Here is a 62,944-nt window from a genome sequence, read left to right on the forward strand (position 1 = left end):
GGGCGGCATGCACACAATCATGATCTCCAGATACTTTTTCCATACAAACGTTGCAAAAGTCTGAATGGTAACATACGTGTTTGTCTTTTGCATATTCTTCTCGGCGATGAATGACGTAGCATTCTTTGCATCTATAAGAAAAAAAAATTGAGGAAAAAATTGAAAAAAAACTCACTTTTCATAGCGACTGCAAAACGGAAGTGATTTCGCGGATGGCTTTTCCAAGTGAGCATCATAACATTCTTGACTGTAGAAGTTAATGTTACACTCTGCACAGTAGATTTGCATCGAGTCGAGTTTTTGGATGCAATTATCTCTGCCACATCTCTTACATTCTACCGAACATTTTTTCCAATGCTTGTCATCAGCCAGTTTATGACATTTGAAACAAAATCTCACACCAACTGTTGGGCAAGTGGGTTTGAAAAATTCATAATGTTCTTGAGCATAAAAGATTGGGATGAAGCCTTCGGCTGACTGGTTTTCATCGAAAACTACCGTAGGCACAGCCACTCCATCTTCCAGAGCCCATACACGGATTCGATAATTGGACAAGTGCTTTGCAAGCTTTTTCAAATCATCGAGTGTGTGCTCTGATTGCCTTTGCCTCATTTTTGCAGCTTTTAGTAGTGCCTTGGCTTCTCTTAATTGAATTTTAGGGCGCGACGTGTGCTCATACTAAAAATGAAATTTTTGTGCTTTTTTTGGAAAAGAAATCAACTCACCTCTGCTCTAGTCAGTCTTTTGAAACTGTTTGTCGTGCTATGGCATTTATTGTTTTGCATATCACTCCATGCCATTCCAATGATTAGCGCCTTGGGGAGACAGTGTCCAGTTCCGACAACATTTCGAGTTTTTACTCCAAATTTACGCTGAAAGAAGAATAATAGTAGAGGACTTGAAAAAAATTTAAACTTGCCAAGATTTGATCCGGAATACGACCTCCTTTTCCCGGTCTTGCTTTTGGAGGACGCGTAAAGATGCGCATTGTGAAGATCATCGCCTCATCCATTGCCAATTCCTTTTTTGATTGACTATGGCGGGCTATTGTGTTTATTAGAGTGTGGCCGTTTGCCATTTGGTACGTCTTATGCATGATATAAAATCCATCGTCATCGTGATAACCAGGATGTTGAAGGTTTATCCAAAATTTTGTAGTTTGCAAATTTCCTCCACATTCTTTTATCATTGCACGAATAAAAATGTCAAAAAGTCTTCCAATGTTCTGATCAAGGCGCACATTTGTTGGAAATTGATCCACGTTTTTCAATGCAATTCTAGTGGGTCCTACTTTTAGTACGTCACTTGTTATTTGAACTTTTTTCGTGCCATCAACAATGTCGGCAAATTTTCGGAGAAACTCCATTTCTTCCCTTGTAGGAAAGTGTTGAGCAATAATTGCATCATCTTTAAAAAAAAATGGTATGATTTTTTGCGAAAAACTAATATACTCACCAGGAACAGAAGAAGAAGAAGAAGAAGAAGGAATATCCATTCTGTAGGGCGAAAGATGATGCAAATGACGCGGTTTTCGAAATTTTCGGGAGCAGCTGACGTAGTCGGGTTTGGCGCGCACTCCTCCCCTCCCCCCTTTTTAATCTCATTATGAACCGTGAGGGACGACACACTTTCACTTTCTTTCACTTTTTGCATAGAACTTAGAGGGATAATGTCATTTATTCGTTTCCGTGGATTTTCAGAAAAGTGATTTCATTAATTGATTTCATGTTTTTCATCCAAGGCTATGATAGCCTCTTTACTGATGAAAGGATACTAAAAAAATAGAATTGTATGCACTTTTTCCTTCTTCTTTTGAAGTCACTTGATTTCGACCCAGTCTATAGGCTTGTTATCCACGAGGAGCTGGATCCTCTTCGTTGACACTCACAATCCTTTGTATAATTGGAACTTGTCTCGCTCGTTCGCATCCACCAAATGCGGTCTTTCTTTTCAAAACAGTATTCAACTCTTCGAGAATACTCATACACCCCACCTCATCCGCAATGACAATTTGCAAATTTGGATCATGTTTGTTGCCATCTCATGTTTTTGGGGGGTCAAACCACAAAACTTGAAGATTGTTCTTGCATCTAGAGGATTAGCTGTTTGTAGGTTATAAAATTCAGCTTTTCCTCTTTTCAAAATGAGATGTTTTAATCAAAAAGTATGTTCTTGGGGAGGTGATTGCAATTAGTGCATTGCCCTAGCATCCCTCTGCAACTTGAAGCATGAGTTCTATTATTCGAAAATATTTACAATTTTCAAATTAGATCTTCTTCTGATACTTTTTAAAATGTAAAATTCTTGCTTTTCAATGAAAGTAGTCATGATGAAAAAATTTTTGTGTTACATGGTAGAATAGAATTTTGATGAAAATTGGAAAATTTACCGTACAAGACTCCGCCCACTTTTTTCTCCCTTGCATCTTGAGTCTCTCTTCATTTCTACAGAATTTCAACACACCAAGTGGTGACCAATATTTTTTGTCTGAAATGAATTCTATTCCATCTCTTCGATCCATGTCGGATTTTGACATTAATCCTCCCGTTGTGGAAAATGGAACCATATTCCAAGATTTGAGCCTGTCTCCTTCTCCGTCAATGCTAGCCACTGAACTCTTTTTCCCAGCTAATCAAATTACTCAAACACCCAGAAAAAAATTTAATAGACAAGGTTTTGTTTTTTTGCTTAATAATTGATAAAAATGAAACATTCCAGATGCTGAAACCCAAACGTGTGTGGAAAATTGTGTTTCTGTCCAGAGTGAGTTCTTTTCGATTGATGTGTGACGCGCCCTTCTTTTCAGAAAATCCAGTGTCAAAGCCAAAACGACAAATAAGCGGAAAGAAAATGATAAAAATGAATGAATCGCCTGAAAAGCCAAAACGAAAGCGAGTATCTCGCAAAAAGCAGATTGAAGAACGAGGTTGTGCCATCTTTTCAATTGAAAGTGTTTTATGAATTATATTTTAGAAACTTTGGCATTTCGTGGAATGGAAAAATTTGTGTGCGTTTATTTCTGTAAAGAATGTCACGAAAACACGACTTATGATGGCAGAACTCTTACAATAATGTTATGCGATCAATGCCGGCAACGTGTCAATGAGCTTTAAATCTTAAAATTGATCAATTGTACCATTGTGCTTTGAATAAATTCTATTTTTTCAAAGAGCCAACCCGTGTTTTTTTTTGACACGTATAAAATCATACAGTGAAAGCGTGATTTTTCAACGACTCCTTGAACATGACTAATTGAATTATTATTGCGTCATCCAGTTGGGACGCGCAACGGGATTTAATAGGATTAACTCTCAAGTGTCTCTTTTTTCGCCACCGTCCCCTCCTTTTCTCCGCCACTCTCGTTTTTTTCTTTTCTAGAAGCATGCCCAGAATTCAAAAAGCTCTCAAACCACAAATGCTCCAATCTACCCCATACAAGCCTATTCAACAAGGAGCATGGAAAGAAAATCATCAGGTACATTTCTTTTTTCAAAATTCTTTTTTTTAACTAGTATTCCTTTTTTTTTGAAAACTAGTATTTTTTAGAAGTACATGACTGCAAAGGCAAGGGATGTCACAATGCAAACCAATTAGGCTGCACAATTGAAACCACTCTTCATGTTTGATGATCCGACTTTTGTGCTCCAAATGTGCTTCACGTGTAGAAAACTAAATCGCAACATGGATGTCGTGCAAGTCAATGAGGAATACCAACAATTTCGTAAGTTTTTTTTTGCTTTATTTGCAATATCTCTATAATTTTGGAAAAATTCAGCTTTGTCGCTGTGCAAAATTCGCTGCGCCAACTTTAACATTCAACGTCGCAACAAGTTTTTTCAATCACGATCTTCTCGTCTTCAAGCGTGAAAATAATATTGAGGACTAAATGTTTCTTTTGAAAATAAACTGATTAAAAGAAATGTTGATTGTTATATAACGTGCTGCCATTGTGATTTCTAATAATCAAAATTTGGTCTCTTAAACATTTATTCAGGATGACTGAATTTTCAATGGAAGTTGGATTTCACAATATGTACGATGTGAAGAAACTTTTGTTGAGAAATCGGGGGAAATTGCAAACCGCCAACTACATGATGCGCCTTCAAAACTCCAGGACATGTGTGATGTCATCAACAAGTCTATCGAGGAAAGGAAAATTCCGGATCGGGAGATAGTACAAGTATACAATCAATCAACATTGAAAATTGGTGATATCTGTGTAGAAATTGCAAAATTGGAAGAGAATCTACTCAATATTCCAAAATTGGAAACAAAGTAAGGAATTTCCCTTTCGTTTAGGATTTTGATACTTTCTTCTTTTAGTTTCAATCCAGGATGCTGTACACTAGGTGGAAGTTGGACGATTGATCATTGTGGCTGATGGAACTCTTGTTCGATTTTTTCTCCGCTAATAAAACGTTATTACAATTACATTGTGAAGGATCTTGCAAAAATTTGGCACTTTTGATACCACGCACTGGGCATTCCCATTCCCGCATAAAGAGGGGGTTCCCGCAAAAGGAGGGGGGACGAGAGGAGAGACAGTTAGACGATGCCCTATTTTTTCCCCGCAAGAGGAGAGGAAGATTTACCACAAAAGGGGGGGGGGGCGCTTAGAAAGGGGAGAAAAGATTGAACTTTGGTCATTTGAGAGGAATATAATAAACTTAAAAGTGAAATGTGTTGACTTTTGATATATGATGTTTTAAAAATTCACAGTTCAATGAAACAAATTTCACAGAATTTATGATGCACAATTTGTCACTAAGGTTTCTAGAAACGCGTCGCACCTTCGCGCATTACTCGTTTTTGACATTGGAAAATTGCGAAATTGCCGGGTGGTTTCGCTAACTCACTCTCATTTTTAAAAAAGGGAAGGAGCTCTAATTGGATGCACTTTCTCACTAAATCTAGCATCTCATCCTAATCAGTATCATAACGTGATATCACTTATTAATATCATATTGTGATCTTGCTAATTTGCAACATATGGTGCCAATTCACTTTCATCTTGCTGCGCCTACTACTATGAGGGGCGCTTCCCGCATAATAGGGGTTTACCGCGAAAGGGGGCGGAGCTTAGAGAGAGTGGAGGGTGCAGACAGTCAGACAAAGGGGCGCGGGAGGGGGGGCAGGGACTCAAGAGGGAGCCGCGGCACTAATTGGACGCAGCTGTCCCTCCCCGCTGGATCCACATGTGTCCCGACAGACGGTCAGGGTGTGTCCCGACAGGGTGGAAAATAGGTCAAAATATCAACCTAACACTACTAAAGACCACCATGTATACCGGCAAATCTTCATCTTTCACCTCTTCACTTTTTGTAAAAAAAACATTTCCTCCGAACAAATCACATTGAAATCCTCAATTCAGAGTAGTTGTTCAATTATTCAGAGCGCAAGTCAGGGAGCGTCTCAATAAAAATGGTGCTTCTACTACAGGTTTTACGGTATTTACCACCTGATTCTTTATTTCAAACTTTGCTATTTCTTAAACACATTTTTCTAGTCTCTGTATATAAACATGAAGCTCAAACCTATATTTCCAGTAATAAAGAAAATTAGATATCTCGAATAAACCAGATAGAAAACTCCTCAAAACTTGGGACCTGATCAAATTTTTCTGTGGGAAACTTGGAACCTTCAAGGGTTGGAAAATGCACCTGTCCTTCCCCCCCTGGATGACTATCGTTTCATTTCACATTCGTTTGAATTTTCCTTGTCGAAACTTTATATTTTTCACAGTAAGCTTCCTTGTTTCCGTACATTCTGTATGGTTGGCGGTTTCTCTTCTAAAACATTTCTTTAAAGTCACTTGAGTTTCTAGACCCACTTCGAGTGTCACTGTGTTGCCGCGTTGACCTACGGGCACGCTTCTCGTCGCTATTTTTGTTAATTTCGCTTACAAAGTGAAGAATTTCGGCACTCTTGGGCGCTGGCGGAGGCACGTTTTGGTTTTTACAACAAATGTTTAGTTTTCTTGTTTTATTGTAGGTTTTAGGCGCGTGGCGTTGAAATACATTGATTATTTCATCAAAAAGTTGTTTATCCGCGTTTGAGGTTCTAGTTTGTGTCAAAATACGGTTTTGATGAAATTAATAGTGACTTTCTCTCAAATATTCGCCGTTTTTCTTACGTTTTGTGTGCTTCTCGTTATTTTAGCTAAGACTTGCTACTCATTCTTGGTTTTTAGACCAAACTTATACTTGGTTTTTATGTGTTCTTCACGTATTACCATCTGCCTCCTTATCTCCTTGAGAAATCGGTCCAAAAGGATGATTTTGGGGGAAACTTGGAACCTTGAACGGTAGGATAAGAGGGCCCACCTGTCTTTTGCCAGATGACTGTGTTTTTTCGTTTTTGTTTGACCTCATTCACCTCTTTCCTCCTTTTTCCGTGCCCTTTCCCAAGATAACATAAAATAGATAGACACTTGCCTATTGTTTCATTATTGTTAACTCAAACCACCTGCTCACTTATCTCCATGGGAAATCACTTATCCAATTAGATCAACAGATGGCTGTTTTCTACTAGACTCCACCCACTGACCCCCCAGTCTCCTCATCTCATTTTCTTGGCTCATTCGTCCACCATCTCACCGTACTGGATGGTGATTCTTCTATCTTCTCTTTTCTGGCCATCTTTGAGATTTGAGATAACTTTGAGATAACCATGATTTATCTTGTACTCATATTCCCTGTTTTTTTAAGTTCATTTATGAATTAATGTTTTCTTTTTTAGTGGTAAACCACAGCGCATGAAGAACAAACCAACAGTCGTGATAGATTAGGAACACAACAAACGGTGGACAAGAAAGCAATGGATCGAGACGAATCACAAGACGATCAATTTGATTGACGTGAGTTATAAACCCCAGAAATAAAATACTTTATCGCTCTTAACTTTGACTTCCCCCACCATTCTTATCTGTGTCGGCACCGGATAGACTCGTCGATCAGAGGATGTAGTAGTCTATAATACCCGGGCTGAAGGTTACTTCAGTAGACGCGGGTTTGAATCCTCCCGGGTTAGAAATCAATAAAATTATAATTGAAATTCCTAAAAACAGGACATTTTTTAATATAGAAATTCATAAAATTGTAATTTAAATTCCTAAAAACAGGACATTTTTTAAATCAATAAAATTATAATCGAAACTCCTAAAAACAGGGTATTTTTTATGAAATTAACTTCCCCCACCATTCTTATCTGTGTCGGTTCCGGATAGACTCGTCGATCAGAGGATGTAGTAGTCTATAATACCCGGGCTGAAGGATACTTCAGTAGACGCGGGTTTGAATCCTCCCGGGTTAGAAATCAATAAAATTATAATTAAAATTCCTAAAAAACAGGACATTTTTAAAATCTAGAAATCAATAAAATTATAATTGAAATTCTTAAAAACGGGGTATTTTTTATAAAATTAACTTCCCCCACCATTCTTATCTGTGTCGGTACCGGATAGACTCGTCGATCAGAGGATGTAGTAGTCTATGATACCCGGGCTGAAGGATACTTCAGTAGACGCGGGTTTGAATCCTCCCGGGTTAGAAATTAGTAAAATTATGACTAAAATTCCTAAAAACAGGACATTTTTAATCTAGAAATCAATAAAATTATAATTGAAATTCCTAAAAACAGGACATTTTTTAATATAGAAATCCATAAAATTGTAATTTAAATTCCTAAAAACAGGACATTTTTTAATATAGAAATCAATAAAATTATAATTAAAATTCCTAAAAAACAGGACATTTTTAAAATCTAGAAATCAATAAAATTATAATTGAAATTCTTAAAAACAGGGTATTTTTTATGAAATTAACTTCCCCCACCATTCTTATCTGTGTCGGTTCCGGATAGACTCGTCGATCAGAGGATGTAGTAGTCTATAATACCCGGGCTGGAGGTTATTTCAGTAGACGCGTTTTTGAATCCTCCCTGGTTAGAAGTCAATAAAATTATTATTAACCATTCTTATCTGTGTCAAAAATCACTGATATTAGAAAACAATTTTCTCGAAAAATTGGTAATCAAAACTCAAAATTTTCTTTTGCGCAAGCGTGCTATGAAACTCAATACTTTTCTTTTTTATTCGTAGAGCCGTTGCTTCTCCATTTTTGCATATCAAAGAAGATATATTCATTTTCAATTAATATGACATTAGTTTATGTAGGATGTCATCAGAATATTGTGACAACAAGGTTTCAATTAGATAATTAAATCAGCAAAACTGGAAACTGGTTTTTAGCAGTACTGACTTCATGATTAAAATTGATTTTTTTTTAACTCTGATGTTTGACTCACTGCTCCTATACAAATAATAGAAAAAAGATTGAATCAAAAAACAAGTGTTATAGGTTAGATATTTTGCCCATATCTTTCCCATAAGATATAGAAAACATGATTAAGGATCGATCCATGTTTATTGAGTAAGCGGAGAGAGGTCCAGATGGACCGACCTCTCTCCGGCCAGATGTTAAGTCTTACTGAGGAATAAGAATAGAATACTCGTGGGTGTGGCTCCGCGTGCCTTTTCCTCCCTCGTCCCTCTCACTCATGTGACCACCCGCAAGACGGAAGAGCCGCAAGAGTGACGGAGACTCGGGCGATAGAATAAGAAAGGGACCAACGACCAGAAGAGGTCGAATGGCCTTTCACATCCTACCCTTTTTAGAAAGCAGCGAGGTCCTCCGAGCTCATATATACACATATATACATATATGCGTATATATATAATTAGAGCCCGAATACGTCACAACTTCCTAAAAGATTAGCCAAAATTAATGTCGCAACGCGACGCCACATCCCACCCCTTTAAAAAATTGCTTCGTCCTCGGAGCACCGGAAGTTGGTGTTAGTGCTCGAGGTGGAAACCGTTTTTTTAAAAGGAATAAACAATCAAGAAAAACTATCAAACAAATATAATATTCTAGTCTAGCATAAAATACAATACAAACAGATTGATCTCAAAATTTCTTTGCCCAGTCTTACTCTATTTACCGGAATTTTAAGAACGACGGCGCTGGGGGCTGCGGGGGCCTACAATGAGAATGAGACTATTTTTGGCGGCTTCTATCTGGGTCTTACTTCTCAAAAGAAAGAAAATGAGAATTTAGTCGTTGAGATTAGTTAACTGCGATTAAAATATGGTAAGGGTGGGGAGGGGGATGTCTGAATCAAGGCGGAATTTTCAACGCTCTTATACAAATCACTACGGAACAGCTCACTCAATGGCTTAAAAATCAACGTAGGAACTAAATCACTCATTTTAGAGGAACAATTATCATCCAATTAAATACCATATATGACCATCACGGGTTCATCTGGATACGCAGCTGTTTGCCATTTCAGCATTGATGTCGAAATTCAACGATACATGACGATTGACGTCCAAAATCCGCACTGAAGCAAGTGACATGACCGCAACTGATTGAGGAATATAATAGCTAGACCAGAGTAAAATAGAAGTGAGGGAGTGGGTGGTGTAGGGGATGGGAGAATAGGAATAATAGGTGGGCCATGGTGTAGCGGTGGGGCACACTCAGAACTCCTTCTAGCTTACGGAATTTTATCTACTGCGGTGGGATCGTGTGCAGTGGCAAAAAGATAAAATTTCGGGCTAGACGACCAGGAACTCTTATATGAAGATAAGAGTTCGAGTTCAATCTCGAGGTGGGAATCTCCATGTTATAGGTTAGATATTTTGCCCATATCTTTCCCATAAGATATAGAAAACATGATTAAGGATCGATCCATGTTTATTGAGTAAGCGGAGAGAGGTCCAGATGGACCGACCTCTCTCCGGCCAGATGTTAAGTCTTACTGAGGAATAAGAATAGAATACTCGTGGGTGTGGCTCCGCGTGCCTTTTCCTCCCTCGTCCCTCTCACTCATGTGACCACCCGCAAGACGGAAGAGCCGCAAGAGTGACGGAGACTCGGGCGATAGAATAAGAAAGGGACCAACGACCAGAAGAGGTCGAATGGCCTTTCACATCCTACCCTTTTTAGAAAGCAGCGAGGTCCTCCGAGCTCATATATACACATATATACATATATGCGTATATATATAATTAGAGCCCGAATACGTCACAACTTCCTAAAAGATTAGCCAAAATTAATGTCGCAACGCGACGCCACATCCCACCCCTTTAAAAAATTGCTTCGTCCTCGGAGCACCGGAAGTTGGTGTTAGTGCTCGAGGTGGAAACCGTTTTTTTAAAAGGAATAAACAATCAAGAAAAACTATCAAACAAATATAATATTCTAGTCTAGCATAAAATACAATACAAACAGATTGATCTCAAAATTTCTTTGCCCAGTCTTACTCTATTTACCGGAATTTTAAGAACGACGGCGCTGGGGGCTGCGGGGGCCTACAATGAGAATGAGACTATTTTTGGCGGCTTCTATCTGGGTCTTACTTCTCAAAAGAAAGAAAATGAGAATTTAGTCGTTGAGATTAGTTAACTGCGATTAAAATATGGTAAGGGTGGGGAGGGGGATGTCTGAATCAAGGCGGAATTTTCAACGCTCTTATACAAATCACTACGGAACAGCTCACTCAATGGCTTAAAAATCAACGTAGGAACTAAATCACTCATTTTAGAGGAACAATTATCATCCAATTAAATACCATATATGACCATCACGGGTTCATCTGGATACGCAGCTGTTTGCCATTTCAGCATTGATGTCGAAATTCAACGATACATGACGATTGACGTCCAAAATCCGCACTGAAGCAAGTGACATGACCGCAACTGATTGAGGAATATAATAGCTAGACCAGAGTAAAATAGAAGTGAGGGAGTGGGTGGTGTAGGGGATGGGAGAATAGGAATAATAGGTGGGCCATGGTGTAGCGGTGGGGCACACTCAGAACTCCTTCTAGCTTACGGAATTTTATCTACTGCGGTGGGATCGTGTGCAGTGGCAAAAAGATAAAATTTCGGGCTAGACGACCAGGAACTCTTATATGAAGATAAGAGTTCGAGTTCAATCTCGAGGTGGGAATCTCCATGTTATAGATTAGATATTTTGCCCATATCTTTCCCATAAGATATAGAAAACATGATTAAGGATCGATCCATGTTTATTGAGTAAGCGGAGAGAGGTCCAGATGGACCGACCTCTCTCCGGCCAGATGTTAAGTCTTACTGAGGAATAAGAATAGAATACTCGTGGGTGTGGCTCCGCGTGCCTTTTCCTCCCTCGTCCCTCTCACTCATGTGACCACCCGCAAGACGGAAGAGCCGCAAGAGTGACGGAGACTCGGGCGATAGAATAATTATGGGACCAACGACCAGAAGAGGTCGAATGGCCTTTCACACAAGTTTAGCTTAAAATTAGCGTGGGATCACACAAATCGAATCTTGAATCCTGTGTTATGAGTTTTCATTGTTCACATTTCAGAGTGCCCTATTTTAGCTTTACCCTGTATGTCAATATACAGCTTCAGATGATGAACTAGTTCATCTATTGAAATTAACAAATAAAAGTTTAATGTAGTTGAGTGACTCAATAAAACCTGCGATAACTTGTGAGTACATATTTGAAATCAGTGTTTTCTCAGCTTTCCCATGACTCACTTATGTCTGTCAGGTCATGTTTCATATTTCCAAATAGACATGACTTGGTGTTTGAAAAAGATTTAATAACGCTGAATTGTATGCTGAAAAATTACAAATTATAGGTCAAACTTCTGAAACTGTTTTAATAATTTTATTTGTCAGCTACCCAAAAGGTTTTATAAAACTTACGAGCTCTAGGTACCGTCACTTTCAAAACCTGCTTCGCTGTTTCACGATTATCGTGAATTTGAAGGTAATTTCAGTAATCCAATGCCACAGGAGACATAATTGGTCCATATGAATTCATATTTTTCCCGCGAAACCGGTAGTCTAGTGAAGCGGCCATTTTTGAGATTCCCGAGCTAATCTAGTTTCCACACAGCAGTATTAGATTAGTAGAGAACCCGATTCTGAATCGAGTGAATTCAAAATATGACCTTCATGAAATTGAAAAACTCGATAAGTTCAATGAGTAGTTGTTGTTTTGATAAATTTCAATGAAACTTGGTATCTCAAAAAAAAACGGTTTCAAATAAAAGTGTCTACATACGGCTTGAAAGCACTATTGATAAGACCGTGAAATACGTCGAGCTTATTGTTTCCAACAGTTATGTAGATTGCCGGATTTTCATTTTCCTTCCGTTTCATAAATCCAATATTTTCATGCCACCCCTGGGTTTTCATTTTTTACAGAATGGCTGTGAATTGCACGGTGGTTTAGGACCCTCATAACCGTGTTTACAACGACAGTTCACAGTTCATTCAAGTTTTCACTCATCTACCGTAATCTCAGCGTGTCGATTTAAATGGCAGCTTATTCTCATTTTTCATTACCTATAAAACGATAACCCTCGAATTTATGCGTGGGCATCTGTTTCAGGCCTACTCTAAAGTCTTCAAACTATTTTGTAGAAAATAATTACAAGCGTCAAACCTATTAATTAAATAAAACTGTTTCTGCAAGTTCTTAATCATTTCGGAACAGTAACAAAATGTTTGAAAGCCCTTTGAAGATTGATTTTTTGTTGCAAAAACCGACAAGGACAATCAGACCATTTTTTTGCAATGACCAATCATTGAAGAATTGAAGAATTGAAAATTAAACAGAACATTAAGAGCCCATATTAAAACAGTAACCTAACAGATTCCAAAAATTAAATTGTAAGGTAGAAGCACTGGTTTTTAACCACTTTTTCGTTTGCGAAAAATTTAATATCAGATTAATTTGTTGTGACACACGTTAATGTTTTTCCCATATAATTTTTGTCCTTTAATGATTTTTCACCACACTTCAAATTGATTTCTTATAAAGAATTTTCTTGATTCAACATTTCGGTATTGTCCAGAAAGTAATTGATGTAGTTGTGAAACAGTGAATATCAGTCAGTACAGTGTGTAAGTATCGATATGACTTTCTCGATACTAGCCCATTTCGAGAAATTATCGAGAAATTTCCCGGGAAAAATTTCTCGAAAATTTCTCGAAACTTTCTCGAGATGTCTCGAAAGTATCGATACTTTCTCGAGAAATTTTGAGTGATTTCTCGATACTTTCTCGATACTTTCGAGACGTCTCGATACTTTTCCCGGGAAGTTGTATTTTGTGAAAAAGTTTTCAGTGTGTTTTGAAACCAGACGTTTAGAAACCGGACATTTCACAAATTTTTATTTTTGACTTTTTAGTACCAATCTAACAACCAGGGTTCGACCCCCACTCGTGGCAAAACATTTTTGTTTTTTGTTTTTGACATTTTGGTACCAATCTGACAACCAGGGTTCGGTCCCCACTCGTGGCAAAACATTTTTGTTTTTTGTTTTTGACTTTTTGTTACCAATCTGACAACCGGGGATCGGTCCCCAACTCTCCGGTGTCAAAACTTTTTTCATTTTACTTTTTGCTTTTTGGTTCCAAGCCATTTCAGAACCAGATTGGTACCAAAACCCAAAGAAAAAAAATGAAAAAATGTTTTGCCACGAGTGGGGACCGAACCCTGGTTGTCAGATTGGTACCAAAATGTCAAAAACAAAAAACAAAAAAGTTTTGCCACGAGTGGGGACCGAACCCTGGTTGTCAGATTGGTACCAAAATGTCAAAAACAAAAAACAAAAATGTTTTGCCACGAGTGGGGACCGAACCCTGGTTGTCAGATTGGTACCAAAATGTCAAAAACAAAAAACAAAAATGTTTTGCCACGAGTGGGGACCGAACCCTGGTTGTCAGATTGGTACCAAAATGTCAAAAACAAAAAACAAAAATGTTTTGCCACGAGTGGGGACCGAACCCTGGTTGTCAGATTGGTACCAAAATGTCAAAAACAAAAAACAAAAATGTTTTGCCACGAGTGGGGACCGAACCCTGGTTGTCAGATTGGTACCAAAATGTCAAAAACAAAAAACAACAATTTTTTGCCACGAGTGGGGACCGAACCCTGGTTGTCAGATTGGTACCAAAATGTCAAAAACAAAAAACAAAAATGTTTTGCCACGAGTGGGGACCGAACCCTGGTTGTTAGATTGGTACTAAAAAGTCAAAAATAAAAATTTGTGAAATGTCCGGTTTCTAAACGTCTGGTTTCAAAACACACTGAAAACTGTCTGATTTATCGGGAAATTATCGAAACTCCGGGTCTCGATACCAATATTTTTCGAGAAAAGTATCGAGAAAGTATCGATACTTTTGTGATCAAAAAAGTCTCGATACTTTCTCGAGAAACGTCTCGATAAATTTCTCGAGAAAGTATCGAGAAAGTATCGAGAAAATTTATCGGGAAATTTCTTGATACTTTTTCGAGACATTTCTCGAGACATTTCTCGATAAATTTCTCGAAGCGGTCTCGAAACCACACACTGAGTCAGTAGGAATAATAATAAATTCTGTAATAAATAAATAAATTGTGGTAAAATTTTACTGATTTACATACATACATACACTACTCCACAAAAGTATCGTTCCACCCCTTTTTTCTTCGAAAAACAGGGCTCACCTTAATTTTTATAAAAAGGTGTCCACATGAAAAATACTTTATATTTAAACAGAATTCGGGTCCATGTGTTTTTATTTCTACACCGTGACCCAGATTTGAGAAAATCAAAAATTTCGATTTTGACGATTCCACAAAAGTATCGTTCCACCTGGAAGGACTCCTTTTTTGGGTCAATGTCTTACAAATTCTTTTCGAAATGGTTGCAAAAAACGTTTTTAGTCAGTCTGACCTCGTTTCCCTGACATTTCCAGAAAAATCGTCGGTTGGCTGTACGTTGAGTGGTTTTTGGCACCCAACCACCTAAAACGGCTTCCGGTGCCAATTCTTCCCTAAAAAGTTTTCTGGTAAAGAATTTTTTCAGAGTAATTGTGTTCATCTGTACCCAAGCACATGATTCGGTCAAACAAGAGCAGGAGCGTTCTCATTTACGCAGTTTTACAATTCTTCACATCACAAACTGTCGTTTGGAACAGATGAACCAGATGGGTGCCGTTCCTACTGGCATAATCTCTAAAAAAAAGAAGTTGAGATTCTCTCGTCGTAACCTCAAAGGTGGCGAGGTGATGATCTGGGCGGCCATCGCCTCTACGGGACGAATCAAGTCATGATTTGTGTCAAAAAACTGAATGGAGCCGATTATCGAATTGTCCTTCGTCGAGGATTGATGCCATTTTGGCGTAGAAACCGGAACGGAAACTTTATCTTTCAACATGACGGAGTTTCAATAAACAGAGCAAGAAAATCTACCGAATTGTTGACCAGAAGAAACGGTTCCGTTCCGGTTTCTACGCCAAAATGGCATCAATCCTCGACGAAGGACAATTCGATAATCGGCTCCATTCAGTTTTTTGACACAAATCGTGACTTGATTCGTCCCGTAGAGGCGATGGCCGCCCAGATCATCACCTCGCCTTGATCCTCGCCACTCGGAGTTGTTAGATTTTTTTTCGGTTGGACCACTGAAAACTGACACACAGATTTTCAAAAAAGCTGCGGATTGAACCGGATGAGCTGAAATTTTGAGAATAAATAGATAACATATAGTGTAATATTCTGACGAAATCTCAGCCGATTTGACGACATTGAATTTTCGCTCCATGAGTAGTGATACGTTGAAATTCTTCAAAAAATCGCATATTTTGCTCTGTAGCAAAAATAGGTGTCCCGAGATTTTTGACCGGACACGGCCTATATTAATCCAAATTTTATGTAGATTCCGAATCTGAAAAGATCCCATCTCCCGTAACGTAAGATTTTTGAGATATAAACAAAAGTTTGAAAAAAACCAGAAAATTTTACAAAAATGACATTTTTTCTCGGTGAAAATGAGGTGCTAAAAATATGGTATGAACACAAAAAGTGCTTAAAATAACGTTTTTTATTCGTTCCCGTTAAAATTTAATCGAAAAAACTTTCAGATTTTTTTTTAGAATTTTCACCTCCCAGAGGGGCTATTTTAGACGGTAGGGGGCGGAGCCAAATGAAATATGGACCAATGTGTTATTAGTTGTCTGGGTACTCACTATGCATAATACCAACCCATAAAAAGCGGTTTGACTTTTTTCTGGACAGTGGGTAACAGCTCGGTCCTCGAGTTTCACAGAGAATGTGTCTTAAGTCCAAAAGAACTACGAAAAACACCGATTTCGATGAGAAATCGGTGAGAAATCGGTGAGAAATCGATGAGGAATCAAAATATTCACAATTACGCCAACAACACGGCTTGCAACACTAGTAATTGACGAAACACTGAATTTTCAGTTGAAAAATGTTTTCTCTCGTTTCTCTGCGTCTCTCTCGCGCCGCCCTCTCGCCCACGTGTTGCGCAAGTGCGCTCTGCCTCGATTCGATGAACCTCTCACCGTGCGATTATTCGGTTTCATATGATTGATTTCAAAACTATACTGATTGATTCTGTAATAATAAAATGCAATAATTATGCTTTTTTCTTTAGATTCGGACTTTTGTTCGGACTTTTGTATGGCGAGCCTGTTACAACGGCGGGGGTCTACCTCACGGTAGGCCCGTTTCCCGCCATGAGCCTCACGTCCTTCAACTTTCCCTTTCAGGTTTGCACCCTCCAGATCAAGTCGGCATCCAACCGGTCCGCGCGTGTGTTCTTCAAGCCAGAGCTCTAATTCAGATCTAGAGACAGAGACCATCCGGAACACATGGCCAGATCAGAATGCGATGGTTGGGCTTCCGGGTCGCTATCCAACTCCTCCCTACCGCCCAAAAGGAGAGCACCGGAATGATACTCTCCCCCATGTCAGATCGAGGTAATTTTTTAATTAATAACCTGGCTAAAATGCACAAGGAGCTAGTCAAGAAGTTTCTGAGATCAACTTCTAGAACCCTAAACTTTATCAAAACGAGTTTCAACGTGTCCTGAAACCTTTGCAGTCAAGTTTTTCAAATTGAACCGGTTTCACAAACACGTCTATCAGAATTTATTCGCAATCCCATTCAAAATACACGATAATCAAAGCTTTCCTTCAGTTTCAGCATTGATTTTTACATTTCTGGACTGACTGTATTCACTTTTTAAAAACGCAATTGATTATAATCAACATTATTTTCAATACTACAATAGATGTTCCTAGGCTTAAATTTAAAAATTACTCTGTCCCAGTATTTTTTCAAACATTTCGAATTTATTATGTTTGAGTTTGAGAATATATCGTTTGCTATTCAATCAACAACCGAAAACAAACAATCTTTGATAAAAATCAATTACATGAAACCGTTTTCATCATCAAAAATTTGCATGTAGGCATTTCAATTTATTCATAATTCCCTCAATTTCCGTGTTTTTAGAAGAAAACGAAACGTATCCGAAGTAAATAGAAAATCAAGAAACCAGTACCTATAGCAGTTAGCATAATTTGGCCCAATTAAAAAAATATATATGGCATATGTTGTTTGTCTGCGAAGATGGAATACTGAAAACTCTCAATTTTGCAAAAAAAAATCGGTTACATGAAACAGGTTTTATTATCAAAAATTTACTTGCAGGATTGAATTCATGATAATTACCCCAACAGCAAAATCCCTCAATTTCCGCTTTAGAAAAAAATATGGTTTTTTTATCACAATTATTCGGAAGAGTTTGATTTTAAAAATATAGGTTAGCTTTCAATCCATTTACTAGCGATTACAACAACAACTCTTGGGACTATTTTTTGAGATTCCCGAGCTATTCTAGTATCTATACAGCGGTATTGGATTAGAAGAGAAACTGTTTCTGAATTAAGTGCATACAAAGTATGACCTTCATGAAATAGAAAAACTAGATAATTTAAATGAAGAAGTGTCATTTTTCCATGAAGTAAACACTAATTGAGACATTATTTATTGTACGGCTTTGAAACATTACAAAATGTTTCAATTATTTCAAATTGATTCCAAAACTACTGCGGTTCCAAGAAGTTATAATTAGAATTGTTCTTCACGAACTTCTAGTGATTGAATGAAAATTGATCAGTATGATCGCATTTAAAAATTTAATTTTAGGTTGAATGAGACATTTTAAAATATCTCAGAAGACATTCTGCAAGCATATTTTTTTCTGGAGCAGTTGCATGATATCATATAAAGCTGTAACAGACCAGACAAGAAATTAAATAGCTGTTTCTTCTTGTTCATAACACAATGTCTTTGAAACAGAACAACATCGAAAAGCAGAAAAAACGCTATTCAAATTGTATTCTCACTGTTTCATTAGTAACACAAATCAACTTGTTACACTAAGTAGCCATTGTTTGGATAGTTAGCACATGTCAATTTTTAAGAACACAATAAAAATGGAAAAACAACCGTAATTCAATCCTGAAACGTATTTAACCGTGAAATACTAGAACTGTCATAACGAAAACCGCTCAGACAAAAGAACTGTTTCATGTTTGTTACAACCATTTATCGATTACTCTGGGAAAGATTAACTAATCAACAAAAGGTAATGTTTCAAGAGTAGGATGAAACATGTTATTTTGACTTTCTGTTTAATCTTTGATGTGCTGTTGGAGCTCGAATAATTTAACTTTTCCATCAATTCAGCAGTTGCATCACATCCATTCTAATTGAAGATTAAGATTCTCAACTGCTAGACTCTAAACTTTATTGTTGTGTCCTTAGAATCCGGCATACTGTAGCCGGGTTGTAGTCCCAAGAACAGTGGGTTGAATAGATAGAGAGTTTATTTAGGGGGGATAAACGATTACAGAATAGTAGTCACTAATAGGTAGGGAAAAGAAGGAAGAACTAGAATGAGGGATGTCAGTCCCTTATATAGGGAAGTCTGACTAAACTACAAACAATGTGAAAGAGAGACGCGCATAGAGACCAAGGTGCGCGCTCTTACTGGGGGTAGATCATACCTAAATACTTATGCATGCGAGCCTAGAATGTAACATTTATCAAAACGAGTTCCAACAAGACCTGAGCCCTTTGATGTCAAGTTTACCAATTAAACCGGTTTCACAAACGTGTTATGGCAAAACTATTTACTAAAACAATATTGTTCCCAATTGATCAGTAATACTATGAAATATGTTTCAGTATGTACACACATATAAGTAATTGAATGAACATTCAATTCTACTGTAGAACATGGGTAATTAAACCATTTATTTAAAAGAAAAGAAATATAGGAAAAACAATGAAATAAAATAAGAGAAAAGATAAGAAGGAAGGAAAAGAGATCCGAGGAACAAACTATCTTCATGAAAAAACACAAATAGATGAGTGGTCACTGAAACGGACAATGTTGACCAGGAGTTCTTTCAGAATGCGCAGTTACATAAGTTTTTGAAACATAAATTATTGGATAGTTAATGGTTGACAAAAAACAAAAAATGAAGATTCTAAACGTACAGTTTCAAAAAGTTTGGAAATGAAAATACTACAGCGAATGATCACTTTTTTCCGAAATTACATATTTCAAGTAAAGTCAAAAAGATAATCCCACCTCAGTCTCACCAAAAAAAATACAGTTTCAAGTGGCTTGTTACAGATTTAGGAAAAGATATCGAAATTAATAGATGGTACGCTCAATTGTTCAGTTTTATTTACTATATTTACTTAGTTTTTTGCAGCCAAGCTATCAGTTTTTACCAAAAAACCGAAATTTGACACAAATATAACCCTAACCATTTTTTAGGCTTTTCATAACAATATCTTCTAAAAATGACTTTTTATTCCGCCTTCTTTTTGGCAACCGCATTTCGCTCAACTATGAATTGATGAACCAGTACTGTATCATTCTTGTTCAGAAATTGTAAAATGGACGAAAAACAGTAAAAATTACAAAAGATTTTGGTATTTCTAACAATTCGAAATACTGTTTCAGGAATTTCCTAAATCTCGCTTCCAGTGAAGACAAACTGAAAAAAAAACCCATAACTTCCAGATTCAGTTCCACCATCTGTACCACTCAGAATAACGCCAGTGGATGAATTCTATGTTTTCATAAGTTTGAACACGAACAGTTCCATACAAAACATTTTTTTCTAAAATTTAACTAGCAAAACTCAAAACTTACTGTTGCACAAACTTGTTATGAAACTCAGTTTTTTTTCTTTTTATTCGGCAAATGATTATTTTATTTTTCTTTTATAGCAGCACTGACTTCTGAGATTCACGTGAAGCCTCAATGCATAATAGGATCTCATGGATATTCCTTCACATTTATGTCAAATTCAGGGTTTCTATTTTCAAAGCACACTATAATAAAAATCGGACTGAAAATGATAGTTCACTAAACACTAAAATATCGTTCTTACTATTAGGTAGAATTCAAAACAGTAAATTATAAAAATTTAGACAAGAGTTGTTTCACATAACGCTGTTGTTTCACATAATGATTAAAATTGCAAGCTCTGATGTTTTTCAGTGATGAAAGAAAATTAAGAGTCACAAGTCTGTTAATTGATCAAAAAAATAATTTAGCGCAAAAGTGGTGGGCGATCCTACAAATCGAATCTTGAAACCTGTTTTATGAGTTTTCGTTGTATTTTCAGATCCCTTTAGCTCTTACAAGGTCGATGTACAACCTCAAATAATGAACAAGTGATTCTATTGAAATTAACAGTCAATTAAGATCAAACTAATATACTATTCCGATTTGAATCTATCTAAAGTTACCAAAAACAGGCAATGTTAATTTTTTACTGTTTCTCAATTGAAACAAACTTATAAAGTAATTGAAGGACTCAATAAGAGATTTTATCAAAGCTAATATCCGACAGACCCACAGAATTTTTTCAACGTGTTTTTTTTGTCATCAGAACCTAGTACAACACTTTTACGCTGAAAAAATCAAATAGAAAAGTGTCGGAATTTCGACTCTATTTTTCTCGAGTACCAGTGCTCACAGGCAATAACTTGTGACTACGCATTTGAAATCAGCGCTTTCTCAGTTTTCCTGTGACTTAGGTGATGTCTTGTACTTTCGAATTGAGATGATTTGGTGTTTGCGAAAGAAATCCCGAAAAACACTTTACCTATTGTATGCTGAAAAATTAAAAATTATACGTCAAAGTTCTGAAACTGTGAAAATCGGATATCACCACCCAAAAAATTCGATATGAAACTTATTACTGATACGAAACCGTATGAAACATCACTTTCAAAACCTGCTTCACTGTTTCTCGATCATGATGAATTTGAAAGTAATTTCAGGAATCCAATGGCATATTTCATCAAATTATTATCCCGCAAAACCAGAAATCCAGTGAAGCGCGTTTGCACACCACTTGGCAGGCTGCCAATTGAGTCGCCGCTCAGCCAAATCTCGTGTTTATAACAAAGCTCACTTTTTCTCATTTTTCTTGCTATTTTCGACTAAACTTCGCACGAAAAAAAAGAATTCATTGAAAAAGGAAAAATACACACTTTCAGCCCTCAAAAAAGTTGGACACGATTTTTGACAAACATGAATGCTGCGTCTCTTCTCTCTAACTCAACATTCCAATTTCAATGGAGAAAAAAGATAACAAGGTATAAGTTGACAACTACTACTTATGATTTCACAATAATTCAAATTCTCTTATCAGTTCCCATCAAACATTCCATTCCGGACACACCCATCCTGTTTGACTCATTCCTCATTCTAAAATTTGTTTCGTTTCTTCTTTCTTTCATTCTGTTCTTAATTTCGTTCGCAAAAAAGATGGGTCACCCGGAGAAAACTGTTCATGACATTCGCAAGAAGGTAACTATTTTTTTAATTTAATTATTATTTTTCTGGTAACTTTGGCTCCTTTCAGCTCGTGGTGGTTGGTGATGGTGCCTGTGGGAAGACCTCTCTTTTGATCGTGTTTAGTAAGAACCAGTTTCCAGAAGCATACGTGCCGACGGTATTTGACACGGACTCGATTGATATAGAGGTCGATGGGAAATATGTGAGTCCAAACAATTTCTCCAAAAGTTATCAAAATGGTAGTAATTTTTATGGACTTTGAGAAACAGCATTAAAAGTTTTTATTTTCAAACAAATTTTATAATTGCAACGAAAAACGCCCGTTTTAACAGCCCTAGATTTTAGTACTATTTCCAAGAATCTGTAGTTTGAGTCCCTGTAAATTGTGAAAAACCAGCAAAAATCTTAATTTTTGGTAAATTTTTCGGCCGGAGTTTTGCCGTTTTTGGATTTTTCTCACAAACTTGTCACTGCAGGGGCAAAATTGTGTTTGAAATTCAAAAATTATTTTGAACCCAATTTTGAACGAAGATTTGAAATTTATTTTTTTCCGAAAACGTCGAATTTTTGACTATCCGTCAGAATTCAATCATAACCTGATTATGCATCAAAAATTGGTCTTTTTAATGTAATATTTCCAAAAATTCCAAAACTTTGGTAAAAAATAGGTATCTTTTCTCGAAGCGTCTTATCAGGGACAGTTGTCCGGATTCCGAAATTCTGGAATTTCGGGTTTTTTTTCATTCCGGTTCCGGATTCCGGATTCCGGTTTTTTGAGTTTCCCATTTGCGGTATCCGAAAGTTGAAATTTCAGCGATTTTTTGAGCTTAAAAGACGACTACAGTACTTCTTTTCAGTTTTGGTTCTCAAAAGTAGTTTAAACTTTATTTTTCATTAAAAACACTCGAAATAATGACTTGGTCTTCGAATCATCGGGAATCCCGGATTCCGGATATCGGAAAATGTCATTCCGTACAATTATGCTGTCAGGACGGGCCGAAAATTTGGAAGTATAAAAATTTTAAATATATTAAGCAAAGAAATTTTTTGAGCATTTCCGTATTTTTGTAACACGCCCTCAGAAAAATATGAATATTGCATACAACTCATTTTGAAAACTGTCTGCAACAGTATGTTCACCGCTCTGCGTCTGGCTTTTTTCTTATCATCCCAAAATTTTCTGTTTCACAATATCAGTTTATTTTATTTAGTCAGCAACATATAATTGTTTTGTATCGGCAAGAATCCAAATTCTTTTTTAGGTCCAACTAGACCTATGGGACACTGCTGGACAAGAGGACTACGAGAGGCTCCGCCCACTTTCCTACCCGGAAACTCATATCATTCTTATCTGTTTCTCAATCGACTTCCCTGATTCCCTGGAAAATGTCATTGAGAAATGGACCCCCGAGATCAAACACTTCTGCCCGAAAGTGCCGTTCTTACTGGTTGGAAATAAGAAAGATTTGAGGGACGATGAAGAGACGCTGAGAGAATTAGAGAAAAAAAGACAGGTACCTGTGAAGTATGAACAAGGAGTGGAAGTTGCTCAAAGGATTGGAGCAGTTGGGTATTTTGAGTGCTCCGCGAAGAGTAAGGAGGGAGTCAAGGAGGTGAGCATTTTTTGGGAAAAGTTTTTGGGAAAAATGTACTGTTCTTGGTTTGGGATATATGGAAATATGATCTGGAATGTCAGTCTGTATGCCGAAATTTCCAAAAAAAGAAAATCTGGACTGTTTCTATTTAAATCTATCACAAAAACTGTTTACACGTACTAATTTTGATACATCAAAATCGGAAACTCAAATATGCAATTTCTAGAATTTTCGAGAATTTCGAAAATCGTGTGAATATTTTTTTCTCGAATGTGATTTTTGGCCTAACTAGGGAATGTTCCACACGTAATTGTGCCCTTCGAATTGGTACTTCTAGGTACTTCTCAACACACTGATTCAAAATATGCAATCAAATTTTGCAGAACACTTCACTGAACTGAATTAAATGAATTTAAAATGATTTCTAGGGCAAAATGGCTTTTTCGAGACTGAAAACCTGTTTCAAACTAGATTTTTCATTTCTTCTGTCTAATTGAAGGATCTAGGATCTAGCATTCCCTAATAAATTTGTTGCAAATATAAACAAAACATAACAGTAAATGTTTTTCTCAAAGTTACCGCTCAATTCAATTTTTTTTTAATTTCTGCCCAAACTGTGATAATTGTGATCTTACTGCAAGATATTGAAAACGACCCAGTGAAACAGATAACTTTGTCTGGAAAAAAAAGCATACTTGCAAACCGGGCCGAACGGGGCCGACGCGTAACTAGCTTCAAATTCATTATTATAATCTGAAAAATATACCAAACTGTAGATCTCGACGAGTTCTATGTCCGTGTCCTACTACGGGCCGGATGGCTATTTGTTAATGTGCCGCGGGCCGGGAAAAGGTGCCAAAAAACGCGAAAATTACCAAAAAACTCATTCCCGCGGCACATTAACGTTCGCAAGTATGGGAAAAAATGAGCAGTCTGAAACAGTTATCAGACGACATTTGAAAATCCAGATTGAATTTTTTTCTGTTTCAAATTGTTTACATATGAAGTTATAAAGATCATTTTGATAATTGATTCTCAAAAAGTTTTCTTATTTTCTAAAATTTTCAAGAGCATCCAGAAAATCTCAAAACGTTTTTTTTTAAACTTTGTTTAACTTTACAGATCTTCGATGTAGCGGTTCGAGAGACACTCCGAAAGCAGAAAAAGCCAAAACCACAATTTTGTAAAATTTTGTGAATATTGAACTAACATGGAATGTACTCCGACTGCTCCCCCACAACTTGCGAGTTTATTGGCTCATTTGATAGATTCTGCGAAAAAAATGACCAATCCGGGAGCTTTTCCGGTGACTGGACCTATTTTTCAAGATATTGAGATTTTTAGAAAAAATTATTTTTGGAAAAAAAAATTTCTAATTTTTTTTCATTAATTTTTTTGTCTACAATGCAGCATGGAGAGCAAATAGAAAACACATGTAGTAGATACATAATGTCTTCAGCTACAAAAAACTAAAATTTAAACTAAAAAAATTATTTCGAAAATGTTTGAATTTTTCTAAAAACTGAAGGCCTCCAAAAAAAACTTTTTTTTTAAACCATGAAGGTGTGAGTTTTCAACTTTGAAAAAAAAGAACAACTCATTTTGTGTATTTTTTTCAAAAAAAAATTGGGGGTACCCGCACTGAAAAAAGAAATACATTTTGTTGAAAATTTCGGTTTTTCAAGATTTTGATGGGTATAGAAAATATGACATTTCTTCTGTTTAAGATCTGAAAACAATCTTTAATTCAAAAAAAAATTAACAACCACAGGCATGTAAAACCTGTATCAAAAAGTTTTAATGCTTTCTGATCAGTTTTCAATTCGAGGCAGAGACTCATAAATTACATTTATTTCAAGTAGTGAAAACTTCAAACGTGCGGCACGTGCTTCAAACTTCAAATAAACGGTTTTTGTTTTACAAACACACTCAAAATAGAAGAATGAACAAATTCGGTCACTTTAAACGGAAATTTCAAATTTTAATTTTTCATGAAAATTTCATAAGGGGGGACCACATGAAATTTTCATAAAAACGTAAAATTCAAAATTTTTGTTTAAAGTGACCGAATTTGTTAATTCATCTATTTTGAGTGTGTTTGTAAAACAAAAACCGTTTATTTGATGTTTGAAGGACGTGCCGCACGTTTGAAGTTTTCACTACTTGAAATAAATGTAATTTATGAGTCTCTGCCTCGAATTGAAAACTGATCAGAAAGCATTAAAACTTTTTGATACAGGTTTTACATGCCTGTGGTTGTTAATTTTTTTTTGAATTAAAGATTGTTTTCAGATCTTAAACAGAAGAAATGTCATATTTTCTATACCCATCAAAATCTTGAAAAACCGAAATTTTCAACAAAATGTATTTCTTTTTTCAGTGCGGGTACCCCCAATTTTTTTTTGAAAAAAATACACAAAATGAGTTGTTCTTTTTTTTCAAAGTTGAAAACTCACACCTTCATGGTTTAAAAAAAAAGTTTTTTTTGGAGGCCTTCAGTTTTTAGAAAAATTCAAACATTTTCGAAATAATTTTTTTAGTTTAAATTTCAATTTTTTGTAGCTGAAGACATTATGTATCTATTACATGCATTTCCTATTTGCTCTACATGCTGCATTGTAGACAAAAAAATTAATGAAAAAAAATTAGAAATTTTTTTTTCCAAAAATAATTTTTTCTAAAAATCTCAATATCTTGAAAAATAGGTCCAGTCACCGGAAAAGCTCCCGGATTGGTCATTTTTTTCGCAGAATCTATCAAATGAGCCAATAAACTCGCAAGTTGTGGGGGAGCAGTCGGAGTACATTCCATGTAAGCAAGTAATGAAATGAAAAATAAATATTTAAAAAAAAAGATTTTATGCTGTATTATTACCAAAATTTAAACATTTTCAAATAGAAAAACTTGTTAGTGACACGGTCTCCTAGGATGATTTTAGGGGCAGATTACGTCATCAAACGTGGAATGTCACGAAAAATGAAAAATTACAGAAAATTCAGACGTGAGGGCTTTTTTGAACGGGGAATGAAGTGGTCATCCATTTTCTCGAGAACCAACGCGTTTTTCTAAAATTGGCTCACTCAGTTTTGTTCGAAACCGAGTTATAACAGCTATTCCAGTTCTGACAAGAAAATAGTGTCAAAGCATAAAGTGATATAACTTGGCCAGTTAAGAAGCAAACACGTAATGAATGAGTGCAAATGGTAGCCAATGAACATAAGAAAAAATTAGAGAGAATGGAGTTTTGATATATGCAAAATGAGGTCAGATATTTCAAAGTTGTTGAAAAAGTCAGGTGTTTTTAGTTGATTTTTCAACATAGGATAACTCAAAAGTTACTCAACAGAAAAACACAAAACATTATTGGTGGGTTCATAACACGGTTTCGAACAAAACTGTGTGACAGTTTTTTGAGATTTGCCCTGGTTCTCGAGAAAATGGATGATCACTTCATTCCCCGTTCAAAAAAGCCCTCACGTGTGAATTTTCAGTAATTTTTCATTTTTCGTGACATTCCACGTTTGATGACGTAATCTGCCCCTAAAATCGTCCCAGGAGACCGTGAGTGAAGCAGAAAAGCTTTCAATCTTTAGTATTCATTCAACTTCGAGGTTTCTTAAAGATTGAGCGCAACAGTAAACCCAAACTTTTTATTGTTTTCCCGAGTAACCTTAAATGCAATTTTTTTTTCGCTGTTTCATATCGTCAATTAATAGATCATAACATTTTCTCTTAGATTAATACGATTTTTTTTTGTATATTCAAAATTGTTTGACTGATTCAACAATATCACTTTGTTTTTTTTATTTTTACTGGTCTTGTTATAGGATTTACAGATTAGGCAGCTGCATAATGAATCTTTCATAAACAACCGCATGAAAAATGTTTTTTTCTATGTTCCAAAAAATGGTTGTTGGCAGACACTCAAAAATAAATTGATGCATTGCATGTCGACGCTATCTGTTTTATTCAACCTCAATTTCATAGTTTCTAAACAAACAGTAAAATTCTCTGTTTTATTACCTGAACTTTCAAAGACAAACAACAGTTGTGGATTAGCCTAAAAAAATGTAGTAGGTGGAAACTGAGATGACTTTTTGCTAGGAAGTCAACGTAGTACAATGAAATATTTTCCAAATTGTTTATTATAATTATTGCAGCTTTAAGATTTTAAAATAATAGCGAGCAATATTCAGAGATGTGCAGGTTCTTTTAACTGTATTGTGAAACGAAAAAGTTGTTTTTTGAGTGGGTTGTTAATGTAAGCGCTATCAGTTGTGCATATTCCTAGAATTTCAGATAATTCGCAACATGATTCATCTGGAAGAAGACTATTGAACACTCCAATATAATTAGTTGTCAAAGTGTATCAATTATATATGTTGGCACAAAAACACCATTAAACGAATCATTGTAATTGTAAAGATTGTCATTTTAATAGGGAATTGCTTAATTAGTTGATGGGAATTGCTTAATTATTATAGTTGAAATTAGTTGATGACAAAGTTAATTAATGACAAAGTACTGAAACCGATAATGTATTCAAAAAATATTCGGTCTGAAAAAAACTATAAAGCTATTTTTTATAACGCAACTTATTTATTTAGAAAACAAAACGCTAAGAAAACAAAAAAACGAATAAAGATAACAAAAAGAAGATAATTAGAACAGCGATTCAATCAAATCTTTAAATAAATAAAAAACAGTTATTTCTTGCCACCTCTGCCTCTTTTTACTTGTTGTAGTCTTGCAGTCTTTCTTGGCTTTTTGACGGCCGGTGCTCCAGAAACTCCATTTGTCGTTTTGTCCTTGAAAAAATTAAATTGAATACTAGTTTTGACCCAAAAAAGAAAGAATTTACCTTTAGCTGCTTGACAGCTGCTCGAGTGGGATGCATTGATTGTCCGATGAGTGCAATCGCATCCTGATCGCCCATAGAAATTTGTCGGGCTCTTGGTGGAGCACAGGCTGCAGGAGGTACAGATGGTCCTGGAGCCGATCGTCGAGGAGCAGCTGGACGGGAAGTTGGAGGAGGTGCGGGAAACGAGCTCGGAGCAGGACGACGCGTCGAAACTGTAGCCACAAGGGAACACGCCTGACTCGCACGTCTTCGTCGAGTAGTCGGAAGATTGACGACTACTGAAGCAGTAGGAGCTCCGGGAGGCGCAGGAGCTGAATCCACATTGGTGGCAGCTAGAGCTTCATTATTCTCTCGTTTGCAACTACGTGCATACGCTGCTTGTTCCTGACGTTGGGCTTTTCTATTCCTCCTTCCGGCTGGTGGGGCAACAGGAGCATTGCGGATAGTTGGAGGAGCAGGTGCACTTCTGGCAGTCGGACGGGTGTGACAGGTGTGACGATCGGTTATTGGCGACGTGATAGAGTTTCCAGATCGTGCGTTCTGAAAATAGGGATGGGTTAATTATGCATTAAAATTTCCTGTTTCGACATCATAACAGAAGTCACTCTCTAGGGACATCACTGATAGTCCGATAACTATTGGCGTAAAGTGCATAAAAACTTACCTGGTCTCTAGCTACTGTGGCTCCTGTTGTCTTCTTGGCGACTTGACAGTGCATTCTGGTCCGTGAAGCAGGTGCAACAATCACTGGAACAACAACCTGGACTGGCTCCGTGAGATCGAGAGCTGCTGCTCGTCCATTTCCAGCAGATCGAAGACGTCTTCTTGTTGGCGGAGCAGGTGTAGCTACGTCTACTGGAGCTAGAGCCTCCTCTGGTTCATAAGCTGCTGCTTCTGGAGTATCCATCGGTTCTGGAGCATCCATCGTTTCTGGTGCCGTTTCTGGTTCCGCATTCTGAAAGTTTACATGAGTAAGCTGCGACGTGGAAATTTCGGGAACTTTGAAATCAAAATTATGAAAAAAAAGCTTACTTCTAAACTTGTTGATGATGAGGAAGCGGCATCATTTGGTGGTGACACGGCTCTCAACGATCTGGGTTCTCGTGGATCATTCACGGCTGGAGCATCTCCAGATGTGGAAGTGTCCCGGCGGAGAGGATCCTCGATGAAAATTACGTTCTGAGCGACAGGATTTGGAGTAGTCGTTGGTACTTGAGGAGTGACGGGAAGGTTCTGAAAAATTTTGTTTAAATTTTTTTGATTCTGCTAAATTTTCTGTTTTCTACGGGCTCCTAGTAACCAGAACTGCAAAATTTCGGGTCGAAAAAGTTGCGACCCGGCCCGGCTTTTCAAAACTGCGAAAACTCACTTCCTCATTTTCACGACGGTTCCCATTTTCACGATTCAAAGATCCCTGGATTTCAGAGTCCCGTAGAACCGCTGGAGCTTTCGGCGCTTCTGGAGAGGGGCGAGCTGAGGCATCGGATGACGACGATCCTGGAGATTTTATCGATTCTGGCTTTCGTGGGACAATGATTTCGATTTCCTCATCGGAATCCGTGAGAGTGACGACAGTTGAGTAAGCAGTCTGGTAGGAAAAAAATCAGTTCATAACCACCAGACGAAATTCTCTTACCGAATTCTCTTTCTGCGCCTTTCTCAATAATCGCTCCTTTTCCAATGGGCAGTCTTCCGGATTCGCTTGATGGTAAAGGCATTTCAATTGGTCTTTGAAGTCCTGGCAGTCCGCCTCAAGAGGCAATGTTACTTCTTCGCCACTCTTCATTGGTTGCAGAGCTTCCACCATCAAATGAAGTTCGGTTCCATAGAGATGGACGAGCCGGCAAGTCGGCTGGCAGGACCGTCGGATGTATCTTCCGACGGTCTCCTGTTTCCACACCGCCATGCAGATCGGTTCGTTTCCTGCTCCCAATCTGATGTCTTTGTAGAGATAATGGGAATTTTCTCCCTCCATTAGCGATCTATCCTTGACTTGGGACTCCAGATAGATTTCACCCGTAATCTCCAGTATCCACTCGCCCTTTCCAATATCTTCCTTGACCATGACTCCTCGGGTCTTATCACTTTCATCGTTGAATCTGGTCTTTTGCTGTTTTCGGAAGGCCAAAACTCTCTCCAGATCGCCAGCTGGGCGTTCAGCGACGAGTTGGGGCTGGAGCAATCCTTTGACAATGGGGGTGTACACGTTGACGGCATTTTTGAGAACAGTGTATAACGCACTCTTTTCATTATCGTTCGGCATCTGAAATTAGGAAATTATTGAATGGAGACTTGATATCATGGAGTCAGTTTGGAGTTGTAGGACGTGACCTATATCATTGGAAAGCCAAGAAAACGCTGATTCCAAAAATATATCCAATTTTTGCCTCGAGGTCTGATATTCGAGAAAAATAAAGTTGAAGTTTGAAAATAAACCTTTTTAGGGTTAAATCTTGAAGCCTAAAGCACCAGGTACCTTGAAACGTACAGTAGCGATCATGGGTGAGTACACCTGCATACTTTCATATGTATCTCAGCTGAAACAAGTCCGTTTTGCGTAAATTTTTTTTCAAAGATAGCTGAAACATTCAGCAATACGACAATCAGTTTTTTGAAATAGTTCCAATTGTGATTTTTTTTTTGATAATCGATTTTTCCTGATCATGATTTAAAAATTCGAAAAAAAAACTTTTATTTTTCTCTTGGAGTTATTGAGTTTTTAATGTAAAAATGTTGGAAAACACTCAAATAAACAAAAAATGATGTTGAATCGGCATTCTACGTTTTAAGCATCGTGCCACAGCTCCAGAAGTCAAAAGTGTCGCCCTCGGGAAAATCATCATAACTCATCAAGAAATGCTTCAAATTAGTTGAAACATGTACGAAAAGATGTGTCTTGAACTTTTCTACGAACAAACATCAAAAAATTACATTTTTAGAAAAAATAATTTTTCTTATTTTTTTCACTCAAAATTTTTTTGATTCCCATTTTTTCCTAATTTTCTGGCTATAAAACGAACAAAGAATGCAGAAATGTGTTTGATTATGTGTGAAAAAACAGTTTGTAACCAGTTTTTCAAAAGTATATTCGTTTTATAGCCAGAAACTATCGAAAATTAGGAAAAAATGGGAATCAAAAAAATTTTGAGTGAAAAAAATAAGAAAAATTATTTTTTCTAAAAATGTAATTTTTTGATGTTTGTTCGTAGAAAAGTTCAAGACACATCTTTTCGTACATGTTTCAACTAATTTGAAGCATTTCTTGATGAGTTATGATGATTTTCCCGAGGGCGACACTTTTGACTTCTGGAGCTGTGGCACGATGCTTAAAACGTAGAATGCCGATTCAACATTATTTTTTGTTTATTTGAGTGTTTTCCAACATTTTTACATTAAAAACTCAATAACTCCAAGAAAAAAATAAAAAGTTTTTTTTTCGAATTTTCAAATCATAATCAGGAAAAATCGATTATCAAAAAAAATCACAATTGGAACTATTTCAAAAAACTGATTGTCGTATTGCTGAATGTTTCAACTATCTTTGAAAAAAAAGTTTACGCAAAACGGACTTGTTTCAGCTGAGATACATATGAAAGTATGCAGGTGTACTCACCCATGATCGCTACTGTAGTTCATTTAAAAAATCCAGTCAAGATTGTCAAAATCATATTAATACCTTAAAGGGGGACTGCGGTATTCCAAAAATTGAGATTTTTGATATGAATCAACTCAGAATTTTGTAGAAAAGAGAAAAGTCTCTTGGAGCCAGGTCCGAAAACTCATCTGAAACGAACGAGTTATGAGGCCTCAAAGTGTCAAAAAAGGGCCTCTCGCCGTGAACATTTGCCTTATATGAATTTCAAAATTTTTTCATGTTCCGGCGAGAGAATTTTACTTTGAAAATAAGGCAAATCTTCACGACGAGAGGCCCTTTTTTGACACTTTGAGACATCATAACTCGTTTTAGACTAATTTTCGGACCTGGCTCCAAGAGATTCTTCTCTTTTCTACAAAATTCTGGGTCGATCCTTATCAAAAAATCTCAATTTTTGGAATACCGCAGTCCCCCTTGAAGATTAGGTTGAGTTTTCAGTTTTTTGTTCAAAAAGTTTGTCAAAAAATTATACTTTTGAGTCAAAGGCTGGACCAAAAACACAAACTTTGTGTCTATCTGTATGTCGGTGTGTCCGAATGTCCAAAAATTCCAAAACAGTGCCAGAAAGTTACAAAGATTTGAAATTTTTTTTTAAGTTGCACAAATTTTTTCGCGTGTCACAAAACTGACTCTATGACTTTTCCTAGTTAGATATAAATTAACTTACCGTGCGAACTCGCACTTTGCCGCTTTTCGTGGTGTATTGCATCATCTTGTTCGCAGACATTTTTCTTCAATGAGCTCGTGGAAATACGTAAGTTCTGAAAAAAAGAAATCAATTAGAAAGAATAAAACGTTGAAGAGAAATAGACGGCAGAACATACATTCAAAAAAGAAGAGAAACTAATTGAAAGATAAGAATCGGGTTGGCGGGAGAGACGGACACCCATACCTCTTTTTTCTCTAACCGTCTCTATTACATCACACACTGTCTAACCGCCCAAGGCACCACCGATCTGTCGCGGAAACAGTTTTATGTGAGGGGTGTCTTGCGCCCAGCGCGTCGAGGAGGAGGGGGGCAGTGACTTTTTCGACCACACACGAAGGTTGGCATCGTGCCAAGATGAGGGGACAAGAGAGAGCATCGTGGGTTCCGCATAGGATCAAGGTTTCAGCGGCGGCTAATCAAAAAGGGTTATAAGGATTTCGAAAAATCTCTGAATACTTGTTAGGACTGGGCCTTGTCAAAAATGTTCACATTTTCATTGAAAAAGTGAAACAATGTCAAAAAAACGCCTCTTTCTCTGCTCTGCAAAAATACATATACACTACTCCACAAAAGTATCGTTCCACCCCTCTTTTTTTCGAAAAACAGGGCTCACCTTAATTTTTATAAAAAGGTGTCCACATGAAAAATACTTTATATTCAAACAGAATTCGGGTCCATGTGTTTTTATTCTTACACCGTGACCCAGATTTGAGAAAATCAAAAATTTCGATTTTGACGATTCCACAAAAGTATCGTTCCACTTGGAAGAACTCTTTTTTTTGGTCAAAGTCTTACAAATTCATTTTGATATGGTTTCAAAAACGTTTTTAGTCAGTCTGACCTCGTTTCCCTGACATTTCCAGAAAAATTGTTGGTCGACTGTACGTTGAGTGGTTTTTGGCACCCAACCACCTGAAACGGCTTCCGGTGCCAATTTTTCCATAAAAACGCCTTCTGGTTGTGAATTGTTTCAGAGTAATTGTGTTCATCTGTACCCAAGCTCATGATTCGGTCGAACAAGAGCAGGAGCGTTCTCATTGAAGCAGTTTTACAATTCTTCACCTCACAAACTGTCGTTTAGAGCAGATGGACCAGATGGGTACCGTTCCTTCTGGCACAATCTCCAAAAAAAGAAGTTGAGATTCTCTCTTCGTAACCTCAAAGGTGGCGAGGTGATGGTCTGGGCGGTCATCGCATCTACGGCACGATTGAAGTCATGATTTGTGTCAAAAAACTGAATGGAGCCGATTATCGAATTGTCATTCGTCGAGGATTGATGCCATTTTGGCGTAGAAACCGGAACGGAAACTTTATCTTTCAACATGACGGAGTTCCAATAAACAGAGCAAGAAAATCTACCGAATTGCTGAACAGAAGAAACGGTTCCGTTCCGGTTTCTACGTCAAAACACGCCAATCCTTGACGAAGGACAATTCGATAATCGGTTCCATTCAGTTTTTTGACACAAATCATGAATCGTCCCGTAGATGCGATGGTCGCCCAGACCATCACCTCGCCTTCCTTGAGGTTACAACGAGAGAATCTCAACTTCTCTTTTTGGAGATTGTGCCAGTAGGAACGGTACCCATCTGGTCCATCTATTCCAAACGGCAGTTTGTGGTGTGAAGAATTGTAAAACTGCTTGTCAAGTGATTTCTGAACACTTGATCTTCTGGGAAAAATTATCATATGAAATATTTCCATATGATAATTTTCCATAAGAACTAATTACAATAAATTCATATATGTTAATATTCTATGTATAAAAGGGGGAAACTATTGTATTTGGGATCGTTTTCTATTCGTTTAAGTATTGTCAATAAATTTGGTTATTCTGGGAATTCGTCTTCGTCTTATTCTCTATCTATTGTATTCGTGCTGGTGGATCAGCTTTATATATATATATAACTGTCATTGGGACAGATTCCTGTTGATTCCAGTGTCGGAATTCAACAATTGGTGACCCAGGAGTTCTACTGCAATCTTCTGTGAGTTCAGATAGCCAGTAGCCATGTCTATTTCCTCCGCTTCACGTGTCAGTGTCAGTGGACACATCAGAAGTGAGATCGGCCTGTCCAAGCAAAGGCTTCTGAATGCTCTTGATGAAGCAGAGGAAATCACCGCTGAAAATCAACTCGTCGAGTTGGAAGTTGAGTCTCTCTACGAAGAGGTCGTAGAGATCTGTGCAGTCGCACATAAGATTCGTCAGGAGTGCACCCGTTTGAACCGGTTGCGAGAGAAATGGTTGAGCATCATTCAGAAAAACTCAGCCGAACAAGTAGTGTATGACGATTACTTGGTCCGCGTCGGCGATTTTAATCTTCCTATGAAACAGGGAGAGGAGACATTGGTACGTCTCCGAGCTCTTTTCACCTCAGCTGTCGAGCTCCACAAGAAATCAACGTCTACACCATCTGATTACCCATTTTTTGATGATTTGGACATGTCAGATACTTCCTCCGAAGCTGTTGTTGCTTCGAAGCCAATTGTTCCTACTGCTGTTCCGCTTACGTGGACAATGCCTATCGCTTCTACAGCTCCGGCACCTCCTCCAGTTCTACCTGCACCTGTGGCTTCGCCTCCACGCACACATGGTGCTGATTTTGCTCAACCAACGCAACCTTTTGCTCCTCTCAACTCCTTCGACTACATGTCGTACAACGCTCAACTTCCGCCCATCGCTCCAACTGTTTTCTCAGGTGACCACGTGCAATTCCAATCATTCATCGAGCTGTTCAACTCTATCATTGACACCAATCCGCGTTTGACACCGGTCACTAAGCTGCATTATCTTCTCTCATATTTGTCGGGAGAAGCAAAACAACTTGTACAACATCTACCGCTCACTGCTGACAATTATAATCTGGCTCTTCACCTTCTTCACAACTCCTATGGAAATGTGTTCCGTACCAGACATCATCTCTTCCGTCAACTTCAAGACGTTCCAAGTGTTGCCTTCGTGAAAGATCCTGCTCAGGTGCTTCAATATTGGACTACTGTATCTTCCATTTTCCATCAACTCCATAATATTGAGCCGCTTTTTGACAATCTTTCCACTACGGAAATCATTGCAAGGAAACTTCCCAAACGGTATGTCGAGAAACTATTCTCTTCCGATTATCGGGAGGATTTATCGACGTCTTCTTTTCTTCTCGCACTTCATCGTCTGGTGCAGAAGGATGTGGTTACAAATTCCATCTTTTCTGAAAACAACTCGGCTATGGAAAAACGTGTAACGACTATGTCTTCCGGAAGCCAGCCACATAGTCAGCAGCAACGCAAACATCATTCTACCAATGGTCAAATGAGTCCTCATCATGGATCCACTCACGGACTGTCGTCTAAACCACCAGGTACTCCTTGCGTGTTCTGTGCTACTCCGGATAGTTTCCATCGTCACGCTGAGTGTCCCAACTATCCCACGGCTAAAGATCGATTCCAACGCGCTCACGATCTCCGTTTGTGCTTCCGATGCATTCGTCCTGGTCATACAGGCAGTACATGTGAAAGGAAGCGCCCGTGCAACAAATGTCGAGGAGGACATCATTCTTCACTTTGCCGTAATCAGCAGCATGATCAACAAGCCCAGAATCATCGCTTCAGAGATAGTCCACGCCCAGATGGATCCAATCCTCGCTACAGTTCTCAACATCGTGGAGAAATTGCGCCTCGTCGATCATCTCCTTATCCACCTTCTTCGCGTGGTTACTCTCCAACACCTTCTTCGGACGGTCGGAATTCTCGCTCTCATTCTCCAAGCGGTGGTAAACAAGATCGTCATGTTGCATTTGGCAAAACGTCGGTCAGAACTCATTCATTGGTTACAGAAGTGGCCAAAACGTCTGCTATTCCACCCGCCAGTATCGTTCTTCAGGCCAGCACTACTCCAGATGAGAATTCTTTATTGTCTCCTTCCGTCGATCACCAAGCTATCAACACAACGGATACCAGTGAGAATGTGGCTATGATGGCAATGACAATTGCAGTGGAAGACAGCAAAGGTGATCATGTTGAGACAACCGTTTTCTTTGATACCGGCAGCGACAGAAGTTTCATCACCCAAGAATTTGCTGCACGTCTCAATCTACCAACGTTCGATCCGGAGCATCTTGTCATTGAACCATTTGCTTCTCCTCTGCAGGAATTGGATACAGCTCGTTGTATGGTAACTTTGCATACCAAGAAACAGCCTGTTTCTCTGCCACTCACCATTTCCCCACAGTTCGTCTCTTCCGTTCGCATGATTGCTATCAAGGACGATGAATTACTTGAGCTCTTCGATAACGCTGATGTCACTCTTCCTCGAATGTCTAGTACTCCTGGAATTCTAATCGGATTGGACTTCATGTCACGACTCATTGGGAATACCATCACCAAAACTCTAGCAAATGGTACTACCGCACACTTTACGGATTGTGGTACTATGATTACTGGAAAAGAATGGAAATACGACTGTAGTGAATCTCAGGAGAAATTTCTTTCATCAATTGCTTCTGATTTGGATGACATCGAGGACAACTACCCCACGTTCTGTGCTTTTGCCACACAGACCAACAAGACGGGATTACTGTCTATTGATGCTGCTGCTGAACTATCTGCTCTCCGTGCTGATCTACAAAAATTCTGGTATGTCGAGATGACGGGTATTCACTCTAACCCAAGAACATCTGATGAAGAGTGGACAGCCAAATATTTTGATGAAACAACGACTCGTCTGGATAACGGCCGATATGAATGTTGTTTTCCGTTCAAGGAGGGGATGGAAACTCTCCCGGACAATAGACATGTCGCTTACTTTCGTCTCCGTTCAACAATCTCTCGACTGGAAAAGGATCCCGCTTTGCTACTTGAGTATTCAAAGATTTTTGCTGACCAGCTGAAACGTGGATTCATCGAAGTCGTACCTGACGAAAGTGTATGTGATCGTCGAGTTCTTCATTATCTCAGTCATCATCCTGTGATCAAAACTACTTCCAAGACAACCAAAGTGAGAATTGTCTTTGACGCTTCAGCTCGCAGTAGAAAAGACGCTCCATCACTGAACGATGTCCTGCACACAGGCGAATCTCTTCTTCCGAAGATTCCCGGAATCCTGCTCAGATGTCGTAAGCCACCCATCCTCATCTCGGGAGACATCGAAAAAGCCTTTTTGATGCTTTCTCTGGCCCAAGCCGATCGAGATGCTTGTCGTTTCCTTTGGACCAGCCCAGGTGATTCGAAACCAACTTGCTATCGCTTTCAAAGAGTCCCTTTTGGTGTCAAGACGTCGCCTTACCTACTCAACGCCGTGTTGAAAAAGCATCTACTCGCCTGCGACAGTCCGATGGCTCATTCTATTCTTCGTAACATCTACGTGGACAACGTCTTCTACGGAGTGGATTCCATCGAAAGTGGTGTCGATCTCTTCAGGAAATCGAAGGAATTGTTTGCTTCAGCTCAGATGAACCTCACACAATTCTTCAGTAACTGCGACAAACTCAACAAGACTTTGACGGATATGGATCACTCGGATTCGCCAATAACTGCTGATCAAAAGATTTTGGGAATTCAGTGGAACATCGCACAAGACACCTGGAGTATCCCCATGCCAAAGCAGTTGGATAGTGAGAAGCCTCTCACTAAACGTCTCATCCTCAGTCGGATTGCTTCGGTTTACGACCCTCTTGGAGTACTTTCGCCAGTGATTCTACGTGGTAAACTGTTTTTCCAAACGTTGTGGAACCGTCCACACGGTTGGGATTCCAATTCGCTTTCTCCTGATGAACTGCAGCAATGGAAGGACATTGAAGCTTCGTGGACTGGAGATGTCATCGAAAGACCCCGTTTGCTGTTCCAGACACCCAATTCTGATTCGGATCATTTTGAACTTCATGTGTTTTCGGATGCATGCGAGTCAGCATATGGCGCAGTTGCATACCTTCGTCGGATCAGTAAGTCAGGAATCGATACTGCATTCCTCATGGCAAAGGTGAAAATTGCTCCTCACAAAAAGTCCCTCACCATTCCTCAACTTGAACTTCTTGGAGTGGAAAAAGCCGCTGCTCTCGCTGTTTTTCTCAAAACGGAGTTGGATATGGATGTGGATAAAACTTTCATCTGGAGCGATTCGTTGTGTTGTATTGATCAGATTCACAGCAATCGTGCCAGCAATGTCTTTGCAAGGAATCGTTTACGAAAGATAAAAGACATGGCTTTAGATGTCACGTTCTCTCATGTTCCGGGTAAATCGAATCCAGCTGATGTTCTGAGCAGAGGATGCACTACCAATGAATTACGATCGGATGATCTTTGGTGGAACGGTCCATCATTTCTCTTGAACCACGAACTCCCCCTTCGCCAGTCGAGTGTTTCGGCGTCAAGAGCTTCACCCATTCTGAGCAGCATTTCGACAGTCACCCCACCACCTACGACTTCCCCACTCATATTGGACATCGACCCACATCGATTCAGCTCGTTTCATCGACTCATCAACACTATCCTGCTCATTCTGACGTTCGTAACCAAGTTTCCTCGAGAACAACTACGAAATCGTGCTAAAATGGTTCTGATCAGGCTTGCACAACAACTTCATCCGCCCGACAACGCGACCATCGACAATCTACATTTGGTTTCTGATGGATCATTGTGGTATTATGAAGGAAGGATTCCAAGTCATCGACAGCCGTATTTGCCCGCTCATCACATCGGAAAACTTTTTGTTCAAGCAGTTCATGAGAAGTATCATCACAGCAGTCCTCGTTATACTCTGTCAAAAATCAGGAATGAAGTCTGGATTCCGAAAGGACTTTCCTTTGTGACAAGATGTGTCAGACAGTGTAAACAATGCCAAAGAAATGCTACCAAACCGATACGACAACCTTCGTTCCCTCCTTTGCCATCCTCCAGAACAGAGTTTGCTCCACCCTTCACGACTATTGGTTTGGATTATGCTGGCCCAATCCAGGCACAAAGTCGAGGACAATCACAGCCGTATTGGTTTATCGTTATGACATGTCTCACCACAAGATACACGTACATCGATCTGGTCGACAGCCTCAGTGCCTCCTCTCTGCTGAATGCGCTCCGTCGATTTTCAGCGCTGTATGGAACACCAGCAACGATCATAACCGACAATGCTCGTCAGATGCACATGATGGATGATTGTCTCAAGGAATTGAAAGAGCAGTCCAAAAAGCCGTACTTCAACAGTTACGATTGGCCAACATTCAAATTCATTCCAGCTTTGTCACCATGGCAAGGCGGTGTCTACGAACGGATTGTGGGGATCATCAAAAGATGTCTTGCGAGAGCTGGCACACACAAATCACTTTTCCAATTGGATGATCTGATCACGCTGCTCAAAGAAACTGAGGCCATAATCAACGATCGGCCACTTACGACAGTGGATACGGATACGAATCTTCTTCCTCTTCGACCATGTGATTTCGTCCACCCGAACAAAAGACGTACAACATTGCTGTTGGCAGATGAGAATTTCGACGTTTCTTCTCTCATCAATACTCACTCGACGTTTGTTGAAAGCTGGATGAGCTTGAGTTCTATCACGACAAAGCTTCGGCAACGTTGGAACGAAGAGTATCTCTAACTTCTCCAGGACAGAACTCAAAGGGAGCATCGTCAAGATGCTAAGGCAGTTCAGATGATTCCCCAAGTCAATGATATTGTCATCATCGAAGAAGATGGTCACAAGTCGTCATGGCCCATGGCTCGGATCACAGAAGTCGGATCGAGATCGGCAAAAATGATCACGGGAAAAACCAACCGGCTCATTGAAAGACCATTCAAAAAGATATATCCACTTGAAGTGCGTCCATCTGTTTCATCCGAGATAAAGACTACACCGACGACAACATCCTCTTCTACCCAGGCTTTGCCCATGAATCCACAAGCAATCCCTCTCCAAGCAGCTCACGAACAACCTATTGCCAAACGGACTCGAAGTAGTCGTATACTTCTCTCATCAACAACCCTGTCTCTGGTTGTTGTTTTCTGCCTCCTTCATTCTGTCACCGCAACAGAAACTTTGGACGGTTTCACACCTCAACATAAAACCGCTGGTACTTCAATCGTCGACATCTGGAACACTATCTCTTCACTTGTGACGGACATCGCAATCCACCTGGGTTATAGTGTCATGTTTCTCGGAATTATTGCAACACTATACTGCTTCAGCATTCTCCTCCATGTCACGGACCTCGTAAGGATATTGGTACACTGGATGGTTACCCTTTTGCGGAAGTTGATTTCTACGGTTATACGAAAGTGTAGAATCCCCAGACCATCCAAGCCGGTTACAAGGACTATTGTCATGTTGCATTTCGTTCTGCTCGTCTACGGATGCAATGATGTCAACCATGCCAGATCGGATGAAACCGTTTGCTACAATCGTAATGCTGAAGGAAATGGAACTCATATGGAATGCGTGATAAACAGTGTGTCACTCATCAATGTTCGATCTACTGGATCTATCACATGTCTTCATTTTGGAGATGCCCAACAGCCGGTGCTCACTTTGAAAATTGAAAGTGACGCGATATCCACCTCATGCCAGAAGAACACGTTATTCTTCAGTCGGGACTTTAAGCTGGATTACGAATACATTCAAAGATGTGACATGAAAGGTTCCTGCTCTGAAAAACAGTGCACAACTTTGGATCCCGATCAAGATCTGCCGGAATTGTCAAATCTCGCCAAATCAAAACCAGGATTTACCGGATGTTTACCAGGCTGTGGATGTGTGAACTGTGGATGTCTCTTTTGTGATCCCAGCTGTCTTTTCTATCGCACATACGCCACACCAACCTCTAACACCATTTACGAAGTATTCCACTGTCCTTCCTGGACTCCGAAATTGCGTGTCAAGATTACGATTAACAACAGTTCCTCCACGACAACAAATTTGAGTCCCGGCGTCCGCTACATGATTCCAGGAACCAACATTTCATTGACTGCAATTGGTCTCGTTTCTCCTCCAATTTCGGCCCACTCCGCCAACTACATCCATGCTCGATCTCCTGACGGACAACTTCTCTGGACCGCATTGACCTTCAATCCTGCTGCCTCCCCTGGAACGCCCACGAAAGGATTCGTGGGAGAATTGATGTGTCCTACAAACAGTGATGCTGAGGATTTCAACTGCCAATTCGACAACGCATTATGCAGATGTGTAGGATTTTCTACTTCGGTTCAATGCATTTGTCGTCACCAAAAGATGAAGGATTTCCAGCTGAAGAACAAACTGCCTTTTACGTCATCGAACCATCAAATCAAATTCAATGACGAAACGGAACAAGTTGAAATTGATTCGACCTATGATGGAGTGATGGGAATCCAAGTGGACGCTATCAATGCCAGTGTGAGTAGGTTCACCGAAATTTCCAGATGTGTCACCACTCAAGTTGAAACCTTCAATGGATGCCTCTCGTGCCACACTGGTGTCAAACTCCACCTCAAATGCCACTCTTCAGTCAAAACTTCCACGCTAGTCACTTGTAGTGACTTTCATGCCAATATCGCCTGTGGACCTGACTCCCCCACCACTGATCTCCAATTTCACGTCAAAGCCGTTGGCCTTCAGTCGTCTTCTCCTTCAACCATTGCCATCAATTGCTCGTCGGATTGCGGACATCGAGTGGAGTTTGTCGTTCGAGGCACTGCCGCTCCAAACCCTGCTTTTCTGCTTCAAAATGGTTCGTTCTCATTCTCCTCCATCTACGAGAGAATTATTCAAGAAGACATTTTCCCTTCCCTCTCCTCTCTTCCTTCTTTTATTGGCTCGTTCATAACCGATCACATCTTTGGTAGTCTAGTCCCCTTCCTCCTACTGATCGCATTTGTAGTAATAGTAATCTTTATTGTAAAAATTGTAGTTTTTCCCTACTGTAGGTTATTTAGTTCCCTCCCTAAGTCCTCGAGACGTTTTCGAAAATCTAAAAGAAATTAGAAATATCCCCCCTATCTCTCTCTCTCGCCTTTTCCCTCTCTCTCTCTTTCTTGGAGTGTCAAGTGATTTCTGAACACTTGATCTTCTGGGAAAAATTATCATATGAAATATTTCCATATGATAATTTTCCATAAGAACTAATTACAATAAATTCATATATGTTAATATTCTATGTATAAAAGGGGGAAACTATTGTATTTGGGATCGTTTTCTATTCGTTTAAGTATTGTCAATAAATTTGGTTATTCTGGGAATTCGTCTTCGTCTTATTCTCTATCTATTGTATTCGTGCTGGTGGATCAGCTTTATATATATATATAACTGTCATTGGGACAGATTCCTGTTGATTCCAGTGTCGGAATTCAACACTGCTTCAATGAGAACGCTCCTGCTCTTGTTCGACCTAATCATGTTCTTGGGTACAGATGAACATAATTACTCTGAAACAATTCACAATCAGAAGGCGTTTTTATGGAAGAATTGGCACCGGAAGCCGTTTCAGGTGGTTGGGTGCCAAAAACCACTCAACGTACAGTCGACCAACAATTTTTCTGGAAATGTCAGGGAAACGAGGTCAGACTGACTAAAAACGTTTTTGAAACCATATCAAAATGAATTTGTAAGACTTTGACCAAAAAAAAGAGTTCTTCCAAGTGGAACGATACTTTTGTGGAATCGTCAAAATCGAAATTTTTGATTTTCTCAAATCTGGGTCACGGTGTAAGAATAAAAACACATGGACCCGAATTCTGTTTGAATATAAAGTATTTTTCATGTGGACACCTTTTTATAAAAATTAAGGTGAGCCCTGTTTTTCGAAAAAAAGAGGGGTGGAACGATACTTTTGTGGAGTAGTGTACTGTGCTAAAGACTTAATAAATTCTAATGGAATAATTCAAATCTTAATTGTAAATATCCTAGTTGGATCGTTTAATTAAAATTTCAAAATTATTCGTTTCTTTAAAATTTCAGTGATACAGTAGAAAAAGTTACGTTTAAATTTTAGAGCATAATTAAGAAAAAATCGACTCAGCTAATCGATTTTAGGCGAGCGGTTGGGAAGATGATGGTGTGAAGGAGCATTAGGGAAGGACACCGTTCATTATCTCTGTGTCTTACACTCTCCCTCTCTCTCAATCTGTCTTTTACCAGAGAATATGTGTGTGTGTGTACACATGTACATAAATTTTCTTAGGACGACCAATACACCTCTTGGCACTTTGCCAAGATCGTGTTGTGAGAACTAAAAAAGTTATCGGAAGTTTTATGCGTAAATGGAACTATGACTTATCACTATGAAAAAATTGTGAGTTTGTGTTAGAAAACTGGGTGAAACGGAAAATTGTTCAAATTTTAAAAGTTAAATTAATACATTTTTCGAAAACATGGTGACGTAAAAAATAAACGGCGGAAATCACAACCCTAACTATAATACATTGTGTTGTGGTTTTTTCCAAATTATATACAGAAATAACACTGAGATTTCTAAAATTTGTCGTTGAAATGTAGAAACTGAAACTGTGATTTTTAAAAAAAATTCTAACTGTTACCAAAAAGAAACCTATTTCATAAACCCCATTAAAAATAATCAAATACCCGTTATTTAGTGCTCAAACCTTTGTCATTTTGAGTTATAAACTTCAATTCACCACCAATTTAACTTTCGATAAGACGGCCAACACGTTTACTTTGCGCCCACAGACAGTTGCTTATCAGTGAAGACCTTTTTTCTGTTACAACACAAACAGATAGGTAATTGGTGGTAACAAGAAATTATTAATAGTTCAATGAAATTTTTAAAAAAGTCTTAATTAACGAAAAAACGATTAAATTATAGCAGAGTCTTTTCACAAAAAACCTTATTGAAATTACGAAACCTGAAAAAACTGTAAATTTGCAAATTTTTAGTCAAGAATTTATTGAAAAACGCATTTTCAGCCGTTTTTATGTCTAGAAAATGAATATTAGATGAATTGTCATATTTTTTTCTCTGTTTTCAGTATTTATGAATTATGTTTGAACTTACGGCTATTTACATTCACCATTCAGAACCGAAACGCTTTGTTTTTGCCAAAAAACTGTTTCAGAACCACATTATCTGTGAATATTGAACGATTTTGCAATTCGTGAATTTCTTTCAATCTTTTCCAAATTACAGAACTTAAAATTATGGGACGAACAATATTAGGCTCGGCCAACATCATGACTACAAACTGGCTCCGTGTCATGAATTATCGAGATCTCCGCTTATTAGTCTGACTTTCACATTAACACTTTGGTGTAACAGTGGAGAAAGAAAATAATCAGTTGCTAATCTGACTATAATTTTCTACTTTTTTCGTTTATTGCACTGGTATGTACTTGAATTTAATGTTATATATGTACAGTACCAGCCAAAAATCTATCATATTTCAGTGGTAAATGTACAATTTTGAGAGTCAAACAACTTTTTATGGGATTGAACAGATCAAAAGTAACTCCATTTTTGTAGTTGACAACTTTTTTGTACAGACGCTCCCTAGAAACGTATGGTCATTTTAAAGGGACAGCTCCAAAATCGCTCAATTTTGCACGGGTCAATTTAGGGAGAAATTACTTTGTCGATACGTAACTTTCTAGGAAGTGTCCGTACAAAAAAGTTGTCAACTAAAAAAGTTATATTCTTGGTCTGTTCGATTCCATAAAAAGTCATATTGTTGGAAAGTTAGTTTTACCATGACGCACTCTCAAAGTTGGGCATTTTCAACAGAAAAAGGCTAAAATGATAGATTTTTGGCCGGTACTGTAACTACAAATTTTTCAAAAAACTAAAAATTGCAAAACCGAAACATTCTGTTTCATAGTGCACATAGTTTTGCTGAAAAGACAGTCAAAATTCATTGGACTAGTTAGGATGACGATCTGCCGAATCTGTGTAGACACTTCCATGCACCTGTCCTTTTTGTAGTCTCTCTACGAGTAGATGACCATCACGTAGCAAATAGAGAAGAAAACGGAGGGGACCGTGTGAATCTTATGTGGTAATGGAGGGAGATAGTATCGCGTTGGAAAGGAGAGAAGTGTAAACATTACAAAATTGGGAGGATATCTAGAGGGAAAAAGGTACTGCAGTATGTAGCTATAAGACATAAAATACTGTTAATGAACCACGTATTGGAGAATTTGTGCCAGCCATATCAATATTCTACCAAGATAGATTATATTTTACTACTTTTAAAAACGGAAAATTGTTTCTTTCATGGTTTACTGATTTGGATTTTTTTTCTGTTTTGATAATTGTATAAACTTCAAATCATTAAAATGATGACGTTTCGCAAATTCTTCAAATATCTTTGATAGATACTGCTTCTGACAGCCTTTCTTACTAGGGAAGGTCATGGACTCGGTCTGGAGTTATGTGTCGTGACCTATATCATTTGAAAGCTGAGAAAACGCTGTTTCCAAATATGTATTCAGTTTTTGCCCTCGAGGCCTGGTAGTCTAGAAAAACAAGGTCAAAGCTAGAAAAATGACAAAATTATTGCCTTTTTAAAACGCGAAAATTGCAAAAAATTTCAAAACATTTTTTCCCGTGTTAAAAAGGCAATAATTTGTCATTTTTTCTAACTTTGACCCCGTGTTTCTCAAATACCAGGCCTCGAGGGCAAAAACTGAATATATATTTGTAATCAACGTTTTCTCAGCTTTCGAATGATATAGGTCACGACACATATCTCCAGACCGAGTCGAGGACCTTCCCTAGTTAGATAGTAGTTGACTCTCATGTTAAAAATGTAATCAGACCATTATGAACTGAAAACTTTTCCGTGTTTTTTTTAATTAAAAAAATATTCTTATAATTTTCTATGAATAAACTTTGAATTTGTTTGAGCTAGTTTCAAGACTTTATCTTTGCTAATTGCTACCCGAAAATACAGTTTCAGAGGTCCCATAATTATGCTGGAGTGAGTGTCCAGGTAATTCATGCATATTTAAGGGAATAGAATAATATACTGTTTTGAAGAAAAGATAAATTTTAACTCATTTTCTGGCAGTTTAATGGAATTTCCACAGTGTACATTATCAATGAAACTCGATTTTTTATTGGGAAGATTTATTGTTCTTGGCTCAGCGGGGCGTACACACTTTCTCTGCCGACCGAGGTGCATTTTCCTCTTTTTATTTTTTTCTACCGGGAAATATATTACTGCAATCTAAACTGAATGTACTTAAAACAGACAGAAATGATAAAAAACGGAGCAGGTGCGCTCTGCCTTTACACATGCTTGAAACAAAACTGTTTTTTTATTCAAGAAGAAAATGACTGAAGATCAGGAAAAACGACACTGAAAAGAATACGGAATAATATATGTGCCCCTATCCGGTGAACATGCCTTTTTTTCCGATTTTAAGAGAATCACCATTGACGATTATAGTATAGTACGATTATAGTAAACAATCTTTTTGAAACATAAAAGTGTTTATTCTGACTTGTTAATTATGAACAGACAATTTCGATAGGCTAAAAATGATTCATCAAAAATAAGTAGACCCTGAACGATCCTTGTTATCTAGGTTTTGTTACAGATTTTTTTTGAAAATTCAGGTTGTTGCAAGATTTTTCCAACCTTTGGCTAATTAAAAATTTGAAGAAAAGAAAATGTCGATTCGGTTGCATTTCCTGGAATATAAAGTCCTCATGTTAGTTCATTCGTTGCACATGTGGAACAGAAAAAAGCTTGGAGTTTGAGAGACGGCGGTAGAAGAAAAAGAGGCGATCGTTTTGAGAGTAACTGTTACATTTTTATTTGATCTTTACTGTTACAGTGATTTATTATTAAAAAATTTTACTGTTACTTCATAGTCTTTTTTGGTGGGTTTTTATTGTAAATCATTAGTACCGAAGAAACATATATTGATCTCAGGTTCCCGAGAATGTAGTTTTCTGGAAAGCAGACATTCTTATCATGGATTTTTAATTTCTAACTCCTCTCTTTTATAATAAAGTTGTTAAAAAAGTAGTAGGTGGCATTGAAAACCCGAAACAATATATCTTCAAGCGTTCGTAGAATCTTAAACAACAGTTGTGAGATAATGATGCGAATGTGTTCCCTAATGTTACGGCTTGATAAAATATTTTTAATAGTTATGACCAGAATAGTGAAATTGAAGATGTGATAGACAATTTCCCAGTGGAACAGATAACTTTATCGGGAGAAAATGAGAATTCTGAAACATTAATTAGAAGTCATTTCGATAATCTAGATTGAGTTTTTTTCTGTTTCGAATTGCTTACATAGTTATAAAGATCATTTTGAAAATCGATCGTTGGCAATTTACTTTATCTGCCCAAAATATGCAGGATCATCCAGAAACTCTTAAAAACGTCTTTTTAACCTTGTTTTACTTTACAGATCTTCGACGTAGCGGTTCGAGAGACACTTCGAAAACAGAAAAAAGCCAAAACCACAATTTTGTAGAATTTTGTGAACTTTGTGAACTGCAAGCAAGTCATGAATATATATATTTACCTATGTTACCAAAACTCAAAAATGGTCTCATTGGAAAACTTGCCAGTGAATTGGAACAATTTTCATTTTTCAAGAAATGATTGATTCAACTTTGAGGTTTGCTTCTTTACTCAAATTTCGATTTTTTCATTTTAAAAAGTGAGATACTAATCAAGATACAGATCTATATCCTTCACTAATTTTGAACTACAATCAGCATAACAATAAACCCAAACTTTATATTTGATTTTTTCCGAATATAACCTTAAAGGTTATGCTTTTTTTGCTGTTTCATATCCCCCATTATTAGTTCTTTCTTTCTGGTACGATTACTAGAAGTTCGCGACTGCCTATTATTATTTGGTTTAACATATAAATAGCAAAAAATATAAATATCAAATTCATTGACTGATTCAGCAAAATCATTTACTATTTTTATTTTTCCAGGTCTTGTTATAGAATCGACAAAATATACACCCACAAGAAGAAATGTATCCTATTTTTTAGTTATATTTATTAATGCGTAGGATGTCGATGCTAGTTGTTTTATTCAACCTTAATTTCATAGTTTGCGAAAAAATCAAGTTTCATTACCTGTACTTGGTTAGACAAACGATAATTCTGGATTGGTTTCTTAAAACGTTGTGTTTTGGAACTTTTTCATTCTTAGCAATATTGAAAGACATGCAGCTTCTTTTATCTCTTTTTTGTGAAACCGCATAATTTATTATGAATGGATGTTTCATGTAATTGCTATCAGAATATTCTTAGAACCTCCGATTATTCAAAACATGATTTGTATGGAAATAAAATATCAAACATCAATTATTTATTTGGTTCAAAAACACCATTTTTATTGAAAGAAAAGGAAATTTATTGAAAAAATGAAAAAAACAAAGGTTCTCTGATTATGGGAAAACATGGCAAAGAGTATATCCATTCCTTGTAAAATTCACACATATGAATATCAGGAAAGTGAAACAGGTAAATAATTTTTTTTTATATGTAGTGAAAAATGATCGCGTAATAATACTACCATCTTTTTGGAATGTGGGCATGAAAGGTCACGGATTTTTAGTTTTCGGGAAAATGGAAATTTTGGTCAAGGGATATAATGATGTCAGTTAAGCGATTTCTTGAAGAGAATAGCAGCGAAAAGAAGGGACAACGAGGAGCCCGAGTGGAATATATTAAATACACCTAGTATGCGTAGATGAGCTGACGGTCTCAATTATGATTTCAGAAAAAAGTGGAGGTTTTTTTATTTTATCAACTCTGTCGAATTTATCAACTCTGTAGAAAAATGTGTTCTATATATAGTAGCTGACTGAAACCGGTGATGATTTAAAAAAAAAACGTCGATTTCTGAAAAACCAAAAGATACTTTTTACAACGCAACTTATTTATTTAGAAAAAACGTTGAGAAAACAAAGAAATAATTAAAGTTAAACATCGGAGCAAGGATTCAATAAAAGATTTAAATTTAAAAAAAACAGTTATTTCTTGCCATGACCTTGATTTGAATTTTTGTCCTGAAAAATTGGATTTTAATACTAGTTTGACCCAAAAAAGAAAGAATTTACCCTTAGCTGTTTGACCGCTGCTCGAGTGGGATGCATTGATTGTCCGATGAGTGCAATTAGCTCCTGTCGGGCCACAGAGACTTCTCTTGCTCTTGAAGCAGCGACTGGAGCAGGGACTGCAGGAGGAGCGGATGGACCTGGAGCCGAACGACGGGGAACAGCTGGACGAGCAGGGCGAGGAGTTGCCGGAGCCAAAGGAGATACCGCACGGCGACGCGTCGAAACTGGAGCCACCGGGGACAACGCTTGACTCGCACGTCTCCGTCGAGTGGTCGAGGAATCGACGACTGCTGGAGCCGTAGGAGCTGCTGGAGGCGCAGGAGCTGGATCCACATTGGCGGCTGCTCCAGCATCATTATTCTCTCGTTTGCAACTACGTGCATACGCTGCTTGTTCCAGACGTTGGGCTCTTCTATTCTTCCTTCCGGCTAGTGGAGCTGCTACACGTCTAGCATCTCTATCACTGCGACAATCGGTTCTTCGCGACGTGACAGCAGAAGAGTTTCCAGATCGTGTGTTCTGAAAATAGGGATGGGTTAATTATTATTAAAATTTTCGGTTTCGTCATCATTGTAGAAGTCAATCTCTAGGGACATCACGGATAGTCCGGTAATTGTAGGCATAAAGTGCATAAATACTTACCTGGACACTGGCTACAGGAACTCCTCTTGACTTCTTGGCGACTCGATAGAGCATTCTGGTCGGTGGAGCAAGTGTAGCTGGAACGTCAACTTGCACTGGCTCCGTGAGATCGAGAGCTGCTGATTGTCCGATTCTCATATCAGGGTGACCGTTTGAAGCAGGTTGAAGGCGTCTTCTAGTTGATGGAGCAAGTGTTGCAGGACTGGCAGTGGCTGGAACAGCAGCTACTGGAGCTGCAGCCTCCTCAGGTTCATGAGCTGCTGCTTCTGGAGCATCAATTGGCTCTGGAGCTTCCATCGGTTCAGGTGCTGGCTCTGGATTGCCATTCTCAAAAGAGAAATGAGTAATAGTAAGCTACGGCGTGGAAATTTCAAGACTTTCGAAAACAAAATTTTGAAGAAAAAAGCTTACATTTGAACCAGTAGATGATGAAGCGACATCATTCACGGCTCTCGGCGATCTGGCTTCTCTTGGAGCATCCACGACTGGAGCACCGTCTGAAAGAATTATTTAAATTTTTGTACAAATTTTTGGACAATACCATTTTCAGCCGGTTCATCGATCTCTGCTTGATCGTCATTTTCAGATTCCGGCTTATCAAGTGGAGCCTTTTCCAGTGGCGTCTCCGGGACTGGTGCTACTGACGTCATCCTCTGCAGCCATTGATCCTCGACGGAGCACTTCTTCTTCTGGAACACATGTTCGGGGCAGAATTTCTCATCCGACTCCCAGAAGTCCGGCTCCACAGGGAGAGTGACCATACTATTCTTTGTGATAGCCTCATTGCTGGTGACAAAGATGTGGAGCTCTTCACCGCAGAAAAATGTGAGACGGCAATTTGGTTGGCACGATCTCTTCATATTTTTTGCGAGGGTGTCCTGTTCCCGCGTCTCCAGACTGAGAGGCATTCCATCAATTACGATATGATGTCGTTTACTCCTTTCGGCGTTCTCTTCACTCCGTTTCTTGAAATAACCAGTCATCTCGAACAGCAACTCATCCTTCCCAACATCCTCTTTCAATAAGAGGTTACATGAAAAGGGTTGTTTAGTGACTCTCGGATTGTTTTTGATATTCGAAATGATCTCCTGATGATGGGCTGATGGGATGGTGAAGCGGGGACGGAGGATGTTTTGTGCTTCCTCCGAGTACTCATTGTGGAGTTTTGGAGGTGGTAAGCGATTCTGGAAAAAACACGGTTTCAGTTTTCCATTATTTGAAAAAATTTTATTTTCATGGCATTAGGAATGTTATAGTGATTATCTCACAATGTCAAGAATTTAAAAAGTGGTGGGATCAAGAGCAAATCTTACTGTTTCTAGTTGACAATTTTTTTTGTACAAAGCCTGTCTGAAGAGTCACATCATTAACTTCTTAAGATGAACCCGTACAAAAAGGTGGTAAACTACAAAAATGTAACTCTACTGTAAAAAAATAAAGTTCAGAAAAGGAATTCGCAAAAAAAAATTCGCGGGCTGAATCGCAAGTGCGGCAGGGAGTTAACTGCAAGCGGATGAAATTCCTCCCAATTTTTTAACGAGTAGCATGGAATTTTTAGATAAACTCGTGTTTTAATCGATGTTTTCTACGACTTTTGCAGTATGTCTGCAAAATTTTCACGTTTAATCAACTGAAACATGTTAGAAAATCAGCTGAAATTACATCGCTTGGAGTTTAAGCTCCGCCCACAACTCCCTGCCGCACTCTCATTTCAGCCCGCGAAATATTTTTTGAAAATGCTCACAAAAGTTGGCCATTTTCAACTAATAACTGCTGTTTCTAAAATATTTGAAAAGCAGGTGCAATGAGTTCTATTTTGATCCTATTGGCTCTAATAGTTTTTTCACGTAAAAACTACTCACTGCAGATCCGGATGACGATGAGTTGAAGATTGGTAGGGGAAAATTCAGACGAGGCGCTGGTAGGGACGTGACAATTGGATCACGGAGGACGATAGGATGGATGCAAGTTATTGGAGGATCGGCAAGTTTTGGAGAATTCGTTGGTACTTGAGCAACTGGAAGATTCTGAAACAAAATCTATTTTCGATTCTCCTAAATTTTCTATTTTCTACGGGCTCCTAGAAACTAGACTTGAAAAATTACGGGTCGAAAAAATTGCTACCGGATATAATGATTGAGCTTTTTCACTAAAATTTTTTTCATTGTATTTTTTCAGTACTGAATTTCCGGGCCAGCAAAAAAAAACTTACACTTTCATTTTCATGATTAGAGGATCCTTGGTTTTCACGTCCCTGAAGAACATCTTCTGGAGCATTCGGAACTTTTGGTGGTCCACTAGAAGAAGAATCGGATGATGACGGTCCTGCAAATCCAGCCAACCTAGGGACGATCGGTTCGATGTTTTCGATCTCCTCTCCCGAATCCGTTAAGGTGACAACAGTTGTGTAAGCAGCCTAGAAGGAAAATCAGTAATAACAACGAAAAAATTGTTTTATTCTCACCGGACTCTCGTTCTGCGCCTTTCTCAATAATCTCTGCTTCTCCAATGGGCAGTCTTCCGGGTTCCATTTGTGGAGAAGGCATTTTAATTGGTTTTGGAAGTCAAGGCAATCCGAATCAAGAGCCAGCGTCACCTCGTCCCCTCTCTTCATTGGTTTCCGAGCAACAACAATCAAATGAAGCTCGGAGCCGAATAGGTGACGGAGCTCGCATGTCGGCTGGCAGGACCGACGGATGTACTTTCCGACGGTCTCCGTTCTCCAGACCGACATGCAAATCTGCTCCTTGTCTCCTCCCAATTTGATTCCATTATAGAGGTGGTGACAATTTTCGCCTTCCATTTCTGATCTCTCCTTGACTTCTGATTGCAAATAGATCCTTCCCGTCATCTCAAGGATCCATCCTCCGGTGCCGATGTCCTCCCTTACGATGACTCCGCTCTCCTTTTCCATCTCATCAATGAGTCTTGCTTTCTGCTTTTTGCGGAAAGCCAAAACTTTTTCTCGAACTCCAGCTGGTCGCTCGCCGACGAGTTTGGCGTGGAGGAATCCTTTGACAATTGGGGTGTATTCGTTGACGGCGTCTTTGAGTACCGCGGACAAGGTGCTCTTCTCATTACTGTTTGGGATCTGAAATTGGGAAATGATTGGAGACAGTTTGGAGTTATGTATTGGTCGTGACCTACAGTACCACTCAAAAGTATATTAAGTTTTGCCTATTCAGTTGAAAAGGTCCAATTTTGAGAGTATCTCATGGTAATATTGATTGTCCCATCAAGTAGATTTTTAATGGATCGTACAGATCAAAAGTAGAGCTTCATTTTTGTAGTTGACAACTTTCTTCTACGGACAGTCCCAAGAGAGTTATAGTTCATTTTAAAACGACAGCTTGAAATCGCACTATTTTGCATTGAAAAGGGCCGATTTGAGATTTTGAAGATATGTAACTTGCTAGGGAACGTCCGTACAAAAAATTTGTCAACTACAAAAATGGAGCTTGTCTTTTGATCTGTTCGATCCATAAAAACGTATTTTGTGGGACAGCTAGTTTTACTATGACACACTCACAAAGTTGGGCGTTTTCAACTGTAAAAGGCAAAACCTAATATACTTTTGAGTGGTACTGTATATCGTTGGAATGCAAAGAAAGAACCGATTCCAAATATCTATTCAATTTTTGCCCTCGAGGTCTGGTATTCGAGAAAAATAAGGTTATAGTTTGGAATTATTACCTTTCCTAAAAAAAGCTTAAATCCTTATGCTTAAGGCTCCAAGTACCTTAAAACGTAGTTTATATGAAAATCATGTCAAGACCGTCAGGATTATACCAATACCTTAAGATTTGGTTGAGTTTTTAGAGAGTGGAAAGGATTTGAAAAAAAAAGCAGAAATGTTTTTTTGTTCAAAATATTTCCCTGGGCCGGGCCAAAAAGGCTTGGCCAAAAACGCGAATTTTGTGTCTATTTGTACGTCGGTGTGTCCAAATGTCCAAAACTCCCAAAACTTTGTTATGTTTCCAGAAAGTTACAAAGATTTGAAAATTTTCAAACAACTTACCGTGCGAATTCTTAATTTTCCATTTTTCGAGAAGTAATGCATATTGGTAGCTGACATTTTTCTTCAATGAGTTCGTGGAGAAACGGAAGTTCTGAAAAAGTTAGGGATCAATTAGAAAGAAAAAAAAGTACGAGAGAAATAGACGGCAGAACATACACTCAAAAAAAAGAAGAGAAACTAATTGTAAGATAAGAATCGGGTTGGCGGGAGAGACGGACACCCATTCCCCCTTTTTTCTCTAACCGTCTCTATTACATCACACACTGTCTAACCGTCCAAGGCACCACCGGTCTGTCAAACAGTTTTATGTGAGAGGGGTGTTGCGCCCAGCGCGTCGCACCCCTCATGAAGGGACAGTGACTTTTTAGAACACACACGAAGGTTGGCATCGTGCCAAGATGGTGAGAGAGGGGGTTCCGCATAAGATCAAAGTTTCGGCGGCTAATCAAAAAAGTTATAATGATTTCGAACACATCTGTGCATACTTGTTAAGACTGGGCTTTGTCAGCGAAATTAAGGCCCGGATAATTGGTGCCAAAATTCAAAATTCAAAATTTTTCGATATTTTTTCGCGAAAAAGTCAAATTTCTGACCGTGACTCAGAATTAGAAGAATTTCGGAAAAATCATCAAAAATATTGACATTTTCGATAAAAAATAGAAAAAATGAAAAAAAAAATTGGTTCTTTTTTTTCAAGCCGGGCTTACGGGTCTTGACAAGTATACATCAGGGCTCTGCGGCAACAGCTTTTTTCGGCAATTCGGCAACTCGGCTACTAGCCATTTGATGCTTCGGCAACTCGGCAACTTGCCGAAATTGCCATTCGGCAACTTTCGGCAACTTTCGGCAACAATTGCATTTTTTACAATAGTCTAATAAAAAACCATGTTTACTTAAAATGAACAACAAAAATCAGACTTGCAACGGGCCGGGCCGGGCCGGAATGAAAATTCAGCACTGAAAAAAATTCAATTTTTTTTCGAAAATTTCTTGAAATATATCTTTTTTTGAAAAATATTTCTTAAAAACAATTTTTTGTAGGTTTCGAAGGTTTTTGAAAGATATACTTGAGGAAAAATATGAACAATTTTCAGAAAAGAAATTTTAGGACAAAAAATTGTAGTGAAAAAAGTTCAAAAATTCAAATCCGGGCCGACCGGGCCGGGCCGGGCCGGAGCTTTCTCGGCCCGGCCCGGAATTTTGCAAGCCTGACAAAAATGAACAAGAAAATTCGTGAAAACACAAAAAAAAAATTAAAAAATCAATCGTTTTCCATGAATTTGATGTTATTCGTCAAAAACAAATTTTTTTTTGAAGTTTTCAACTGAGGTCGATTTTCTGGAAATCAGATAGATTTTTTTTCAACAAATTTGTCACCTACAAAATGATAAAATTGTTGCCGGATTGCCGAAAAAAAGTTGCCGAAATTCGGCAACCTCAAATTGTTGCCGAAATATGAGTTGCCGAATTCGGCAACGGCAACTCGGCAACTAAAACTTCGGCAAATTCGGCAAATTCGGCAATCGGCAACTTGTTGCCGCACAGCCCTGGTATACATCTTTGTGAGGACTCTTCTTACGCTCCACCCACTTTGGCAACAGTGCGGCATGGTTTTGTCGCGCCTTCCTTTCTAATCATTTTGAGCTGGATTTTGCAGAAAAATGGTGGTTTTTTAGCTTTTTTATACGAAAAGACAGGAAAATGTTATTCGTTAAGCCAAAAATTGAATCAAAAATGGAATTCAGTTTTGGCGGAAAAAGTGTGCGGTAAATTGAGAAAGTCCGCATCACAAAAATGTAATGTTTTGAATACATATTAAATTCTAATAGAGTTACTAAAATCTTGATTATGAAAAGACCTTGATTATGATTTTTCTGAAAAAAATAGACTGGATCATTAAAATTTCAAAATTATTGGTTTTTCTTTAAAACTTCAGCGATACAGTAAAAAAATGTATGCTTTCAGAAAACTTCTGATAACTTTAGAACTACGCAGGAGGAAAACCAGATAAGAAATTTAGAAAAACGACTCAGCTCATCGATTTTAGGTGAGAGGTTGGTAAGAAGACAGTGTGAAGGAGCAGAAGGAGAGGACACCGTTCACCGTCTCTTTCTCTTGGACCCTCTCTCTCTCTTTTTCAATCTGTCTTTTACCAGAGAATGTGTGTGTGTGTCTACATGTACATAAATTTTCTTTCTAGGACGACCGACACACCTCTTGGCACTTTGTCAAGATTGTGTTGGGGTAATTCTCCGGGTTTAATATTCTGAACCTATTTACTGTTTCAAACGGTTATTATGAACCGAAAATGTTGTCAGAAAATAGTTTCGTAGCTACTGAAGAAAACTCTAATTTTTGTTGAAGAAAGCGGAAATGCACTCAAGATAACCTAATGAAATTTTTGAAAACGTCGGGGTAGACTTTTAAAGGCAACACAAGATGAAAATGGGAAAAAGAGCACTCCGTGTATGTGAGCGGTGAGAAATTAGAAGGAAGACACAGATTAATGAACTGTGGGAAAAATTATGTAATGTCTTATTTCATATATTAGTATAAAAAATATTTTCATTTTTGAAATGTAGAAACTGAAACTGTGACTTTTAAAAAAACCGTAACCAAAAAGAAATCAGTTTTGTAAACCCCATAAAAAATAATCCAATGGCCGTTATTTAGTTCATCTAAATTATTAAATGAGAAATTTAATTCACCACCAATTCAATTTTCCATGAGATGACCAACACGTTTACTTGTCGCCCACAGAAAGTTGCTTATCAGTGACGACCTCTTTTCTGTTACAAGACTTACAGATAGGTACATAATTGGTGGTAACAAGCAATGAGAAATACAAATCATTTTTTTTTCAATGAAAATTGAAAAAATCGGTTTCCTCAACGAAGCAAATTATAAGAGAGACTCGATACAAACCTTATTGAAATATTGAAATTCTGAAACATGAGTTTGCAAGTTTTTAGACAAAAATGTTTATAAAAATTACATTTTCAGATTTTTTATGTCTGGAAAAGGAATATTAGAGGAATTTTCATAATTTTTTCGCTGTTTCCAGTCTTTATGAACTATTTACTTACGGCTATTTTCCATTATCACATTCAGTATTTTTGAACACAATATTATGTTTGTTTTTGTCAAAAAATACTGTTTCAAAACCATATTATCTGTGAATACCGAACGGATGTTGGAATTAATCAAAAACATTAAACAAAATTAATCAAAAACATCCACAGAAAATATTTATTTCAATGAAAATTGAAAAAATCGGTTCCTCAACGAAACAAATTATAACAGAGACTCGATACAAATCTTATTGAAATTTCGAAACATGAAAAGTGTGAATTTGCAAATTTTTACAATTACAACTTCTTATCCAAAAAGAATTTTTTGATGAATTTTTTTTTCTCTGTTTCCAGTCTTTATGAATTATGTACTCCCGGCTATTTTCCATCATTATTAGTCTGTAAACACAGTACTATGTTTGTTTTTGTCAAAAAATACTGTTTCAAAACCATATTATCTGTGAATACCGAACGGATGTTGCAATCGACTGATTTTTCGCTGTAAAAAACGTGAATTTATTCAAATTTTGTAAGATAACCTAATGAAATTATTGAAAACGTCGGGGTGCACTTTCAAAGGCAATTAGGTACAAATGTAAAAAAGAAAGCACACTGCTTATATGAGCGGTGAGAAGGTAGAGGGAACACACAGATTAATAGACCTCATGGGAAAAATTATGGACGGTTTTATGGTTTGTGTGTTTATTTTTTTAAATAAGGAAAATTCAAACTGTAACCAAAAAAACATGTTTCATGAACCCCTTAAAAGTAATCCAATGGCCGTCATTTAGTTCTCGAATTGTCTTTTGAAACTAAAAACTTCAATATTGAAATTTTGAAACATGAAAAGTGTGAATTTGCATTTTTTTTAGACAAAAATGTTTATAAAAATTGCATTTTCAAATTTTTTATATCTGGAAAAGTAATATTAGAGGAGTTTTCATCATTTTTTTTCGCTGTTTCCAGTCTTTATGAATTATGTACTCCCGGCTATTTTCCAATATAACATTCAGTTTTGTTTGAACACAGTATTATGTTTGTTTTTGGCAAAAAAAACCGTTTCAAAACAACATTATCTGTGAATATTGAACGATTTTTGCAATGAAATATTTAAACGTTTACAATTTTTTTTCAACTAGAACTTAAAATTATGGGACGAAAAAAGTTAAGCTCTGCCATCACTATGACTACAAACTTCATGAATTCTCTATGGGTTCGAATTATATCACTAATGCGTTACTGACTTTCACACCACATTAACAGTTTGGTGTAACAGTGAAGAAAGAAAATTTTCAGTTACTGTCTGACTATAATTTTAACATTTTTCGTTTATTGCACTAGTAGTTAAATTTAATGGTAGATAACTAAAAATTTTCTCAAAAAAAAAAACTAAAAATAGGATTTTGCAAAACCTAAACATTCTGTTTCAAAGTGCACATAGTTTCGCTGGTAGGACAGACAAAATTAATTGAACCTGAGAAAAGATTCCGAATCTGTGTAGACACTTCCATGCACCTATCTTTCTTGTAGTCTCTCTACGAGTAGATGACCATAAGATATGACGTAACAAATTGAGATGGAAACGGAGGGGACCGTGGGAATCTTATGTGGTAGTGGAGGGAGATAATATTGGGTTTGAAAGAAGAAAAGTGTAAACATTGCAAAATTGGGAAAATATCTAGAGGGAAAAAGGTATAGTATGTATGTAGCTATCTGACGGAAATTACTATTGTTTTGGTGAAAGTGTGAAACAGGTTAGAAAATTAAGTTGGCTCATCGAAAAGTCTTCTTATCAATATTTCATGATTTTATAAAATGGAACTGTTTTTCTTTTACTTTATAATGATTTGGATCTTTTTTCTCTGCTTTGATAATTGAACAAGTTTCTAATCATAAAATTTTTGACGTTAAACGATGAAAACTCTTTATGAGATAATAGTTGATTCTTAAGTTAAAAAGTAATCAGAAATTTATAGCGCTCGAAATGGGGCGTCCCCGATATTTTCCGGTCATTTTGGAAAACAGTCAATTTTTGTCAGGGAGTAGTCAAACTTTCACAGAGCCTGAAGACATAGCTGGGGACGCGATTTCCAAAGTTTCAAGAATTTCGGTTCATTTTTGACTGTTTTATGACAATCCGGTACGCGCGGGACGGGGACGCGAGACGTCCCACCGCGTCCCATTTCAAGCCCTAGAAATTTATAAACTGAAAACTTTTCCGTTTCTTTTTTAAATTAAAAAAGTACCATTTCAATTTTTCGATGAATAAACTCTCAATTTGTTTGGGCTAGTTTCAAGGCTTTACCTTTGCGGATTTTAATTGTAATCCAAAAGCGTAATCAGCAGTTTAAAAAAACCTGAAAATGCCGTTTCAAAGGTCCCATAATTTAGTTGGAGTGAGTGTCCAGGGTTGCATATCTACAAAAAAAAGCAGTATGAGTAGAAACCGATTTAAACCAAAATATTTCTTGTTTTAAAGAAGCGATAAATTGTTACTCATTTTTTGACATTTTAATGTCTTGTCTGCTGTGCAAAATATCCATGAAACTCCTCTAAAAAGGTCAACCGAAAAAAGCCAAAAAGTAGTAATTTACTTGGATGCGACAAAAAATTAGATATCATTCTTATATATAAAAGACAAGTGGTGTTTGTCTGTCTGTCTGAGGCACTGTCCGCAGCGGTTTTGGAAAGAGAAGAGAAACTGAGCCAGCGGGCAAAACTGAACTAGCGTGCTTTGGACAACGACCGCCGCTTTAAACCACTCGGCCATGCGGGCACATTCGAAAGTCAATGACCACGTGAATGAAGAGAGACCAGCCTGCTCAACCGCCGAAGGCGGGGGAGACAGGCTGGTATTTACATAAAAGAAAGGTTGTTACTGATTAGATAGCAAATTACCGGTCATGTTTGTGCAGACAACACGTTAGTGTTACCACTGGCTTTGAAGTTAAACTCATTCAATATGTGGTGATTGGGGTAAACTTTGAGAACATGTTCTGTTTCATCATGGGAAAATTACATCTGAAATTTGAAGTCTAGCATTAAAGACTACACAATCGTTGCTCATATTCAGATAGACACGCTACATCAAATTCTCTAATATAATTTCTTTTTAAGTTGGAAGAAAAGTAACATATTCGAAACATAACTGTTTTGTTTGATATACGAGGAAAATTACTGAAAAACGGGAAAAAAGCGACTGGAAGGAATACGGAATAGTCTATGTATCCCTATCCTGTGAAGAGTCTCTAAACATGCTTTTTTTCCACTTCAAGGGGAATATAGTTATGAATCTAGTACTAGACCACTGCTCATTAGAATAACTAACACCTTTTTTAAACATATTCGATTTTATTCTGAATTGGTAACTATTAACATATGATAGACCACAATGATACAGTTAGATTCTACTAACAGCAATTTATTCACCAAAGGAAACCCGAACCTAGGATCAAAAACTATTTAACTATTTTATGTTGTCTAGGTTTTGTAACAGGGAAAAAATTAAAGTTGCAAGATTTTTTGAATAATTGTCTAGATAAAAATTTGAAAAAAAGGAAAATGACAGTAGCAGTTTCTAGAATATGAAGTCATTCTGTTTGTTCATTTGTTGCACATATGAAACAAGAAAAGCTTGGAATCTGAGAGACAACAGTAGAAGAAAAAAAAGCAATCGTTTTGAAAATAACTGTTTGATTTTTGTTAGGTCTTTACTGTTATAGAAAACAGTGATTTATTATTGAAAATTATGCTGTTACTTCACAATTTTTTTTATTTTTGGTTTTACCGTAAATTGATTGTTCTGACGGATAAATTCAAGTAATTCTTAATTTTGTAATCAAGAAACCGATATTGATCTCAGGTTCCTGAAAATGTAGTTTTCTGAAAAGCAGACATTCTCATAATAGATTTTTAATTTCTAACCCCTATTTTTCATAGTAAAATTGTTAAAGGGTGAAGAATTGCATTGAAAACTCGAAACTCAATACATATTCAGGCGTTCACAGAAACAGTAGAATCTTAAACAACAGTTGTGGGATAATGACATGAAATAACATATTTTACATATCTATTGTTGAAAAACAGATTTGCTTTTACGAAATCTTTTTTAACACATCGTGTACCGATATCACAGTAACGGTTTGGTAGTGAAAGAAGAAGTGTTTTCAAAACAGTAAAACAGAAATTTACGGAAACAAGCGAACAATTAGTTTTTGATAATCATTATGAAGAAAAACAACCAACAAAGCGTTAATTTGTGTTTTGAAAAAAACTATTTTATGACTAAACGCACTGAAACAACATTCCTTCCGTCATTCATGTCCCTGAAACACCTTCTGTTTTCCGTATATTCAAAAATTGTCTTCTCTGCAATACAACCGTTCATTCAATTTGTTCATGCTGCTTAATCCCTGAAAAACTTTATCTTTCAAATATTTGCGGTTACAGATGTATGTTAGCTAGACGAGGTTAGTCGAGAAGCCATTACTGGAAATATCGGAGAAAAATCAGGACAGAAATTTACGAGAACAAGCGGTCGACCATTTTTCACCTCTTCACAACTTTTAAAATGTTTTTTGTTGTTTTTTAATGTTTCTGATTTTTGTTGAATATGATATATATTTTGAAGACGTGTACGAATTATTTTTAATTGCTTTCCTGTGTTCAACCGTTTCCCAACAACAAGGCGACCCTTTAGCACACACTTGAAACATATTCCTTGTAAAAAATAATGCGAATGACATTTTCATAAATACTAAATCTCTATTTCAATAAATTAATTTGTCCTATAACATTTTTTCAATAAGATAAGCAAATAATCCAATCAACTATTCTTTTCGTGACTCCGGTAAATCAGTTCTGTTTCAGCATCTTCACTTCTCGTCTCTTACAGTGCCAGTTTCTAGTTTTGATGTAATTTCGAGCTAATCGAAACAAAAAATCCTGGTTTCATAGAAAATGACAAAAAATCAAAACATTTTTGAAATTTGAGGTGAGAGGTCGGAAAGACGACTGTGTGAAGGAGCAGGACGGGAGGACAGTGTCTCTTTTTCGTCAATCAGAGAATATGTGTGTGTGTGTACACATGTACATAAATTTTCTTAGGACGACCAACGCACCTCTTGGCACTGTGCCTGTTGTTTGAATGGAATCTGCGTTGGTTTGAACCATACTTGTCAAAAATCGGGCCGGACCGAAATTTCTCTCTGCCCGGATTCAAAAATGTGTACTCATTTTGTAACACAATTTTCTGAAATTTTTCGAAAATTTAGAGTAAAAATGCTTAAATTATCATACATATTTACTTTTTTATTGAATTTTGAATTTTTATTTGAAAACTTTTTTTCAAAAAATTTCCAAAAAAACATCAAATTTTCAAAAATGTTTCAAAACGGGTCGAGATTTTTCCTGATTTTGGCTCGGCCCGGCCCGTGACAAGTATGGTTTGAACCACTGTTTCAAAAGGTTTTGATAAATTAAAAAGGTTGTCAGATATTATTAAGTACATGATGTATGACAAATCTGTAGAACACCATAGTTTTTGCTGTAGAATACGCGAATTTATTCAAATTTTGTAAGCTAACCGAATGAAATTTATGAAATCTTTGGGGTAAACTTTCGAAG

At 37.6% G+C, this 62,944-nt stretch overlaps 4 protein-coding genes across 4 annotated transcripts; 2 read left to right on the top strand and 2 right to left on the bottom strand.

Moving 5' to 3' along the window:
- Positions 1 to 21,723: 21,723 nt before the first annotated feature.
- Positions 21,724 to 24,545, top strand: GCK72_012379 (uncharacterized protein; the record flags this gene model as incomplete). The annotated part of the gene is made up of 4 exons (XM_053729064.1): positions 21,724 to 21,765; positions 21,821 to 21,955; positions 23,016 to 23,366; positions 24,471 to 24,545. 4 exons carry the CDS (start codon positions 21,724 to 21,726, stop codon positions 24,543 to 24,545), a joined length of 603 nt encoding a protein of 200 aa, XP_053583836.1.
- Positions 24,546 to 28,054: 3,509 nt separating this feature from the next.
- On the bottom strand, positions 28,055 to 32,591 carry GCK72_012380 (uncharacterized protein; the record flags this gene model as incomplete). Its single annotated transcript, XM_053729065.1, has 7 exons — positions 28,055 to 28,156; positions 28,210 to 28,749; positions 28,874 to 29,164; positions 29,242 to 29,442; positions 29,579 to 29,797; positions 29,846 to 30,472; positions 32,532 to 32,591. The coding sequence occupies 7 exons, from the start codon at positions 32,589 to 32,591 to the stop codon at positions 28,055 to 28,057; spliced, it is 2,040 nt and encodes a 679-aa protein (XP_053583837.1).
- A 7,621-nt stretch (positions 32,592 to 40,212) lies between these two features.
- Positions 40,213 to 44,775, top strand: GCK72_012381 (uncharacterized protein; the record flags this gene model as incomplete). The annotated part of the gene is made up of 2 exons (XM_053729066.1): positions 40,213 to 42,262; positions 44,675 to 44,775. The coding sequence occupies 2 exons, from the start codon at positions 40,213 to 40,215 to the stop codon at positions 44,773 to 44,775; spliced, it is 2,151 nt and encodes a 716-aa protein (XP_053583838.1).
- A 4,726-nt stretch (positions 44,776 to 49,501) lies between these two features.
- On the bottom strand, positions 49,502 to 54,305 carry GCK72_012382 (uncharacterized protein; the record flags this gene model as incomplete). The annotated part of the gene is made up of 9 exons (XM_053729067.1): positions 49,502 to 49,537; positions 49,589 to 50,107; positions 50,231 to 50,557; positions 50,642 to 50,727; positions 50,772 to 51,414; positions 52,093 to 52,257; positions 52,443 to 52,646; positions 52,695 to 53,321; positions 54,249 to 54,305. The coding sequence occupies 9 exons, from the start codon at positions 54,303 to 54,305 to the stop codon at positions 49,502 to 49,504; spliced, it is 2,664 nt and encodes an 887-aa protein (XP_053583839.1).
- Positions 54,306 to 62,944: the final 8,639 nt, after the last annotated feature.

This window comes from Caenorhabditis remanei, chromosome IV (assembly GCF_010183535.1).
Source record: "Caenorhabditis remanei strain PX506 chromosome IV, whole genome shotgun sequence".
NCBI classification, from domain to species: domain Eukaryota; kingdom Metazoa; phylum Nematoda; class Chromadorea; order Rhabditida; family Rhabditidae; genus Caenorhabditis; species Caenorhabditis remanei.